The following is a 72,089-nucleotide window of genomic DNA, read 5'->3' as shown; positions in this document are numbered from 1 at the left end:
TCTGAGAAATCAGATATATCCAGAGCAGATGTCACATAAGTTCATTCTGCATTGTCACTTTAATTAAAACATCACTGAATTTACAATGTTTGTTTAGTAATTTATTAGACGGACAACTGCAAAAGACAAACATACTAATTCGCAGTGTTCAACAGTGATTTAATATCATTAAAGAATTACATGACAGTCGGGGTAACGATATGGTGTTTTAACAGTAATTAACTTCAAACACAAAATGACCAATTACCCCACAATCTCCATCCAGAGAAACATACATGTAATTACATCCAAGTCAGCTTGGATATTTGAGAACACTAAATTATCAACGTTAATTCAGAGTTTTCTTTTTTTCCGAAAATGAATTATAAGAAAATTGCGTTTAAATTTACATGTATTTTATTTTTTCCGACCAACCGATTACAGATTTTCTAACCAATTGCGATCGTTCCGACCGAGTAATCGGTTAATCGGTTACAAATTGCCATCCCTAATATATATATATATATAAAAGAAAAGAAACCTCAATTTCCTAGTATAATAAACATAGAAAATGGAAATACCTAAGTAGGTGTACTTTCCCTTTAAATGTGTGTAGGGTGGCTCACTGATTTTACGATGTATTTTGGTAGGGCTAGCTACACGAAAAATAAAAAAAATCAAAAATTGACAAAAGCAACACTTATATACTTATAAGAAAGCAATTAAAAGAGCATATTAATAGCCAATATTACGTGGTGTGGATAAGGAGACAACTATTCTCTATTGAGAAGTTGATGGCAAACTAGCCACCAACTTCTCAATAGAGAATAGGAGACAGCAAGTAAACTGGGTAAATATAGTGATAAAAACGGAAAATTGAAATATTCATTATAGCCATGTATGATGGAAAACAAACTAAGCGTACACATAGCTAATGTTTCCTAATGTGAGCAACTGCAAAAGAATTCAAAAACAAAGTAAAAAAATATACACAGATCATCCAAATGATCTCTGTTTAAGAATGGTGTCTTTCGTGTATTGTGTGTTCTTTCTATGTCTCTTTGATTCTGGTAATTGATATAAGCAGTGTTTAAATGTACTTTGATCATACTCACAGAATACTATGGAACGTAATAAGTGAATTAAGACACCATCCTGAAAACGAGCCCCTGTGGTGAGATCATCGATGAATGTTCATTGATTAAAGAGTATAAAATATACTTAATATAGTTGTCTCTGATTTTCTCATATCGATATATGTCCTACCTTTTCTGGAGAAAAGTGCCCTTTTGATAAGTGAAGCAAATGAAAATCACAAGAAAAATATAACAATAATGTCTACTTTTCTTTTACACGCTGTGATGCTTATTTAGGTGTGCCTTAGATGTCACGTGAGAAAACTGAAATAAGATACCAAACACTTTTATATTAATGCATAGCCAGGCTCATATAGCGTTATAGCTTTATTAAGCCATAAAAAATACACATACTGTGTGTACTTCTTGAGGGTAATTTTGGAAAAATATATTTTCTATACGATTGTTCTTAGTAATAAATTAGAAGTAATTAGTAGTAATTCTTCACATCGCAAAATAATCATACTTTTCCACACTTTTTGGCACATAATAATGTTCCGAATAAATTTTATTTGGGGATATATTTGGGGAAAAAATCTTCTCGAGACAAAAGTACCATAATTAGTACCACAATTAGTTATGATGATATGCTCTTCAGGTGATAAAGATTCAATTTTTTTTTTCAAATCATGGCCCCGGGGTGAGTGTTGGGCCACAATACTGGATCAAGGTATGTATTAGAAGATCTTTAAAATCTTTTTCTCAAGAATATCTAGGGAATCATCAATCATATTGATATAGAAGCATCCTCAGGTAGTGAAGTATCAAGTTTGTTCAAATCATGACCCCCGGGATAGGATGAAGCCAAAAGGGTAGCAAAGTTTAACATTTGAATATGTAGAGAAAAACTTTGAAGTCTACTCATCAAAAACATCTGAGCCATAACAAATCATATTAGAATGCAAACATTCCATTGTTTGTTTGTTGGTTTTATTGTTGTTTAACGTCCCTCTCGAGAATTTTTCAATCTTAGGAAGACGCCACCACTTGCCGGTAGAGAGCTGCAAATTTTGACCTACACTCGGTACTCAGAGCCATTGAGTAGGGAGGAATCTTTTTCATACCAGTACCTACTGCGACCTTGGTTTATACGGTCCAGGCCCGTAGGAAGCAATTTCAGGTTTTTTTGGGGGGGAGGGGGGGGGCACAGCCATACATTTTTCAGTTGACAGTTGAGGGGATACTACCCTATTTCCTGACAAGCAAAAAAAAAAAAAAAAAAAAGGTCATCAGACGTTTTTATTGAGGGGACACAAACATATAGTATCTCTGTTTACTATAGTAATCTATATATCGGCAAAATCATTGGGGGCACGGCTTTGTACAAAAATTTGAAATAAATCAATTAAGATAATTTATACGCTCATTATGTTGCGCAGTTAAACAAATAAAGGAAAGACATTTTATTCATGAAAGGTGTTCAATTGAAGTAATGTTTAACTGTATAAACCATGTACTTGTAATTTGATACTGAAAAGATTGACAGGAAGTATTCTCTTTCGTTATATTCTATTTCAGTGTTAGGGGTGAACTAAATAGGGCCCATGTAAAGATTAAATGAATTCTATTCCCTGTTTTAAATTGTTCAGTTCAGACATCGATCCCTTTTATTCATGTTTGCTTGTAGAATATTGATTTTGTACAAATTATACGTGTTTTATTTATATCTGTCTGAAAATATTCAATGAGCAAGTGTATTAATCTGTGCAAGTCTGTTTTTCTTTTCTTGCCAGGCACGAAGCATCAGTGGGGCAGGGGTTGGGGTGGGTAGGGGGATGGTCCCCCACTTTTTCCAAACATAACTTTTTATTATTGAAAACGTTCATTGAAAGACACCCCCCCCCTCCACTTTTTGTCGCAGTATAGTCAAATAAGGGTAATATAGCAGTGTATGAATAAAATTGGGTACTGAAAGATGTTGGACACCCCTTCAATCTGATTAAAATTAGATCCTTTAATCCGCTCACATAGATCGCTACACAAGGATCCCTTGTGTAGCGATCTATGTGAGCGGATCAAAGGATCTGATTTTAATCAGATTGGACACCCTTTCCCCCATGCAGTAGGATTTTTTGTTTTCTTCTTCTTTTTTTCTTTTTCTTTTCTTTTTTGGTTGTCAAGTTTTTTCAGAAGTTGAGATTTCCTTCTCTGCCCCCCCCCCCCTCCAAACACGATGCCTCACCCCGGCTTGCTGCCACTGACATATTTTATTTCCATTGTGTACTTTTTTAAAAATTTATGATATTTATCATATTCTTTTAGCCCATGTTTATCATTTTATTTTTGATTTCCAAAATTATTTTGATTTATTTGCATTTTGTTGTCTTCGCAGTCTTAAGCATTTACTTTATTAAGTATCAATTCATCTTTTTAGAGTCGCATCAGCCACTTTCTGTAGTAGAATGCAGGTTTTACATTGCATTAATGCCAAACTTGAACGTGTTTGATGAACAGGCGAGGTTGTCGGTTTTTTCTGGTAACTGCAAGCCCACAGTTTTCAGAGATATGCATAGATGTCATTAATGAAATTTGTTTCATATTATAGTTCAGAAACCTTTTCTCCTTTTTACATTGAAAAGAGTGATAGTTTCTTTCTATCCTGCTTATTTTGAATGAAAAAGGTGAAGATAACGAACAGTGATCGATCTAAAAAAATCTGCAAACACTCAAACACTACGAAATCTGTGACAAAGGGCGTAAAATAAATGGAAATGGAAAATGGAAATTACAGATATGGGATCAGGTGCCTAGGAGGAGTAAGCATACCCTGTCTACCGGTCACACGCCGTGAGCCCTATATATTGATCTGGTAGACAGAATATTTCGCAGTAAAATTTAGCACAAAAAACAAAGGCCAAACAATTGGTATTAAATATGTCAGTCATAATACGACTCAATGATAGGCTATATTTGCTATTAAGGTCATTATAACGACCATAGAATTTACGAAATAGTAAATTTAAACAAGGTTGTTGAAATCCCTGTTACATCAACTTATCTGTCAGTAGCCTGCCTCGGTTTAAAATTGATTGTACTCAGAGCATGTTCTTGAGTATAAAAGAAGTTGGTAGACATAAACATCATATGCAGTTGATGCGGAATATTTCTACGTAAATAAGGAAAGACGACGATAAAAATGCTGACGTTTGTCAGTTTAGTTGTTAAGTGCCCCTGTCGTCTATAGACAGTAAAACATCCGAATATGAAACAGATTTGCAGACTCTGTGATGTCTTTTCTTTGGAGTTCAATGGGATATATCGACTCGAAGTATAAATGGAAGTAATTATTGTGAACTGATATATCATATATCTGAATGTCGAGTTGAAAGCCACAGCAAGTGTTTTCTTCTTCTCATGTAAAACTTTTTGATTAAATTCTGCTTCACAAGAATATAAAAAAAAAACAGGTCGGCTAATAAAGAGCACAATTTTCCCCATAGGAATGTTAACACTTAATTGGAAGATCTGGTCTCCAAAGACTACATAAATACTGTCAAGGAGGAACTCCAGCATCTTTTTAATTTTAACTTCAGAGTAGTTGTGTATAGAATCGGAGTGATCTTTTACTAATTAATTTAAGTAATTTTATTGATGACCAATCAGAAATGAAAATTTCGATGTTCTGTTTTTATTGAAGAAGCAATTGTCTATGATATAAAAAGCCTAGTTTTTAATTCATCGTGAAGAATGGTTGTATAAAGTGTAGAAAGGTCAGACGTTTTGATGTCACTAACCTTTGAAATAAAATGTGATTTTAAATTTCCTAAAAGTTCTTTAGATTTTTTTTTTTAGAATCCACATCTGATTTACACCACTTCACTTCTAGAATATGCTGTAGCACAATACGTTTGAAGTTTCATCATTACTGCCGTTAATATTTTTATGAGGATTAAAGAGAGGGACTTGGTAGAGAGCTTACCTGGCAATGTATCTTTGTAAGGATTTTTTGTAAAGTTTAGGAATCCATTATAGGTAGGGTAGATCGAACTCACCTTCTTTGACTGGAATATCAAAAGTATTAAAGAATGAAATGTGATTTTGAAGAATTTTATCCTTAAAAAGTGAACAGTGAGTAGGATTTTCAGATGTAGAATTAAAACCAAGTTATTTTAAAATACAGTTATAAGAATGAACCTTAACTAGTGTCATCACGCTGAAGAAAGGCTTCTGCAGCATTCTGAGTATCGGTAATTTTTATGTTTTCTCGTTTTTATAAACCATTTTCAACCTTGTCCATTACTTTAATTATTGTTATAATAGCCTCGTGTCTATTGAATAAAGATTTATAAGGAACTCGAGTTGTTTTAAGTGTTACAATCAAACTGTTACCGTGATTATGAGCATTGAGCCCTCTACCAAAATTGTGAAATTCATGACTTTATGTTCAGGAGTTCTGCTGTTAGGGTGGGGCTCTATAAGTCTTATGGTAAAATGCATAAATTCTTCAATTATCTTCTTCTCTCCACTTTTATATTTATCAGACAATGTGCATGGTTATGATGCGCAAAAGTACTTTCAAAATTGTGAAATTTATGGCCCCTTGGTCAGGTGTTCTGATGTTAGCCAATAGGGGTGCGGTTTCATTGATCATATATTAACAATAGCATAATAATAATAATGATCGGTAAGAAGTACATTGTAGGAGGATTAAAAGAATCTTTTGTTTTACTTTTTTCTTCTTGTCAACAAATATGAATGTATTATTTGTAAAGTTTAAGTTGGAAAATTTTCATCTCGTTGCATAGTGGCAATGTAAAAGTGTAAATAAAACGTGTAAAGGTACAGTTTGCATTGCAATTCTTTATAACCAATTCAAGTATTGCCCATATTTGGAAGATTAATGTTGTAGTTTAAAAAATTGTTGTGTATGTATTTCAAAAAAGTATTTAGGGTTACTCTTGTGGGGTATTTTTTTTTCTCCTTGATCAAAAAGTGTATCAATTTTCTTTGGGAGGGACAGCATCCATTTCATATTTTATCATACATCCTCAAATATTACTAGTAATAAAAAAGAATTTAAATACCATTTCTGCATTTTCTTTATTTGTTAGTGATATAAATGAACAAGTGCAGCTTAAAGCGATATGGCCTGTAATTTTTGACAGTGCGAATGAAGTTGAAAATATGATAGGTGCATTCTTAAAGGTGACTTTCTATATATCATCTAATTATATTTCCAACACATGAATTATAAAATCTTGCTGGTAAACAAAGAATTCATGAATAAGTGACCATTTGTGACACTCATCCAATAAAAGGTGAAACTTCTGATCTCGAACCCTTTTTGCATGAACTGTTTTAAGGTTCATTAACCTTCTCGTAGGAAAGGTAACTCTCACGAGAATAAGCTATTATTGCTTTTTATTAGATACGTAGTAATAAATAAAGATTTCTGGCATAAGGAATATGCCTTATGTCACAATATCTGTATTGCCACCCATTATGGATCCGTAAAGCTTTACTCAGACATGTATAATAGAGTTATCTCCTGCTATGCTTAATCTTTCTCTGCGTTAAAAACGTAAATTGAAAACTAAATGTTGTGTTTTAATATTTTTTTTTTGACTGTGCTATATAATGTTCATAAAATGTGTTAAATAAGAAAATTACTTTTGAAAAGATTAACTTTATTCCTTTTCTCTACCAATTTGGTTTATTAATAGTACTGGTCCTGAAATTTTTAAAGTACTTGTATTATTGAATACTTAATATACCCGTTTCCATATCACGCCCGTATCAGCTCGAGACACCAATGTCATTCCTGGGGCCTCTGGCTGATATTTGGTACTTTACACTTTTATAAAGGTTTGTCTCCTTATCCAGCCGACAAATATCAGAAAGTCTAGGTCGTGTATAATCCTAACAAAGGAGAACTGAATTCGTCTTGCACTTTTGTAAAGGCTTGTCTTCTGACCAAGCTGACAAAATATCAGGAATAGTGTTGTCAAAGTCTAGAATAATAATTGTCCTGCAAAAGTCTCCGAGCCAAGACGATAAACCTATTGCTACTCAGTGCACACATCTTTTGTTTGTTTTGTATGTTGTTTAACGTCCCTCTCGAGAATTTTTCACTCATATGGAGAAGCCACCACTTGCCGGTGGAAAGCTGCAAATTTTGTGCTATACTTGGCACTTACGGCCATTGAGCAGTGAGGGATCTTTTTCGTGCCAGCACCTACTGCGACACGGGACCTCGGTTTATACGGTCTCATCCGAAGGACCTGTCTACACGTCCCACAGTGAGATTCGAACCCGCGACGTAAGGATCAACTCCTTACTTCGCGACTCTAGAGCAGACGCTCTAACCACTGTGCCACGCGGGCGACCACACATCTTTTGAAAGGAGAATTGAGTATTTGCTAACCATCCAAAGTCAGTTAAAGTGCCCCAAACAGTTTTAAAAAACCGCTGAAGATTTTCAACACGGAAAACAAAGGAAATGTTTTAATTTTGATAGAACATTTTGATCATTGATGAATGATCACAAAACACATATTATAGCTCTTGAAAGAAGGGATTATATTCTGCACACATGTGGAACAAACCCAATGTAATTTTAGTACTGAATTACGTTATTTCTTAAGATGCTATCAAAAGTTTTTAATAAATTATTATTGGAGCATTCAAAATGGTGTTTCAAGTAGTCGTATTTCATAGATATAAAATAACTATCCAATTAAAAACCATAGTGCAATTGAAAATTTACCATATATTCAAAAATAGTCCATATTTACACATAGTTAATTAACGAAAAAAGAAGAATTTGGCTTTTGAGAAAATGGCATTTTATTTATTCTTTGATTAGACTTGCATACTTAAATTAACACAGAAGTTTTTATGTATTTGCATTTGTATACCTTTTATAAAGAGACTCTCAAGTTTTTGCATTCTGATGTTCAAAGCAAACGTTTATTTTAAGACATGAGCAAATTGTGATCTTTGTAACGTACTTCACTTTCTTGCATAAAATACAAACCAATGATTTTTGTTTATTGGTTAAACATCAGCAATTTTACAAATTGAAATGCAGAAAATGATTATTGATTTTGCAATATCTTTGCAAATGATAACATTAATATATAATGGCTATATTGTTGTGATTGTAAAACATCAGATAAAGTCATATTTCACACACATTGTTAAAAGTCAGGTGAAATCATAAGCTGTATATTCTGAAAGTGCAGAATTACTACTATTAATCACTTTTTATTCGCAAGAACTTTATTTTCGCGTAATAACGCGAGACAGTGTGCTTGCGAAAATTTCATTCTAGCGTATATTAGTATTCCTAAAGATTATATAGAGCAATAACCACAATTCGTGAATATTCTGTCTCGCTAATAAAGAGACAAAATCAATCTGTATTATAAGACAATGTAACGTAATTCACTTAATTCCGTAATTCTTGAGTGGGCACATAATACCTTTTCGCACGTTAGACCTTTTTTTCCAGGTAATCTCCATCTTTGGCCTTTCCCCACCACTAATACACGTACAAATGTATTTCTTTTAGGACTCAGCATTTCTCATTCTAGTCATTATCTAAGATTAAAAAAAAAAATAGAGTTGCATCAGCTGTAGTGATTAAAGATAACATATTTACAATATTTTCAGACTCGCTTTCTTGCTTACAATCCATACAAAATAAGAATATTGATCAACAATACATTTTAGACATATTAATTCAGTATTATCATTTCACTCAACAAGGTAAAACAGTTAACTTTTGTTGGATTCCGAGTCATATCGGCATCCCTGGAAACTCTACGGCTGATAGTGCTGCAAAAACGGCATTTCAATATGAAATTACTTTATTCAAAATTTCTTAAACTGATCTGAAATATCTTGTTAAAATTTGTGTTAATTCTCTTTGGCAAATTTACTGGGAGTATTGTGATGAAAGTAAGCTTTATGCTATAGAAAACAAAGTTAACAGATCAATTGTCTTCGACCTGAAACGTCAAGACGAAGTAAAATACAACATCTACAAGTCAGTGAGAATATTGATATACTGTATACAGGGATAATTTCGCCCCCTGTTATTTTCGCCCTTTCACACTTGCAAACAATTTTGTCCCGTTTTAAATTCGCCCAGTTATAGTTCTGTTTAAGAAATGACAGTGTGTTCGTTGAATTTGCCCCGTTTTAAATTCGCCCACCTATGCGTAGGGTGAAAATGAAACGGGGGCGAAAATAACCCTGTATACAGTAGTCAATCCCTCACAAAAGCTCTGACTCCAACGGATAAGTCAGCATGCTCGGTTTACTTGAACTTTGTGAATCTTGCACACTCTTTGATTAATTAAACGGACCCTTAGCAACGATGGTTTCAAAATTGGGGGGGGGGGGGCAACTTCAAAGAAAAAAAAACTAAACTGACCAAAAGTGGGGGGGGGGCAACATCATGCAATTTGCCAGTGCGCGACCTTGCAACATCAAAAAGTGGGGGGCTGCATCTAAAGAAAAATTTACTATAGCAAAATACTATACTCAGAAAAATGTGAAGGGCGCCCCCTCCCCCCCCCCTCCCCCCCCCCCCCCGAGTTCTACGGGCCTGTTAGCATTGTGTATCATTGAATATATTCTAATTGGAAAATGACAATGGTCCCATATAAACATGGAGGACAGGTCGGGAAAAAATGTCTGTCAAATGAAGATGCTCTTCTTATTGTGTCCAATCTTCCAAAGTTTGTGAACATTTTTAAGGGCTAGTGTCTGTTGATTTACGCACTCAGTCTGATAGAATCAGTTATAAACAACTAGAAAATTGCCATCACACGAATTCACAACTTGTCAAAAACTTCAATAAATACATTGTACAAAAATTGATATATCAATGAAAAATAAAACGTATACACTCTGATTCACTGTAATACACGGGGTAGAACTCTTTAGGTCACCTTAGTCACTCTGTTGACCTATTGCTAACTGCTTTCGCCCATCATCGTCAGTCGTCCGTCATGCGTCGCCTGTTAACATTTAAACATTTTCAGCTTCTTCTCTGGAACTCCTAAACCAATTTTAGCTATATATATATATATATATATATATATATATATATATAGAGAGAGAGAGAGAGAGAGAGAGAGAGAGAGAGAGAGAGAGAGAGAGAGAGAGAGATTATATAGTGAAAATGCACCATTTCTTTGAAAATATTCTTTTCTGCTCCTGATTATAAAGCAAAGACACTAAGTGTATAGTTATGACGAGCAAGGGTGTCTCTCCCAGAATTTTGAGTTCCATGGCCCTGGGTCAGGTGTTGTAAGGGTGGGCTCTATTGATAATATTGTGAAAATGCATTTTTTCTATTTTATAATCCTGTCTGCTCCTTAATATTGAGCAGATAAAGAAAGTGCATAGTTATGACGAGCAAGAGTGCTTCTTACAAATTTTTTAAAACTTGTGGTCCAAGAGTGAGGAGTTCTGGTGTTTTTGGAATGGGTGGAGGGGCTCTATTGATAATATAATGAAAATGTATTAATTCTTTGAAAAAATTCAACTATAACTGCATAGTTATGATGATGAGGGCACCTCTTCCAAATCTGTAAAATTCATGACCCTTGGTCATGAGTTCTGGTGTTAGGGTTGGACTGTATTGAATTTGTAGTGAAAATGCATTGTTTCTTTGAAAATTTTCTTTGCTTCTAGACATATCAGAGACAAACAGAGTAGAAGTTTTAATAAGCAAGGGTATTTTAGCCAGATTTTTGAATATCTGGACCATTTGGTCAAGTGTTCTTGTCCTTGCCAGGGCTCTATTAACTGAAAGAAGTTATTCCTCTTTGCCGTTCACCTTTGGTAATTAATCATTGTAAATAATGTAGTTGAAAGATTAATAGAATAAAACAGATAAAAAAAAATGAGAAAAAAATAACTCATCATATTAAATCTTTTTCAAAGACTAAGAGAAACCAGTGTGCGAGGTTATTATACGGGGTTAAAAATAGTACCGAAAAACTATTTGTTTGTTAAATGGGGGCAAAGAAAACTTACTTTATGAGTTGTTACTGAATGCTAGACTAATTATTTCGTTGATCGTCTTATTCTCTTGCTTTTGGGCAACAGAGCTTCATCTATCACTTAATTTTATACTCTTTTGATCCTCTAAATTGTTGCATTATATCCAGGTGACCGTTACAGGCCCGTAGGAAGCAATTTTAGTTTGGGGGCACAACCATACATTTTCAGTTGGGAGGGGGTACAATCAACTACCAAAAATTCTTTGACAAGCAAAAAAAATAAAAATAAAAATAAAAATAAAAAATCTGACGTTATTATTGAGGGGGCACAAGCATATGGTAGCTATGTTTTTGTAGTATTCTATATATCGGCAAAATTATTTGGGGAGGAGGGTCCCGTGCCGCACCCCCCCCCCCCAGTTCCTACGGCCATGCTTTTAGGTCCTTTGAATTCTTGTTTAATATATACCCGGTATCCAATTCTTCAGTGTTTTACATGTACAGATTTGATTGGGATCCAATGTAAAGACTGGGTTCAAATCACAAAAAAAGTAAATGAGTTTGAATTAAATTCAGACATCCGCCCGCTTCATTCATGATCCTTCGTAGAACATATATCATGATATTTGATTTTGTATAATTAATAACGACACTTTATAAAAAAAAAAAATGATCGAAAATATTTTATAAGCATCTGTGTCCATCCTGGTTTTTCTTTTTTGTCACTGACGTATTTTATTTCTTTATCTTATATCTTTTTATGTTTATATTTCCTTTCATGAATTGTGCTTTCCGGGGCCATTTTAATTTTTTGGTATTTCTTTTACTTTGTGGTCTAAATATTCTCTACACATCATTTCTTAGATACTCCAAAGCTTTAATCAGGTTTGACATTAAATTAAGGCCAAGGTTTTTCAAGGTATCTGTCTGATATTGATTATTTTCAATTTGATTTACTGGCAAGTTTGACGACCTTGTTTGATCTTTTTTAATCCCACGGGTTTCAGCGATATGCGTAGATTCTTATTTATGGATTTTGTTTCATTTTATCATTCAGATACTTGTTGTTTCTTGGTGTTGTTTAACTGACGTCATTATGCAGAAGAAAGAGTTTTACAGAATTTTCTAGGACTCAATAGTATTTGTGTTTCATTGTTTTATCCGCACTTTCTAACGAAAGTCCGAGGTAAATTGTTGTGAATCTGGTCCGCCCGTTTGTCTGTCTGTCCGTCCGTCCGTTCGTCTGTCACACTATCTTTTTCCTCGAACTACTCTTACATTTTAAGCAGTAGCCAAATCATCTTTTGGAATATGTTGGCGAAAATATCGTTTTTCTACAAAGACCTGGTTCCTTGAACTTCTCTTATATTATTTACAGTTGCCCATTCATATTTTAACATGATTGGGAGTATCCTGTACGTATGCAATAAGGTTTTAAAACTTCATTTTTCACCTTATGGGTGAATGGGGATCTAAAAGTATTTTTCTACCCCCCCCCCCCAAAAAAAAAAAACCGGTTCTTTGAACTCATCTTACATTTTTGGCAGCAGTCCATTCATATTTTGAAATATGATTGGGAGCATCCTGTAAATGTGCTGAGATGATGGGGGGGGGGGCTTTTTCTACACAAATAATCTCGTTCCCTTTTGCATTTTTCTTTCAGTAGCCAAATTATTTTTGAATGGTGATTGGTCCTATGTGCACTTAGGTTTCAGAATTTTCATTTTCACCCTACGGTTGGTTGGGGGTTAAAAAGGGACTTTTAAAAAATCATTGAATTGTTGTGGTTTCTTTCTTTGTAAACAAATATTATTTTTATACCTGAATCACATTTAAACGAATGGTCGAGCGCCCAAAGGAGATGGGTGAACAAGACGCGCAGAATGCCTATAGCTTCAGATATGTAAAAACCATATTCAATTTAAGAATTTAGTATTCAGAGTAAAGTTACCTTTATTGAAATTTATGAAATTATGATAAACAACTTTTCTGAGGAATATTTTCTCGGCAAACATTATTCTGTTATTTAAAAAAAAATGTGGTATTCCTAGGGTTCGAACCCTAGCAATAAAAATCCTGAGTATCATTTTCCTTTGAGACTAACGCTCTAACCACTACATTACACAACTCCTGATGAATAGTGACACTTAAATTATGTCTGTGATATGACCCTTGACTAAATGGACTTCAAGTATTTCTCGGAAAATGCGAATGTTGTGTCATAAAAGTGTATTTTTAAGGTATAGTGGGTCTTTTGCTCCATGTTTTTGTTAACCAAAATATGTATATTTTTACGCAAACTTTGGGGATAAACTTTCAAAAAATGGAGCGAAGACCCGTTCATATCGATAAAATTGTGTTATAGTGAGAGAAAATGATCCTTTTTGCCCTCTTTAGCGTGTGTATGCTATTTCATAGGTAAATAATTTCAATCTTTGTGAGATCTTTGCATATTCTGGAGATTTTACATGAAGCATACTTTAATGTTAGATGAAATATCAAGAAAAATTTTGTCATAATTGAGATTTAATTTTTCACCTTCATGTTTGTCGCACTATAGGCACTTCGCTCGCCTTGTTTGCCCATCTTCTTTTTCTCGTCTCGTTGACTGAAAAAAAAAAAAACAAACAAACAAACAAAAAAAAAAAAAAACAAAACAAAACAAAACAAAAAACCTTGATCGGCCGATTCTAGAATCGAGCGACGCACTGGGTTGCAGTTTCATTTTCACTGTCGACCGAAATTCTGGGAACAGAATGTCTCATTTCCAAAACGACCAATGGCTGACGGAATTTGAGGCAAAAATATATGGGACTCTTCGGGCTACAATCGGCATTTCATCGGCCGTTGTCTTACTCGATTTTGACCTCATTCTTTGGTTTTAAGCTGCTTAAAAAATATATTTGAAATACATGCAAGTTAAATTAGATTTCAAGCAAATGAATTTACACATTTACACAAATGAATGACGTTCTAATTATACAGAAGAAATTGCATTTTTAAGCAGGGATCGCGTATTTTTCTTGGGTAGTTTGTTAATATATTAATCTACATTCCTCATTTTTCTCACAAAACAAGAGCATTCCACGTCGATTGTGACGTCGTTAACGATTTTGCATTCAATTGGGGGGGGGGGGTATCGCGGGAGAGAGAGAGAGAGAGAGAGAGAGAGAGAGAGAGAGAGAGAGTTTTCACTGAAAAGAAACTGTAACGTAAATCATTAAAAGAGTGCATATGAATATAACATTAAATTTACTCAATTACAAGAAGAACGTGTTTAAATTCTTTTAAATTATATCAAGATATGCTTTTCTTATAGATTTTGAATATGTCATTAAGCTTGATATCAAACTGATTGCTAAAATGTACATAGCGAGTAAATTAAATGTATTAAAAGTTCAACATAAAATGACTGGCGTCTAAAATGTCGCGCAAAATTATGATCCAGCTCTATCGAGGTTATTTTCTATTTATTTTTCATCGATTTTCATCGCAACATTTAGGAGGTTCCACATTGATTTGTCCAGTGGACGTTCTTAATTGAAGCGTAATTGCTTCAACGTAATGCACGAAATTATGCTTAAGAGTAGTTTTGGTAATTAACAAACTTTATCATACACAAATCAAAAGCACCATTTTTTGTTCATGTGTAAAATATCAAGCAGTCTCTTTTATGCATATTGATATATTTACATCCACTAAATATCATTTCCTTTATTTCTTATAGAAACCATGTTTGTTAATCAGTCATTTAAAAACCAGAAAGCAAACCACCTCAATCGATTTCTTAAGCAGCGGCTGTTCCATCAATCAAACACATACTGGTATACATTTCAATAATATCATATATTTATAATGTATAGTATTGATATTTATTCCTACTTTATATGACTAAATATGAACAATAAAATGTCTCTCTTTGTTTGTTAGTACGGGAATTAACGTTGCAGCATTTGCAGAGAAGAATTGCATAAACCGCTTACATGTATTTTTTCTGCAACAGCTGTAACATTAATTCCCGTACTAACAACCAAAGACAGCATTTTATTGTTTAAAGCGATAGAACATCAGTCATACTAGTTTGCGTTTGAACATATTTTATTGTTTAGATATTACAACAAAAGGATCGGACACAAGTTCTTAAAACTTAGAACGTCCTCTCCTTTATAACAATTAATTACACAAAATAATGTTAAAAATTTAACTGCACTGGAAACAAAGGTCAATATGATTATCTTACATAGGTTGTGCATGTACAAAATTGACTTGATGTAGTATGTACAAATGAATGAAATATATAAATTCAAAAACGACCAGATCTCTTAATAAACAATTGCACATTTAAAAATAAATAGTCATACTAGTAGCACTGTTAGAATCGTTACGTTAATACTTCCGCAGAACTGTTAGATGTATTTGAAGCGTAACGTTAAACGTTATAAACATCACGCGTAACTACAGCATTTTTTTTTCATCAAAGCGAAGCGGTTTATAAAAAAGCGTAAACTGTTCCAACCCAGGTTATACCAGGATAATTTGGGTAAATTCATTCATTATAATTTAATTTTCCATCATTAAGTGTAAAACATAAGACAATTTTTCCTCCAAAAATGACTTCAAATTGTACATATTTTAAATGTAACTTCAAGCGGATTGGTACGTTTTTGACGTAAGTCACTGTGACGTAGGCAACACAGGTAAAACGATATAAACTAATTTTTTATCCAATCAAATGACGCGTTACTATGGCATGTCAAACGTTGCAATATTCGATCTTTTCCATTTGTATTTGTATAATTTTCTAATTGTATTGTATAATTTTTCATTTGTATTGTAAAATTTTCCATTTGTATTCTATAATTTTGCATTTGCATTGTAAAATTTTGATTTATATTCTATAACTTTTCATTTGTATTGTAAATTTTTTAATATGTATTCTATAATTTTCCATCTGTATTGTATAATTTTTTATTTGTATTGTATATGTTTTTTTATTTGTATCTTATAATTTTTTTTTTATATTTGTATTATATAATTTTCAATTTGTATTGTATCATTTTCCATTTGTATTGTGAAATTATGCAATACCAATGGAAATTTATACAATACAAATGGAAAATTATACAGTGCAAAATCAAATATAAATGGAAAATTATACAATACAAATGGATCGAAAAAGATCGAATGTTGCAACGTTTGCCATGCCATACGCTACGACCAAAATTAAATTATTTTTGAAGTCTCTGTATCCTATAAGTTTAATTATGACGTCACTTTAACGCGAGTGTATTCTGCACGTGAGTATACATGTATACGTATACACAACATCCAAATAAACATAGATCTATAGTTGGTTTAGTACAAAAAAAAAAGCACAGCGTATGTAAATTAATATATCTCTCTCTTTACGTATAAGTTTTCTATTGCGAATGATACAAAAATTTTACACCTGGCGACGTGAGAAGAAGCATTCTATATGTTATTATTTGTCCATTGCATGCCATGCCGATTGCAACGTGACTTATTTTTATCCCAATCAACTAACCAATGAAAATGGAGTATTATAAACGTTCAGCCATCTTTGTCTAATAATAACTCTCACTCACGTTAAGATGGGCATGTTAATGGCGTACAGATCAATTGTGTTCAATATTTTTTTATAATGGTGTCGTTAAACTAATAATTTTAAAAGATGTAAGGTGTTGAAGTGAAGGACCTAACAATAATCAAAATGTCAAAAAGTAGCAAGAGAAAGCACGTCGTGCATTGGTTTCGTAAGGGACTTCGCTTACATGATAATCCAGCGCTTCGCGAGGCGCTGAAAGGGGCATCAACATATCGATGTGTTTACATACTGGACCCATGGTTTGCAGGTTCCTCACAAGTTGGAATTAACAAATGGAGGTATATAATCGTACTTTTGTCAGAAGGCTTGTGCACTTGAGTGAATTGGGGAAATTTCGCTTACTAGGCCTAATTACGTTATCCAGTTATTTGGTCAAATTATGTAATTAAGAGAAATAGGTCAACGAAATCTCGTATGTTATTGTTTATACAAAGTTAATGTTATCTTTGTACATGCAACATGAAAATTATTTCAGTGCAACCAAGTTAGAAGTTCAAAATACGCCAGATATTCTGATCGAATTTCTCCATTATCGACTTGTTGGAGGGCCAGTCCATTCACTGTCTCTTCAATTGTCTGCCTGTCCTTTCTTTAAGGGCTAGCTGGAATTGGTTCACATTGGACTAAAATGAAAACTGCATGATCAAAAATTAATTCCATTGTCCACCTAGATTATCTTGTAATACTGGGCAATGCTTATTTGTGTAACATGAAAATGATGAAAGGAAAAAAATGTATGACAGGTGCGGGAATTAAACCCGGTATCCCTGCATCAATATTCAGGTGTTATACAGACTGAGCTATCCAGGTCAATATCCACAGCCCAAACCATTACATTCCTCCCTCCTTAAATTGTCTTCACCCATGAAGACACAACCCAAGTTCTTATTTTCCCCTTGCAGGATTTTCACCTGCAAGTCCAGGGGTGGTCAACAGCAACAATTATGTAACAGGAAAGGAGAAATGCATGGTCAGACCGGGAATCAAACCTGGGACTCCTGCATCTGAGCAGCATCACTATAGTCAGGTGCTCTATCAACTGAGCTATCCAGGCCGATATCCACAGCCCAAATCATTGCAATTTGCATATATATTTCTTGTTTGTGATGGGCCATTCATAGTTTGTTTTAAGGTGCATTTCACACATTCCTGGAGAATCGTGGACTTTTGTATGTACCATAGTTTCCACTCACCAAAGGTAACTGTCCATTCAGTATATCAATATCAAGAATGTAAAAAAAAATGTCACTGGCAGAAAAAGTATAAAATTCTTGTCTGGGCTATAACTTTGACTTTGTAATGAGAATTACTGGAAGCTCATACTTGGTACAGAAATTGCTTATGATCCACGGGTGTGTCATGATCTTGACCCAAAGTCATTCTGGTAAGTTCAAGTCACTGGAAGAAAAGTATAAAATTCTTGTCCGGGCTCTAACTTTGTAATGGAGAATCATTGGAAGCTCATACTAGGTTTAGATATTGCTTGTGATGGAAGAGTGTGTTTTGACCTTAACCAAAAGTCAATCATACAAGTTCAAGGTCATTTGCAGAAAAAGAATAAATTCTTGTCTAGGCTATACCCTTGTAATGCAGAAACATTTGAAGCTCATACTTGATACAGAGATTGTTATGATCCAAGAGTGTATCTTGACCTTGACCCAAGGTCATTCCAACAAGTTCAAGGTCACTGGTAAAAAAAATTATAAAATATCTGTCCAGGTTCTAACTTTGTAATGGAGAGTCATTGGAAGCTCATACTTGGTACAGAAATTGTTCATGACCCGAAGTTGTGTCATGATTTTGACTTAAGGTCATTCTGACAGGTTCAAGGTCTCTGGTAGAAAAAGTATAAAATTCTTATCTAGGCTCTAACTTTGTAATGGAGAATCATTAGAAGCTCACACTTGGTAAGGAGATTGATTATTACCTGAGGGTGTGTAGTGACCTTGACCTAGGGGGTCATTCTGGAAAGTTCAAGGTCACTGGTATAAAAACTGTAAAATTCATAATAGGTCTATAATTTTCTAATGAAGAAACTATTGCATATTCATATTTAACTGAAAGACTACTAGTGACTATGGGATGTGTATTTTTTTTAACTTAGGTCTTTTTGACAAGTTTAAGGTCATTTTTACAAAAATTTAAATGGGCACTCCAAAAAATTGGGGTGGGGGTATTATTTTGTGAGTTAGCTTAGTGCATCTTGTTTCAACAAATGGTGTTGCCATGATAATAAAAATAGAAATTTCTGTGAAATTCTTTCAAAATGCTACTCCTCCTACAGTTATGTTCCAAATTCATTAAGACTTGGTTAACAAGTACACCTTGCTAAGATACATAATCCTGTTAGCTGGTTTTTGATTTCAACAAACATTGTCATAGTTACTAGATATTGAAATTATTTCAAAATGCTACTCCTCCTACAATTATGGTCCAATTTCATTAAGACTTGGTATACAAGTACATCTTGCTAAGATACATAATCCTGTAAAACTGGTTTTTGATTTCAACAAACATTGTTGTCATAGTTACTAGATATTGAAATTCTTTTAAAATGCTACTCCTTCTACAGTTTTTGTGCAATTTCAGTAAGACTTGGTACACAAGTACACTTTACTAAGATACATAATTCTATTTATTGGCTTTTGGTTTTGACAAGCACTGTTTCCATGGTTACTAAAAATAGAAATATCTTTGAAATTCTTTCAAAATGCTACTCCTCCTACAGTTTTGATCAAATCTTATTAAGACTTAGTACACAAGTACACTGTACTAAGGTACTTGATCCTTGCCTATCGGTTTTGATTTCGACAAATGGTGTTGCCATGGTTACTGAAAAATTGAAATTTCTTTGAAAGTCTTTCAAAACGCTACTCCTACAGTTTTGGTCCTATATCATCAAGATTTGGTACACAAATACACTATACTAAGAAACACCAATAAACCCAGTAGAACTTCATTCTTGCCTCATTTCTGGTTATATTTAGACATAGAGTACCTTGCCAGTTTGTATAAGACTTAAAATTCAGTACATTTACTGGCTTAGCAGCTCAGTTGGTAGATCTCTGTAGTCAGAATTAATTAAGGTCCTGGGTTTGCAACCCAGCCACGATAAACCTTTCAATATAAAATAGGTAGCAACTGTTCATTTGCCAAGCACTCGGCAGTCAACACTATTGAAATGAAATTTGATAGTCATGTTCAGTGGCTCTGAGTGCCAAGAAAAGATCTGAATTTGACTTAGATCACTAGCATCTGTTGACATCTCATATGAGTGAAAAAATCTCATAAAATGACAATCAATCTGTCATTTGTTTCAGGTTTTTGCTGCAATGTTTAGAAGATCTAGACACGTCTCTTCGTAAATTGAATTCCAGGTTATTTGTTTTAAGAGGACAGCCAACTGACTTGTTTCCTAAAATATTTAAGGTAAGTTTGTTACATCTCATTATATAACTGATATTTAAGGAATGTGTATGACATTTCAATGTATTTCTGATGTGAAAACTAAGTTCAGAAACTCTAACTCAGGTCAGAAGCCAACTTTAAAGCTATATATGGTGTATCTGAGCTAAAAAATGATAATACGAGATTGAGTGTAGATATACAATATGATGTATTGTATAATATGCTCAGATTAAAATTTTCACTGATTTTTAACTCGAATAACCTCATGTTTCTATAATTAAATTGATTTTAAATGTGTCTTTTATTTAAATGTGGAGTCGGTAAATAAATCGGTTATTGTTTTAATTTTGTGTTATCTTTGAAATATGATTGATTTAAATTGTGTAATTTACAGAAAAGTCCTATCTGTATATAAAGTAAAAAATCAAACAAGATATTTTTAATTTTGGCTATTTGGACTTGGTCAAAAATACACTATATATGACTTTAAATTTATCTGTAATTGAATGACAATAATTCAGTTCAATTTAAAAAATAAAATCCTTTTGTTACAAATAAAAAAAAAGATTTTTTTTCTGAACAAGAAATAAACTTATATCACAGATTCAGTTATGGCTTTATTAAGTGCATAGGCTAATTTCTGTTATTCCCTTTTTGAACTCCTCAACTAATAAAAAATTGTAGATGTTAAAAGTTTCAAGAGATATTACATGGCTTAAGTCTCAGGCCATTCTCAATTTTGATCTAAACAATGTGTCAATTATTGATAACACTTTATAAAACTACAGTTATGATGGAAAATAAAGCTACATGATACAGTCAAATCTCATTATCTTGAGGTTGATGGGATCAATAAGAAACTGAGAGATGCCCGGTAACCAAGGTTTTGAAATAAATATTGAGTTTAAAATAAAGAAAAAGTGGTGTGACATCAACTCACTTTGACATATATATCCATGGTATTCATGATAACAAAGTCCTAGATACAGAGATTCAGTTATAATATTTGTTTGCTTACAGGAATGGAATTTTACGACACTTTCCTTCGAGGGTACAGAGATTTAATTGTAATTTTTGTTTGTTTACAGGAATGGAATATTACGACACTTTGCTTCGAGAATACAAAGATTTAATTGTAATTTTTGTTTGTGTACAGGAATGGAATATTACGACACTTTCCTTCGAGAATACAGAGATTTAATTGTAATTTTTGTTTGTTTACAGGAATGGAATATTACGACACTTTCCTTCGAGGATACAGAGATTTAATTGTAATTTTTGTTTGTTTACAGGAATGGAATATTACGACACTTTCTTTCAAGGGTACAGAGATTTAATTGTAATTTTTGTTTGTTTACAGGAATGGAATATTACGACACTTTCCTTCGAGGAAGACCCAGAGCCATTTGGGAAGGAACGAGACAGTGCCATACAGATGTTGGCTAAAGATGCGGGAGTAGATGTCGTCATTAGGACCTCACATACTCTCTACGACCTTCAAAAGTAAGTCTTTAGTGTAGAGCACTTTAGTCAACATGGTCAATAAATAAAATGCTATTCTAACCAAAGTTGGATCCTAGATTGCCAAAATAAAAAAAAATTCCAGTTAAATAACTATATCATACACATAAGTATGCTTGTGATTTGAAGGCCCTAGCTAGTGTACATTATTAGAACATCTTAATTAATTTAAAATCATTTTTGTGATGATATTTTTAGAATATATAATATAATAATAATATATATATATCCAAGCACAACAGTACACATAATGACATGCATTACATTCTAATCATGGGATATTTATAGAATAATCGCAGTGAACGGGGATACCCCACCACTAACATACAAACGTTTCCAGTCAGTGCTGTCAAAAATGGACCCTCCCAAGGAACCGGAGGAAACAATCAACACTGCTATCCTAGAGAAGACAAAAACTCCATTGTCCGAGGACCATGATGACAAATATGGGGTTCCCACTTTAGAAGAATTAGGTGAGGATTCATTAGCTATTTATTGTGTAGTATTATTTTTAGTGTTGTATTTTCCAGAGTAGATGTCTAAGAATCATTCTTGTCTCTTTGTTTATACTATGTGAACGTACCAGAGTACATTTTATGCTGTACAAGTGAGATAATGTGAAAGGTTAATTCCTTGTTGTTTAACATATTTAACTTACAGCTAAAATTATGTTTGTCACTTATTTTTAGTATGATAGCACAGGAAACTTTTTTCCAGACTTAAATTTGTAGTAAATACAGTAGTTGATTGGTTGAATTTTGACAGGGTTTGATACAGAGGGGTTAGGCCCTGCCGTGTTTTGTGGTGGGGAGGCTGAGGCCCTAACAAGGCTTGAGAGACACCTTGAACGAAAGGTAGGACGAAAAAACTAAGTGTAAAAAGTTGTGAGGTACAGTCAAAATAAGTTTAATCAGTGACTTAGTACAATTTAAACAAGATTTGGACTTGCAAAATGTTTCACATAATCACTAAGGAATTCATACTATTAGTAGATGACCTGATTCAGAGAAGATACGAATGTATTTTCAACTTATCAGAAGCATCATTTTAAGCAATGAGTTACATATATTTAAAAAAATTAATATTATTTACAGGCCTGGGTAGCAAGCTTCGAGCGACCAAAGATGTCCCAGCAGTCCCTGTTTCCTAGTCAGAATGTCCTTAGTCCCTACCTTAGATTTGGTTGTCTGTCAGCTCGCCTGTTTTACTGGAAACTTAGAGAATTATACAGAAAGGTAATTCTCTACTGCATGCTTATAAGAGATCCTGACTAGGGATAAAACTGACCTATGAAGCATTTTATTGAAAATTGTCTTGTATAAAAAATGATTAGGTGTATTACAGGAAAAGTTGACAGGTACACGAGTTTGAAGCAGAAATTGTTACACTGTTAAGGGACACTGACAATTCATGATTATTGTATGCTACATAACCCTTTCATCACTTTTGTGGTGTAAAAATAGAGAGTAATATCAAGAGCTCTGATTGATGTTGTTTTAAGTATTATGAATTTAAATTTTTGCAAAACCATAATACATGAACAAAAATACTTCAAGCTGGCGTATTTCATGAAGCGCATTATCACATTATGATAAATATGCTGGCCTGAAGCTTCGTAGTTCATGTATACCTCATGAATTTTCAAAATTTAAATTCATATCTTATATGTACATTACAAATCTGATGACTAGTCACAAATTATGTCACTGAACTATCATTTTCAAAGAAAAAAAATGATGGCACTATTTTTTTGACATGATGGAGATATTCATGCTCATCCATGTGAGTTCATGAGAAAATGGATCACACTCCTATTTGTAAAGAATCCTGAGGGAAAATATTGGAAATGTAAACATTTCTTTTTGAAGGTGAAGAAAAGGAAGGACCCTCCGCTGTCTCTTCACGGCCAGTTGTTATGGAGAGAGTTCTTTTACACAGTGGCTACAAATAATCCCAACTTTGACCAAATGAAAGATAATCCATTATGTGTACAAATTCCCTGGGATAAAAATCCAGGAGCATTAGCTAAATGGGCAGAGGTTAGTAGGAAATTGTGTTTTGTGTTATTTGAAATAAATTCATTATATAGCACCTTGTACATGAAATACTGATCAGTTTGTCTATATGCCAAATTTCAACAGTACACGTATATCTTACCCCCTTGGTTCAGTTTGGATTACACTTTCCTTTCATATAGAGTGTCTGTAAGTAACGGAAATGCAGTGACATTGAACAAAGTTTTTAATTGAAAGGTCAAGGTTAAATGTATCTTTGGTAAAAAAAAAAATCTTCTATCATGATGCAATCTTGTTCATGCTTTACCCCATAGAATGTCCTTGACAAATGTCTGTAAGTCAAAGTTAGAGGTACTTTCAAATTTTTGTTACCCTGGTCTGGAGTACAATCATATTCCTGCTGCCCAATAGCAACCCTTCCCTATTCATAATTCCACCTTAAGGAAGCCTTTGGACAGTATAGGATAAGGACAGGTCTGATTCATATGCATAGAGTGTCTTTGGGTAAAAAACTATATTTCAAAGTTCAGGATTAAAGAAGATCTTCTCATAGAATTCTTTTCTAGAGTATATTCTCCCTTCTCTATGCCAGGGTTCAAATACCACAAATTGCCCTTGATACATGTATTTCTAAAATTAGCTTAAGTCCATTCATGTACTTTATAGGGCAAGACAGGGTTTCCTTGGATTGATGCTATAATGATGCAGCTAAAACAGACGGGGTGGATCCATAATTTAGCCCGGCATTCAGTGGCATGTTTTTTAACCCGTGGGGACCTCTGGATCTCGTGGGAGGAAGGAATGAAGGTGAGATATATAGATATGAAAAATTATCTTGAAATGGTTGGAACTTAATGTTTTGAAGATGCAAGATTCTTGATGTGTGATATTCAATTATGAAGAGACCTTGCAGGTTTTCTGGAATTATAAACATGATATTTTGTGGTAAGAGCAAGCTAAATTCAACATAATCAATTTGACAATTTCGAAATCAATAGAAAGAGAGATAATCAGTCCCTTCTTTAATAACAACAGTTTCTGCAATTGCCTAGAGCAGTTCCAGTTTTTGCAAAGAGGGGATGTAATAAAAAAAAGAAGCTTATATACACATTACATAAGTGTTTAATTTTGTTGACAAGTGTCAAATGAGCTACTACTAGATGCAGACTAGAATTAAATGCTGGCATGTGGATGTGGCATGTAGAGATTATACATGTATAAGGTTGACGTTTTCTGTTGACAGGTGTTCGAGGAACTTTTACTAGATGCTGACTGGAGTGTGAATGCTGGTATGTGGATGTGGCTCTCCTGCAGCTCATTTTTCCAACAATTTTTTCACTGTTACTGCCCTGTGGGCTTTGGTAAAAGAGCAGATCCTACAGGGGATTTTATCAGGTAATTCTGTCATATAATATATTCACACTTTAGAAGGGATTTTAACAGTAATTGTGTCTGATTGTGTATGATTATTATGTATCCAAATCCTACTGGGGATTATATCAGGTAGAGGTGTCATGAGAAAAGGTGTTATCATAATATTTCAAGCATCAGAGTACATATATCCAGGAAGAGTACAAATATGGAGATTGTATTGTTAGGGATGTTAAGTTCACTTTCAATATTTTCTTTTTAAGTAAAGAAATTGTTTAGGTTAATCCTCTTCTTCTTGTCTTTTGAAATATTTCTGGGCAGGAATAGTGGTAGTGCAAATAAAATATACTCCATGTACAGCTGACAATTTTTCTAGAAAGATGCTGGAAAATGAAAAAATGTGTATCGGAAAGCCATTTTTCTGTTTTTATTTTTTGTAGGACATACTTGCCTGTTCTAAAAGGCTTTCCTGCCAAATACATATATGAGCCATGGACAGCCCCAGAAAGTGTTCAGCGGGCTGCAAAATGTATTATTGGTAAAGATTACCCTGTCCCCATGGTGAACCACGCAGAAGTCAGCAAACTCAATATTGGACGAATGAAACAGGTCTACCAGCAGTTGGCTATGTATGCCTCAATAGGTAAAAAATTGTAGAGAATTTGCAGTTCCTCATTAATATTTCTTTAATTACTTTAAAAAAAAATCATGAATAAGCATATGTAATACATTGAACATGTCTACTTTATCAAGAATTTTAGAATTGCATTTTTTGTGCTATGATAGAGACAAATTAATCAAAAACAGCATATGCTAGTTGCTTGCTATTTGACAAAATATTGTCTACCACCTTCCCCAATTAATCTTGTTATTCCAAGTATTTTTTAAACATCTCATTGTATAATGACCTTGACCTTCAGTGTACAGTATAACCTCAGCTCAACATTATGATTCAGATTAAGATAATAGGCGACAATTGACTTAAGTTTGAGATCAAGGTCAAGGTCACTGAGCAATAAAATTTTAAACTCATATCTGAGTCATAATTTGGAAACTTTGACTGGAATGAGTTCAAACTTGAGTATGATGTTGTTCTCCAAAAGGTGTGTCTTAATCTTGCAACATGGTCATGTCTATAATGATAAGGTCACGGATCATCAAAGTGTTGAAATTATGTTAATCAAATCTGAAAATTCAAATGACAATTAAGATTTAATCATTCCCTTACATCTTGTTTAATATGTATATATCCATTAAAGGATATGTTGTCAAGTTTGCCAAATTCCTATTTTTAAAGCGGACTACATATTGCTGTTGTCCAAGTATGACCTTATGATTAGAAAATTATGAACTTCTCATTTGTGCAGATTTTACATGTAATTATTCATGATTGTATAGTTATTACAATTTTTTTGTTTTTTAGCTTCTGTCCCAAAACAAATCAACACTGAGGAACCATATAACAAGCACACAAAAGGTAAATAATATAATCCTAAGTTACCTGTATTTATAGCTCAGTTTTATTCCCATCGCAATATAAAATACAGTTAAAGTATATCATTGAAGGAGTTAGCAAGATTCCAATTCCCAAGACCAGGACTATTTCTCGAGGCGAGGCTGAGGGAAATAGTTCTGGTTGAGGGGAACTGGAATCTTTTTAACTCCCGCAATGATATTAAATATTTAATTATATACATACAGGGTTGTCTTTAAGACCCGGGGGCTGGGGAATTTCCCCACCTATAATGTTGTAATTCCTCCTAAATTATATTAAGTAATGTTGGTATTCCTCCTAAATTTCCCGTTAGAAGAGGAACCCCAGATCCCCTTCTACTTTTTAAATGTTCCCTTCTATTTCAATTCTTAGGGACAACCCTACCCATACATAAGTAAAATTTAGAGGATTATGGATAACCGAAAACTGATTAGCTTTCAAAGCAGGGATTAGCTCACTTTACTAACACATGGGAATTAGTCCATTTACATGTTATGCTTAAATAAAAGTACATCTTACTATCTACTTTTATATAGGGAAAATCAGTAGAGGTATAATAAAAAAAAATATAAAATGCAGTGTGAACATGCTGTTATTTTGTATGTAAACATTATACATTTATATATTGCATCATACTGTATGTCAACTGAAATAGCTATTTTCATGGCATAATACAAATTTTATTGAAAATTCCACTATAGCGAGATCAAATTAAAAGAAGAGTATTTATGGATGGAACAAACAAGTTGGGAATTTGGATTGAAACAAGTTTGACTCAGGAAATTCAGAAATAAAAAGGCTAAATCTAAATTTAGGTTCAAGTGAACTTTTCTGATCAAAGAGTGTCTGTTGTCTGTAAACTTTTCACATTTTCAACTTCTTCTGAAGAACCACTAGGCCAATTTCAACCAAACTTGCCACAAAGCATTGTTGGGTGTAGGGGATATAAATTTGTTGACAGGAAGGCCAGGCCCTCTCTCAAGTGGAGATTAATAAGAATTCATGAAAATTTGTTGGTATCTTTTAAAAATCTTCTCAAGAACCACCAGGCAAGAAAAGATGAAACTTATGTGAAAGATTCATTACATACACTAGATTCAATTTTGTTCATATCATAGCCCACAGGGGTAGGGCGGGGCCACAAGAGGGGATCAAAGTTTTACATAGGAATAAATAGGAAACGTCTTTAAAAATCTTCTTCTTGAGAATAGCAAAGCCATGATTAGTCATATTATTATAGAATTACACTCAGGTAGTGTAGATTCAAGTTTGTTCCAGTCATGCCCTGGGGGTAGGGGAGGGCCACAACAGGGGTCAAAGTTTACCATAGGAATATATCAGAAATATCTTTAAAAATCTTCTTCTCAGGAACAGCTAAGCCGTTATTCGTCATATAGATATAGAAGTATGCTCAGATAGTGTAGAATCAAGTTTGTTCGAATCATGACCCCAGGGATAGGGTAGGGCCACAGCAGTGGGTCAGAGTTTTATATGTTCGCAGGTGAGTTAAGGCTAGGTATAGGCATTTCTGTGCAAATAAACTAATTAAAATGCCTAAGGACTATATCTATTATACAGAGAAAGTTAAAACCTATTGTCTAATACATACTGGGTACCCACGACATGAGATAGCCAGTACACATTATGACGTCATATTATGACGTCATTGTTCTTTACTACACAAGATTATAATGGACATCAACAAAAATGGTTCGGCCCAAGGGCATACTCTATTTTATTCAACTGAAAAAAAGTATATTTAGAAGCAAAATATTTCAAAGTTTGTTGGTATTGCTGCACAAATATCAACAGCTCAGTTGAATAATTTCTATTTGTAAAGTTTTAAGTTGAATAAGGGTAAAAATGTACAGTCCAGTATAAGTTTCCTTAAATTCCGATCAAATGAAACAATGCCTAGGATTTGTGCAGCAATTTAATTAATCTATAGAATATTCTTCTTAGCATTATACAATTTTTATGTAAAAATAAATAGGGTAATCCCTTGCGCCGAAGCTGTTTTGTCGATGTGTATTATTACCTCAAGTAGGTAAGATCAGTGATGTCAAAATATGATGTCATACTGTGTACTGGCTATGACATATCAGGGGTACTAAGCATGCATAAGAAAATAAACAAAACTTTCTCTGAATAATAAATATACCTCTTATGCGTTTTTATAAGCTCATTTGCATAGAAACGCCTATACCTAGCCTTAACTCACATGCGTTAAGAATATACGAGGGTTGTCCCAGAAAAATGCGAACATTTTCAATATCTTTTGTTTCACTAATACTATAAAGTTAAAAATTGGCACACACCATAATCAAATTCCAATAAGATATCTCTATAAATAACATTTTTCTCTCAGGTAAACGAACCTTTCAAAATAGCTGTCAGCGCAATACTTACGACGTCAAAACATAGCTCATGGCATTTGTGAATTTATTATGGAATCATGCTTCTGATTAAATTTGTTTGAAGCATAAATTCGACACTGTATTTAATTTTCTTATAAATTCGACACTGTATTTAATTTTCTTTTAGTTATCAAGTTATCTATATCAGATGTTAGCGTTACCAAAAGATTGTGAAATTAATTCCTTAATTAGAAAATTTCTCAACACCGATCATAAACCTTACTGCTCGTATAAGTTGAACAGTGGAAGGCTGTCGCAACGTATATGACGTTTAGCTCCTGACTTTTCAGTTTGTCTTCATTTCTGGTGGTATACCAAACGCTTCTTCCATTGAATAACCAGTTAAGCCATCCTCTTCAACTAGGTATTAATCCGTGTCCGAGACGTACATTTGTGCCGTTCCATCGTTAACATGTCTTTTCCCATATGAACAAGAGCCAAATACCGCCCAATACAGTACTGCTTGATAATTTAGTGCTCCACATTATCGCCCGACGTCACAATTTTTGACAATATCTTACTAAAAGTGTGTAGGCATTTAACGTCATATTTTTGTTACTTGTGATGCCAAATTAATGAATTTTTACAAATGAGTACTTCAGATCATAGAATTTCTACGGAGGTAATTTTTTTCATATTATATTTCCGTATAGCTTGGTAATAAAGAAAACGTCATTGACAATGATATTTCTAAAACTACAAAAAATTGCAGTGCGCCGACCACCGATATTTGACACACTTAAAATGCTGTTGTTACATGAATATGACATTACGACATAAAAATATTTTGTCAAAATAACAAAAATAACATTTCCAAACAAAGTGCAAAAATTTATCAGTTTTGGTTGAATAGTTTTTGAAATATTTAAAAAGATCGCGTTTTTGTGGGACAACCCTCGTATAGGAAATATCTTTAAATAAAAATCTTTTTCTCAAAACCAACTAAGCCATTATTAGTGGTACTTATACAGAAGGAATTGTAGAATCAAGTTTGTTCAAATTATCAGGGGTTGAGGGGGCACAACAGAGGGTCAGAGTTTTACATAAGAATATATAGGAATCATTTTGAAATAATCTTCTGCTCAAGTACAGCAAAGCCATGATTGGTCATATAATGATAGAAGATTCCTCAGACAGTGTAGATTCAAATTTGTTCAAATTTAGGGTGGGTAGGGAGAAGCCACAATGAGTGATGAGAGTTTTACCTAGGAGTAAAAAAGGAAAAAATCTTATTAGTAATATTGATATGGAAGCATCCTGAGGTAATGTTAATTCAAGTCTGCCCCCTCCCTCCCCCCAATCCTCCCCCCTCTCCCTGAAACTTTTCAATACTGAACTGATTTCTGCATTTTCCTAACCAATGTGCCAGGTGAGTGATATGGCCCTTGGGTCTCTTGTTTCATTCATACTTTATTTGAACAGCAATGCAGTCTGGGAACCATCCCTCAAGAGTAACCATGATGGATAATACTGAGCATGGTAGCCATGGAAACCATTCTCAGATGACGGGGGAAGAGAGTGATACACAAAAGCAGTATTTGGCGACATAGGTGTTGGAATCAAAGCTACCATTTTGAAGAACTTACCAATCCATGATGTCGCTGAAATTTTTCTGGCAGTTGTCAGAAGCTGAACCAAAGAAGAGTGAATTCAGGCAGTTAATTTCATAAATTTAAAGAACTCTTGTGACCCAGTAAAAATATTCTGAAAGGGCATAATTACAAGTGTGTGTGAATGCTCATTGAATGCATACAAGACAAATTTTTCAGTATGTGTGCAATGCTGAGTTCTGTGTAATGCTGTTATTCACAACTGAAAACTGAAACAGGGGTCTATTTCTCGAGAAAAGTGTGTACGAACAATTACCACTGAATAACAGAGACATGAACTTAAAACAAAAAGGAGGAATTAACAGGGAAAGTCTGATATCAGATTTTGATAATTTGCAGGAGATATTTGATTTGGTCTGTTAAATTTGTTGCCATGCCATGCAGATCCGAGATAAATGTCACTCTAAATGAAATCGTGCACTCAAGACTAAGAAGTTTGTTTATGAAGGATATTTTACTGAAAGGATGAAGTATGTGTGAGTGTATATACTTTTGTTATCATAAATCAGTCATTCACAACTTATCCATTGTCCAGTCAATTAATGACAACAGTTTTCTCAGTGCATTTATACAAAGAAGATTTTTCAAATTTCTAGCTGATATTAAACTAATAGAACTTTGGCATTTTCTAGATGAATTATGTATGATAATGTACATTGTATATCTTTATGCCAACAAGATAAATTATCAGTGAATCTTAGGAAAACTTTTAATAACAAGTAATTTAATTTATTCAGAATTATTTATGATTCAGAGTTGTTTATTTCTTCATAATCTTCACAAATGATAATGATTGTGTTCTATTTTCTGTACTCTTTTTAGTTCAAATAAGTATTTCTGATCAAAATTTGTCAGTTTTTGTTGTCAGTATCAACTTTTCACAATTTCTTCTTCTCCAGAACCACTGGGCAAAATTTAACCAAACTTGGCACAGAGCATCCTGGGATAAAGAGAATTCAAGTTGTTCAAACGAAAGGCTACATCTTTGCTTGATAATTTGATATTTAAGAATTAGTTAAAATTTAATGACACTTTTAAAAAAATCTTTTCAAGAACTACTGGGCCAGAAAAGATAAAACTTGTGAAAGCTTCATAACAAAGAATAGATTTTTTTTTTTTTTTTTTTTTTTTTTTGAATCATGATCTCCAGAAGTAGGGTGGGGCCACAACAGGGGATCAAAAGCTTTACATAAGAATATGAAGGAAAAATCTATATATGTAAGCATCCTTAGGGAGTGTAGATTCAAGTTTGTTCAAATCAAGACCCAGGGTATAGGGCAGGGCCACAATAGAAGCTCAAACTTTTACATAGGAATACATATATATTGGAAAGCATCTTTAAAATTTTTCTCCTAAAAAACAGCAAAGCCATGATTGGTCATGTAAATATGGAAACATCCTCAGGTAGTGTAGATTCAACTTTGTTTTAATTTTGTAGGGGTGAAACGATATGCCTTCTTCACGGTTCGATACGTATCGTAAAATTTGGTCTCGGTTCCGTTATTTTCGATACGATACATTTTGATAGAAGGAAACAAATTCAACTGTTGTTTTACATGTTTTATGCTTCCTTTTACTTGATCTGGTCAAATAATTTATGTGCAAAATGGATAGAAGAAATCAATTTAATTGATTTGACTGTTAAAAATTATTTTACAAACTGTAAGTCCACAAAAATTTACGTTTTTTAACTAATTATACTGAGAAGCATGCTTATACCTTATGCCAAACCCGACTGAATGATGATCCCGACCGAAAAACGAACCGAACCGAAAATAGAGATTTTGTACCGTGTATCGAACCGAGAAAAAATACCGTGGTGAATCGATACCGCGGTGAACCGTTTCACTCCTATAATTTTGACCCTTGGAGGTGTAGCGAAGCTCAAAACTTTTATGTAGGAATACGTGTACATTGTATGAAAAAAAGCTTTGAAAATCTTCTCAAGAACAGCAAAGCCATGATAAGTCATAATAATATTGAAGCATCCTCAGGTAGTGTAAATTCAAGTTTGTTCAAAACTTGATCCCCCAGGGGTAAGATGGGGTCATATCAGGCAATCAAAGATTACATAGGAATAAATGGGAAAAAATTTTTTTCTCAGGTACAGCAAAGCCATTGGTTTATCATATTTATATTGAAGCATCCTCAGGAAGTGTTGATTCAAGTTTGTTGAAATCATGGCCCAGGGGGTAGGGTGGATCCACTATATTAGGTAAAAATTAAGTATACTAATATATAGGGAAAAATCTTTAAAATCTGTCATTATTAGTTATAATGATATGCAAACATCCTCAGATATTTTAGATTCAAGTTTGTTCAGATCAGTAGCCCTTTCCACAAAAAATCTTAAGTTTTTTGCGTAAGATTTTAACTTAACAATCTCTTACGACAAATCTTAAGTGCGTTTCACGAACGCATTCGTAGCAGATTGAACTTAAGATTTTACTTACGACAGATTTCATCCCTAGCAACGACTTCAATATGCTTTATAATCCTTAAATAAGTGGGTGAAAATAAAAATAAAGCTAAGTTTTCAACATTTGTCAGCATAACAAACATTATTGACAACAAATATCGAATGCAAGCGTTTGCGAAGCAAGGAAGTTTAAAATCTGACGTCACAATCACAAATCTGACGTAAAAGTAGGTCATACGAAAATCTTAAGTGAAACTTACATCGTAAATATTTTGTAGTGTATTTCATTTGATTTTTCGACAATGATTGTGAAAAAAATATAAAATGTTATTGGAAGTTGCTTTAAAAAGTTCAATTTAACGTGTATTTTGGGTCTTGCGGTTATATTTTTATAATAAAATCGATTTTAAAATACTTAAGAGAGGGTTGGGGCCTCGTAAAGTTACGACAGATTTTGCACTTACGAATTTCTTAAGACTTTTTGTGAAAACGATTTTTATCATAAGTTTTCACTTAAGATAAAAATATGTCGTAAGTTTTTTTGTGAAAATGTCCACAGGGCTCTGAGGAATGGGCTGAGGCTACAACAGGATATCAGAGTTTTACAAAGGAGCACTTTTGAAGAGTGGCAAGACGACACTAAATCATATGAAAAAGCAAAGCATACCTAAGTTATGTGAAATCATTTTTTTTATTGTGAGTCCTTGTTGGGGGGGGGGGGGGGTCAGAGAATCCAGATTTTACATCGTGCAAAAATCATCTCCAGAACAACAGGATGTTGTAGATTGTATTGATATAGAAGCATCCCAATGTTGTATGGATTCGCCTTTGATTAAAACATAGCTCTCTTAGGGCTAGAGTTTGGTCCACAATATGGAGTCAAATTTTTTTTTGAAATTGAAGAGGGATATTAAAAAAAAAAAAAACAGCTGACAAAACTGCAGGGTCAGAGTGACTCAGGTGAGCATTGGGGCCCATGGGCCTCTTGTTTACATAGATATAAGCTTGTGTGATGCATCAGATTTCCAGATATTTCCTGACACATTTTAACAATTTCATAGGCAGCAATCTTACTTTCTTCAAATTCTCGCATTATGTATAACATTGATTGATTGATTGAGATGCTGAAGTGTTGTCTATGAAACAATCAGTGCTATAAAAAGCAATGTGACTTAAACAACGAATGATTAGGTCTCCTGGGTCACTCAGGTGACCAGTTCTATCTGTTTTTGCTTGTCTTCATCCATGTGTCATAAACTTTTAAATATTTACAGCTTCTTCTCATGAACAGCTTAACCAATAACAAATTTCAACCCAATTTTGGTATAAAGGAAGAACAAAAATTGTAAAATGTAACCCCCCCCCCCCTAAATTATCAGAATTCATGCAGTCTTCAAAAATTTGTCTATTCCTGGATAGGGCTTGGACGATACAATTTTTCTATATTGATATGTATCAGCATATTAGAGCCATGATACCATATGTATCAGGATATATTGAATTGGTTTTAAAATCTTTTTTCTGTATTAAAATGAACATAACATTTCTTCACAAATATGAATAATTTATTCAAAGAATTTGTATATCTGTTGTAATACAAATTTTTTTGCTTTACACAAGTGGTGTTAAATATTATGTACATGTATTTCATATTTATATTTAAGGAATGTTTTTAAGTTTTGTGTGAGTTATTGGTGTGTAAATCACACAGACTTGTCACGTAGGCATATTTCATGAAGCGCGCTAGCGCTTCATGAAAAATATGCCTACGTGCAAGTCTGTGTGATTTACACACCAATAATTCACACTAAACTTAAAAACATTCCTTATATTTATATTTTTCAAGTTTAAAAGCACTAATGATATACTCAATATTTGAATTTCCTGCTGCCCTATATCGTTACATTTTTATTTACGTCTCTGTAGCCTCATTGTGACGTCACTTTAGCGCAAGTTTCACCGTGTATATTTCCACGCGTGAGTATACACAAAAATGACTTTCAAATTAATTTCACAGTTGGCTTAGTAGAAAAACACAGCAAATGTAAATATTTATAATTAGCATATTTTTATATATATATTAAACCCAAAATGTTAAGTATACAAAGAAAAATATGTCAGAATTTTTTTTGCGATATTTCTTCTTACATATTGAAATCCGTATCGTCCTCACACAGAATCGATATCTCGATATATCATCCCAGCCCTACTCCTGGACATCAAGTAGTCATACTGTTGGCAAAATTATTATAAGCATTGAGCCCTCTACCAAAATTGTGAAATTTATGGCCCCAGGATCAGAGGTTCTAGTGTTAGGGTGGGGCTTTATTGATCATATTGTGAAGAAAATACATAAATTCTGTAAAAATCTTCTTTTCTGTTTCTGAGTGGGAATCAAGCAGAAAAACAAGTGCAAGCTTATGATAAGCAAGGGTGCCACTTCCAGAATTATGGAATTGCCATTCCATAGATCCTTTACTGGGTTGTGTTATACTCAGGTGACCGTTGAGGCCCTCGGGCTTCTTGTCCTTGTACATACATCTAGTAATTTAATTTATCTTGTTAAATATATATATATATATATATATATATATATATATATATATATATATATATATATATATATATATATATAATGTTGTGATGTTAAAATGTTGACATTCATTTTCTAACACCTATAACACATTTTCTTCTGATTGGTAATTTTTTCAAGTTTTCATTCAAAATTCATTATACTTTCTTGAAGAGATGGGACATACTCCTTAGCATTTATTTGTTCAATAGTTGGTCAGTAGACCAATGTTTGCTGACCAGTGCTTAAATCTTGAGGACCCTTTGCCTGAAAATCTTCAGACTTTACACAGATTGTTCATGATAATAAAATGGCTTCTACAGATTTTTAAGCCAGAAGGTTGGAGGGTTTTTTTTCTGTACCACATCAAATGAATTATAAGCAATATTAAAAAAAAAATGGCTTGATTATATAAATCAAGTTTTTAAACAGGTTGGTCTTGATAAAAATGACGTGGTATTAAATAAACCATAAGAGTTGTTCAAGTAGGGCTTATATGTTGTAATGTTGACAGTCTCAGAAAACAGTTTGCATCAGAAAACTTTTTAATTATTTCAATTGTTGATTTTGTTTGGTCATATCCACTTCATGGAGATTGACCAAGTTTTTATAAATACACTTGTTTCTTCTGAATATGTGACGGAGATTATTTTCTTTCCAAAATTGTGTCGCTGTTGTTGTTACAATGTATGTTTGTAAAGAAATAAAACATGAAAAACATTTCTGTGGTCAATAAAAATGATAAAAAAAAGAAAACAGTAAATATTAGAAGGAGTTAGACCAGAGATACAAAAACCTCATATTTTACAATTTATAAAGTTATAGTGAAATCGGGCATAAAGACATTGCGTATCTCAAGAACTGTAGTTAATGATCATTACGTTTGGTACTTTGATTTTCAGTGTTTAAATTTCTTGGTAAATGGAGGAAAGTAGTGGTGTTCCAATCATCGATTATAATCGAAAATCAGTCGATTGCTGGCATAATCCAAGCGCTCGATTACAAATTTTTTATTCTGATTAATCGGGTTATTTATTTTATTTTAAAAGTGTAATAGTTTTTAAGCCAAATATTCCAGCTGCAACTTTTCTATTAACTTATTTGTGTACCGTAATGGTGCAGACGAAGAGACATTGTATTCATACCCGGGCAACAACGCTCATTCCGGGGTATGGACGTACTTTGGATTCTACAAAATGAGCGTAGCACAAGCTTCACTAGAAAGAACACTCTGTCGTTAAAATGATATTGTCCTAAGGACTAAGGGTTGTTCCGAGACACAGTTATTCCAACTACAGCTGGACCACCACAGAAAGTAGTTATTCAACCATTCTTACCAGTTAATAAACTAAAATTGACAGACTTTGTAAATGTCCGATTATAATTGATAATTAGTTAGTTACAGTAGTCTGATCATCGATTATGAAATTCTTACCGATTCCCATCACTAGAGGAAAGTCAATGTATTATAATTGGATTTGAAATTTATTTCAGAAGCGGGACATACAATTTTTTTTTCAGGAGAGGTAATTTAATACACCTAAGGTTCGAGTATTTATTTTTTTTTTTATCAACGTCTGTACGTCACACTATCTTAACACAACAATTACATTTTTAGGGGGAGACAAAAGTATGATCATGGGAGTGTCCAAAAAGTTTTGGAAACTCAACTTGAGGACTTCCCAAAAGCTCAAAAAATTGTGAATTTAAACAAAAAAGGCTGGTCACTGGGACTCCTAATCCGGTAGCTATAATTCTGGTTGCAAAAAGCATCTTTTGACACATATATGATGGGTCGGTTGTATGTATACTGTTCGTATGAAATTACGTTTCGGAAATTTTGATCTCTGTCCAAGCGTTTCCAATGAACTTATAAGCCTTAGAGTTTTGTACCTATGAAACTTGCGATTGAAGTTTTTTCCTTCTTTTTGAGCAGGGACGTAGCATCGTTTTTGAAAGGGGGGGGGGGGCAGCCAGAGAAAAAAAAACTTACCTGAAAAAACTTGACAAGCAAAAAAAAAAAAAAAAAGAAAGAAAAAAAAGAAAATTGTCCAAGCTCGAAAATCTATTTCGGGGGGGGGGGGGTTCCAACTTCTTTTAATACCAAATTTTATTCATGCACTACTGCATTACCCTTATTTGACTATACTACTACAAAAGAGGGACAGGGCTTTCAATGAACATTTTCAATAGTAGAAAGTTATGTTTGGAAAAGGGGGGGGGGCGTCCCCCCTTGATACTACGTGCCTGCTGAGATTCAAAAATCATTCTCAAAAAATTTGTAGTAGAAGTGCAGTAAGGTTTCAAGTGACCTATTTTTTCCATATAATCGCTTGTAGCAGGTTCAAAGTACAGTGTACCTACTACTTTAGTATTCCGATTTTTATCAATCTTTCCTAAATAAAGACTCTACGATGCATACATGTAACTCCTGTATTTTCCGAATCCGATGATCATGAGTGAGTAGGTAGATGTTTTTGTAACAGCTCAATTCCTTTTTAACTATACTGAAGTCGTACCTTGACCAATCCTGCAGGTGTTGCGGCTGTTGCCCTATTAGTTACGTGCTGGATGCTGCAAGCCATCTATATTATTTGGTTGATTGAATAGATAAACATTTTAGGAGTTCCTTGATTCCCAGGTACCTACAAATCCATCATTTAGCACATTTGCATGGCTAATTGGGAATCCATATTGATAGGTGCTGCAAATGACGTATATTTTATGGATGAATAACCTTTTTTTTCTGAAAGGAAACACGCTTGCCTCAAAGGTTGTTTGCATAGATGTTGCATCAAAGAATTTTGGTGTGATAGGGGTTGAAGTTACTTGGGAATGGACTTGTTCTAACTTTAAACTACTCATTATTCAGAAAATGTAAGGCAAATCCAGCATCTGAAGAAGTTGGAAAGTGTTCATCCCTTGATGCATCATCCATGCAAGTTTGGTCTAGGTAGGGCTTAATTTGAAGTTGCACTGGAATGAGTCTGCTTCAAAAACATTTAATTTAACCTGGTCACTCGTATGGAAAATGTAGGTCAAATCCAGCATATATAGCAACTTTGATGACCTTATAGCTGTATTTGTAAATAGACACCGTCACTCAGTTATATATAAATGCCTTTTACGAGTAGTGCTCCAAAACCAGCCTTTCTGCGTATTTGCATATATTACTATAATCAAATTAGAACTTTTTTTTCATAATTTAAAGGACAAGGTATGGTAACGGCCCAATCTGGCCCCTTATTTGAGGTAAAAATCAGAACACAGTTAAAATTGTGATAGTTTGTAGTTAAGAACGTAAAATGATGCTTGTTTTAAAACCAGCACTAATTTTGATTCAAAACTTACACGGAGGCCACAAGAGGGTGCAAAAGTAGGACAATTTCCCGAATTTCCTCAATTCTGGTCAAATTTCGTCAAATTTGAGATATATTTCACTTCAGGAAACATAGAGCACAAGCTTGCCTATCTGAGATTTTTATACATAAGATGCATCTGATACTAGTGTATGAAATATATAAATTTGGTAGATAGGCAAGCTTGTGCTCTATGTTTTCTGAAACAAAATGTGCTGTAAAATCGATGAAAATTTGCCCAAAAATGAGAAAATTCGGAAATTGACATAATTTCTGACCTTCCTGTGACCTCTGTGTATCCCATAACTTAGAACCAATACTCATTTTGTGGCAGGGGTGACAACAGGTTTTTAACTGATAAACTGTTGCATCATTCTAAAAGACACCCCGAACCGGGGGCCAAAAAGGGGTCTTAGCCTATCTTGTCCTTTGTTTGACATTTTACAGATTTTTATGCCCCGCCATGAATATGGCCGGGGCATATAGTGTTTGTCATGTCCGTCCTTCCGTCTGTCCTTCCGTCACACTTTGCGTTTAGCTCTGTTCAAAGCTCAGTTAAGAAACTATCCAAGATATTTTTATCAAACTTCATATGCTGATAGATATTGATGAGAGCTTTGCAACTGCATCAACATTTTTTGACATTGACCTTTCATTTGACCTTGACCTCACTTTTCTTAAATTAGTGTTTAGCTCAGTTTTAAAGATACCATTCAAGATTGTGTAATCAAACTTCATATGTTGATACATACTGATGTAAGCTATTCAACTGCATCAACATTTTTTGACCTTGACCTCACTTTTCTTAAATTAATGTTTAGCTCAGTTTTAAAGATACTATTTAAGATAGTGTAATCAAACTTCATATGTTGATACATACTCATGTAAGCTATTCAACTGCATCAACATTTTTTTTTACCTTGACCATTCCTTTAACCTTGACCTCACTTTTTTTAAATTAGTGTTTAGCTCAGTTTTTATGAAATCATTCAAGATATTTTTATCAAACTTCATATGCTGATACATACTGATGAGAGCTATGCAACTGCATCAACATTTTTTGACATTGACCTTTCCTTTGACCTTGACCTCACTTTTCTTAAATTAGTGTTTAGCTCCGTTTTAAAGATACCATTCAAGATAGTGTAATCAAACTTCATATGTTGATAAATACTGATGTAAGCTATTCAACTGCATCAACATGTTTTTTTACCTTGACCATTCCTTTAACCTTGACCTCACTTTTTTTTAAATTAGTGTTTAGCTCAGTTTTTATAAAATCATTCAAGATATTTTTATCAAACTTCATATGCTGATACATACTGATGAGAGCTATGCAACTGCATCAACATTTTTTGACATTGACGTTTCCTTTGACCTTGACCTCACTTTTCTTAAATTAGTGTTTAGCTCAGTTTTAAAGATACCATTCAAGATTGTGTAATCAAACTTCATATGTTGATACATAATGATGTAAGCTATTCAACTGCATCAGCATTTTTTGACCTTGACCATTCCTTTGACCTTGACCTCACTTTTCTTAAATTAGTGTCAAACTTCACATGCTGATACATACTGATGTAAGCTATTCAACTATATCAATATTTTTTTTACCTTGACCTGTCCTTTGACCTTGACCTCACTTTTCTCAATTTGTGTTTAACTCAGTTTTAAAGAAAACATTCATAATATTTTTTATCAAACTTCATATGCTAATACATACTGATGTAACCTTTTCAACTGCATCAACGTTTTTTGACCTTGACCTTTCCTTTGACCTTAACTTCATTAATTTTAAATTAGTGTATAGCTCAGTTTTAAATAAACCATTCCAAATGATTTTATCAAACTTAAATATGCTGATACGTATTTGTGAGAAGTATTCAACTGCATGAAAAAAAATAATTGACCTTGAACTTTCCTGTGACCTTGAACTCACTTTTCTAAGATATGCATTTTGCTTAATTTTAAAGAAACCATTTAAAATATATTTATGTAAGTTTATGCACTTATACATAATTTGGTGAGAATTTATCATCTATATCTAACTTTTTAGATTTCAATTTCAATTTTAGAGAAACTATTCAAGATATTCTCATCAAATTTCATACTCTTAAAAAAATTTTCATGTTGCATTACTAATATACCCTCGGTGGGGCATTCATGTCCTATGGACATATTGCTAGTTTCTTGACTGTTTTCAAGATTTTTGTTTTATTAATGGCCTAGATCACTATTCGTTGAGGGAACTACTGCTGCATCTTATCTATCCACTTTTTTCTCTATCTGTTTTTTCCTTCCAAAATGGCAGAAAATCCCATGTTGTGTTAAGTCCAGGTAACATTGTAAGCAGACAGGTTGGAACAATAATGCATAGATCTGTGTTTATTTCTGATGTGTATATTACCGTATGTGGAAAATATGATGATTTAAAAAGAACTACTTTAAGTAAAAAAAATAAATCAATTATGTATTAATAATAATTACTATCATCAATACCCAAAAAATATGAAATTTAGGGGAGGTTGAACCGGGGACCCCAAGCACAAAACATTTCAGCGTACACTACACCGCTACGCACACTAATAAGTATGGAATCCGGATAGGGCCATGTCGTTCACTATCGCACCATCGAGGTTTGGATCGATAGTGCGATGACGCGATTATACGATGACGATGAAGAGATAGCGCGATGACGATGATGTGATGGCGCGACAATGCGATGACGATGATGCGATGAAGCAATAGCGCGATGATGCGATAGTGCAATAGCGATGACAAGATGGTGCGATGACGATGGCGCGATGGTAAGATGACGATGAAGCGATGTTCACTGTTGCTTCATCGTACTAACGCACCATCGTTATCATTTTGTCGCTACATCGTCATCGTGTTATCGCTTCATCGTCATCGCATTATCGTCATCGACCCTTTAGTCGATGCTCGATGGTGCGATAGTGGACTACGTGGCCCTATCCGAATTCCATAAATAAGAATTTTGTGTCTCTTGTGTATATATAACCCCATGTTAGTCTTTCGGAAAATAGGATAACTGAAGTTTAAAATTTAATTTTTGATATTAAGACCAAGTTAAACCAAAAGGATTTCAATATAACAGTATACTTTGATATCAAAAGAACATAACCCATTCAAGATTTCTCTGGATTAAAATGGTTCAAATACTTATACCATACTTAGGTGTGATTTCTTTTTGTTAAAAGTGTGGATTATCTGTACATAACCAACAGTATTATATGGGGTAACTACATGAAATATATTTGAGAACTACATAAAAACTTGGAAGTTCCATGATAAAAGTTACCCTGGTTTCTCTTCAATCCAAACGATTAAATCTTTCGCCTTTTACTAAAGATTTCCGTGGAGAGGAACATTATTGAGTCTATAGACTTATTTTTGAAACCCTACGTACGTAGGGTTATATAAAATTCAAAATTAAATGGTAGCCTGCATCATAACATACTTGCCTCGTATAAAGAAGTAATCATTGATTGCAATGGTAAAAAATGGGAGCCATATTCACATGGAAAAGGAGGGGTCTAAGTCGGAGGCAAGAGATTTTTGATATCCAAGAAATATGCCTACATGTATCAGATGCCTTCGTGTAGCAAATGATAGAGGAGAAAAAATAAGAACAACAATAACAACAGATTCTTCGTGGTCTGAATTGAAGGGTAAATGAGAAATGAAGACGTCAAGGTCAGAGAGAGGTTAAAAGTGCTGAGATCAAAGAGTTACAGTCACTAAATCACATCTGTATTTGTAGGTAAAGGGAAAAAAATCTATCAGGATAAAAGGAAATACGACATATACGGAAAGAAATTGAAGTCAAGGTCACGAGAAAGATCAAGATCTTCAACAATTGAACGCTGCATAAGCGTTTGCTAAGCAGCATGAGAAAAACTGTGGTAATTAAGCTTCATATCTCCCTGTAATTAAGGAGAGGGGGAAGGGTGTTGTGTGGGGTGTAATGGTTTGGCCCTACACTTGAGTCACCAGAACATACTTCATGTGTGTACATTCACAGATGATACTGGTTATTGACTGAATATTTATTGAAATGAATCATTAGAATTCTGAGGTTGTTTCCCTTAGACACGGTACCTGTAGTGTAAATTGTAGAATTAACACATTTTCGGCTTCATCATATTGAACATGAAATAAAGTTAACAAGAATTTTCATATCTGTAGTTACCATCTACTGCTCGAGTAATAATACAAGCACTTGTAATCTGCTATTTAAAACTGTCATTTTAGGTCTGTAAAATTGTAATGTTTAAAAACGAGATGAAATATATTTGAGAACTACATAAAAACTTGGAAGTTCCACGATGTTAGTTACTCTGGTTTCTCTTCATTGCACGATTAAATCTTTCGCCTTTTACTAAAGATTTCCGTGGAGAGGAACATTATTGAGTCTATAGACTTATTTTTGAAACCCTACGTACGTAGGGTTATATAAAATTCAAAATTAAAAGGTAGACTGCATCGTAACATACTTGACTCGTATAAAGAAGTAATCATTGATTGCAATGGTAAAAAATGGGAGCCATGCTCACATGGAAAAGGAGGGGTCTAAGTCGGAGGCAAGAGATTTTTTGATATCCAAGAAATATGCCCACATGTATCAAGATGCCTTCGTGTAGCAAATGATAGAGGAGAAAACATAAGAACAACAATAACAACAGATTTTTCGTGGTCTGAATTGAAGGGTAAATGAGAAATGAAGACGACAAGGTCAGAGAGAGGTTAAAAGTGCTGAGATCAAAGAGTTACAGTCACTAAATCACATCTGTATTTGTAGGTAAAGGGAAACAAATCAATCAGGATAAAAGGAAATACGACACATACGGAAAGAAATTGAAGTCAAGGTTACAAGAAAGATCAAGATCTTCAACAATTCAACCCTGCATATGCGTTTGCTAAGCAGCACATGCATGAGAAAAAGCGTGTTAATTAAGCTTCATATCTCCCTGTGATTAAGGAAAGGGGGAAGGGTGTTGTGTTGGGTGTAATGGTTTGGCCCTACACTTGAGCCACCATAACATATTTCATGTGTGTACATTCACAGATGATACTGGTTATTGACTGAATATATATTGAAAAGAATCATTAGAATTCTGAGGTTGTTTCCCTTAGACACGGTACCTGTAGTGTAAATTGTAGAATTAACACATTTTCAGCTTCATCATATTGAACATGAAATAAAGTTAACAAGAATTTTCATATCTGTAGTTACCATCTACTGCTAGTGTAAAAATACAAGCACTTGTAATCCGCTATTTAAAACTGTCATTTTAGATCTGTAAAATTGTAATGTTAAATAACGAGATGAAATATATTTGAGAACTACATAAAAACTTGGAAGTTCCACGATGTTAGTTACTCTGGTTTCTCTTCAATCCACGATTAAATCTTTCGCCTTTTACTAAAGATTTCCGTGGAGAGGAACATTATTGAGTCTATAGACTTGCTTTTGAAACCCTACGTACGTAGGGTCATATAAAATTCAAAATTAAATGGTAGCCTGCATCATAACATACTTGAATCGTATAAAGAAGAAATCGTTGATTGCAATGGTAACAAAATGTGTTTGTGAAACACTGATGCCTCCGTATGGCAACTTATAGCAAGGGTTAAACTTCCTAAAATGCAAATCAAATATGTTGATACCCAGAGTAAGGTTTTGTCTCGAGGAATAAACCCGTGAAATATGAAAGGCCTAGCAGCAACCATTGAATAGATATGAAAAAGGTTAAAGTTTTTTTTTCAAGTATGTCAAAGATCAAGGTCAAGGTCAAATGGTCAAAATTAATGGTACCAAAGGAAATGCCATCTCCCAAGAAATACACAGGTGAAATATGAAAGCCGAAGCACCAATCGTTCAAAAGTTATGACCAAGGTTAAAAGTTTTCCAAAAGTAGGTCAAACTCCAAGGTCAAAGGGTCAAAGCTGTTGGTATCCAAAGGAAGGTCTTGTCACAAGGATTACATATGTGAAGTATGAAAGCCCTAGCACCAACCATTCAAAAGTTATGGCCAAGGTTAAAGTTTTCCAAAAGTAGGTCAAAATCCAAGGTCAATGTCAAAAGGTCAAAGTTGTGGTATCCAAAGGAAGGTCTTGTCACAAGAATTACACATGTGAAATATGAAAGCCCTAGCACCAACTGTTCAAAAGTTATCGAAAGGTTAAAATTTTCCAAAAGTAGGTCAAACTCCAAGGTCAAGGTCAAAGGGTCATAGTTGTTGGTATCCAAAGGAAGCACTTGTCACAAGGATTACACTTTTGAAGTTGTGAAGTATGAAAGCCCTAGCACCAACTGTTCAAAAGTTATGGCCAAGGTTAAAGTTTGGTAAAATTTTGCAAAACTGGGTCAAAAGGTCATATATGGTGGTACCCAAGGAAAGGTCTTGTCATGTTGAATATTAAAGCCTAACCTTTGACAGCGCAATAGTTATGGGCTAGGTTAAAGCTGACAACAGACAAACAGAACAAAAACAATATACCCCCGGGATCTTTCGATCTCGGGGCATAAAAAATGGGAGCCATATTCACATGGAAAAAGAGAGATCTAAGTTGAAGGTAAGAGATTTTTGATATCCAAGAGATATGCCTACATGTATCAAGATGCCTTCGTGTAGCAAATGATAGAGGAGAAAACATACGAACAACAATAACAACAGATTCTTCGTGGTCTGAACTGAAGGGTAAATGAGAAATGAAGAGGTCAAGGTCAGAGAGAGGTTAAAAGTGCTGGGGTCAAAGAGTAAGAGTCCCTAAATTGCGTATGTATATGAAGGTAAAAGAAATAAATCTATCAGGATTGAAAGGAAATACGACACATACGGAAAGAAATTGAAGTCAAGGTCACAAGAAAGATCAAGATCTTCAACAATTGAACGCTGCATAAGCGTTTGCTAAGCAGCACAGAAAAACTGTTTTAATTGAGCTTCATATCTCCCTGTAATTAAGGAGAGGGGAAAGGGTGTTGTGTGGGGTGTAATGGTTTGGTCCTACACTTGAGTCACCAGAACATATTTCATGTGTGTACATTCACAGATGATACGGGTTATTGACTGAATATCTATTGAAAAGAATCATTAAAATTCTGAGGTTATTTCCCTTAGACACGGTACCTTTAGTGTAAATTGTAGAATTAACACATTTTCGGCTTCATCGGATTGAACAAGACATAAAGTTAACAAGAATTTTCATATCTGTAGTTACCATCTACTGCTCGTGTAAATATGCAAGCACTTGTAACCTGTAATTTAAAACTATCATTTTAGATCTGTAAAATTATAATGTTTAAAAACGAGATGAAATATATTTGAGAACTACATAAAAACTTGGAAGTTCCACGATGTAAGTTACTCTGGTTTCTCTTCAATCCACGATTAAATCTTTCGCCTTTTACTAAAGATTTCCGTGGAGAGGAACATTATTGAGTCTATAGACTTATTTTTGAAACCCTACGTACGTAGGGTTATATAAAATTCAAAATTAAATATACTGAAACGCAAAAGAAACGCAACTAGCAGTAATCTACAAATATTTGATCCTTTTAACTAATGATTTTCAAAACTGATTACAGTTAAGTTAAACTCGATTTAAAAGCATCAAAGATTTGATAACAATGTTAAATGATTACCTTTTAACTTTAGAAAGTAACACATGACTGTTAAAACACCCCCCTTCTCGGCCATTCAATTATAGCGTGGAAGACTGCCATGCACAGCAATTGCAGCTTGATTTCCACGATGCAGTAAGTTCATCAATCTCTGGATCTGAGCGAAAAAAATATTCTTTGCCATTTTTAAATGTCCGTTTTTCAGATGATGAAGTCGAATTTTCTCTAACCTAGCGCAGTGTTGTAACACTTGGACTTCCGGTCCACGGACTATCATTCATGCTAATGATACGTATGAGCCTGTTGAGGCGTGTTGTCGGGCATTTTTGCATCTGCAATTCTCCATCACCTTTATTTTCAGATTTTCCAGCTAGAGCATTTGAAATGCGTACTTAAGTCATTTTCAGGAAGCCTTGGCATCTCTTCCGGAAACGAAAGGAGAATTTATTTTGCGAAATATTGCTGCATTACTTATGATAAACAGATACAAACCCTTAAAACCCAGATTTTTGTCAAATTTTTTGTTAAACATGCAATTTTTTATTTCTGTTCAGCGGGCTCAAACTTAACTTCCGGTTATGACATGAAAATCATTCAACCGTTAAATTATCGATACTTACAATGTTGAAGATATCCGTACTTTTTAGATCCAAAATTATATCCTTTATATGATTTTCCCCTCTAAAATAGGATGTTGCGTTTCTTTTGCGTTTCAGTATAGTAGCCTGCATCATAACATACTTGCCTCGTATAAAGAAGTAATCATTGATTGCAATGGTAAACAAGAGGCCCAAAGGGCCTTAACGGTCACCTGAGTATGATACAACAATTTAAAGGATGCATAGAGTATAAAATAAACTGAAAGGTGAAGCTTTGTTGTTATTAAATTATCAATGCTTCTGTACTCCCTTGTTGAAATCTCTTACATTGGCCTCTCTTGGTCTTTGATGAACATTTAATAAGACAAGTTATTTTTGTCTCATTTTTATTTATCTACTACTTACAAGTCTATCTGATCATTAAAACTATGAAAGTACTTTATGTATTATTCAATAAAAATTCTTGCATAATTCTCTTATTCTACTTACCTTTCAAGTACATTATTTACAGTGATAAATTATCAAAAGTAAATGGCAAAGGGGAATAACTCCTCTCAGAAGAATACAAACTAATAGAACCATGGCCAGGACCAGAACACTTCACCAAATGGTTCAAATGTTAAAAAATCTGGTAAAAATTCCCTTCCTTATAAAAACTTTAACTCTGTTTGCCTTAGATATGCCCAGGTGCAGAGAAGATTTTCAAAGAAATAATGCATTTCATTTTTACTACAGATTCACTATATTATCAATAGAGCCGAGCCCCCCCCCCCCCCACCCCCACCCCCCACCCCCTCTCACCAGAACCCTTAAACCTGGGATCATAAAATTCACAATTTTGGAAGAGCCATCCTTGCGTATCATAACAATGTACTTAGTTTGTTTAAACAATACCCAGAAGCAGAGAAGAAGATTTTCAAAGAAATAATTCACCTTCACTATAGGATCTATATAGCCCCGCCCTAACACCAGAACTCCTGTCCCCGGGGGCATGAATTTCACAATTTTGGAAGAGGCATCCTTGCTTATCATAACTATGTATTTAATTGTTTCAATAATACTCAGGAGTAGAGAAGAAGATTTTCAAAGAATTAATGCATTTTCACTATATCATCAATAGAGCCCCGCCCTAACACCAGAACCTTGACCCCGGGGGCATGAATTTCACAATTTTGGAAGAGGCATCCTTGCTTATCATAACTATGTATTTAATTTGTTTCAATAATACTCAGAAGTAGAGAAGAAGATTTTCAAAGAATTAATGCATTTTCACTATATCATCAATAGAGCCCCGCCCTAACACCAGAACCTTGACCCTGGGGTCATGAAATTCACAATTTTGGAAGAGGCACTCTTGCTCATCATAACTATGTACTTAGTTACTTTATTTAATACCCACGAGCAGAGAAGAAGATTTTCAATGAATTAATGCATTTTCCCTATATAGTCAATAGAGCCCACCCTAACACTAGAATCCCTGACCCTGGGGCCATGAAATTCACAATTTTGGAAGAGGCACTCTTGCTCATTATAACTATGTACTTAGTTACTTTATTTAATACCCAGGAGCAGAGAAAAAGATTTTAAAAGAAATAATGCACTTTCTCTATATGATCTATATAGCCCCACCCTAGCACCAGAACCCCTGACCCTGGGGCCATGAATTTCACAATTTTGGTAGAGGGCTCAATGCTTATTACAATCATGCCAACAGTTTGACTGCTTGATGTCCAGGAGTAAAGAAGAAGATTTTTAAAGATTGCATTAATTTTGGTGGTTTTAGCCCCACCCCTCAGGCCCCAGGGGGGCAGGGACCATGAAATTCACAATTTTTGTTCCCCTTCATCCATAGATGCTATATGCCAAATTTGGTTGAAATTGGTTCAGTGGTTTCAGAGAAGAAGCTAAAAATGTTCAAAAGTTAACGCACGACGGACGACGCACGACGCACGTCGCACGACGACGGACGAAAACAGATAGCAATAGGTCACCTGAGTGACTCAGGTGACCTAAAAATGGGAGCCATATTCACATGGAAAAGGAGGGGTCTAAGTCGGAGGTAAGAGACTTTTGATATCCAAGAGATATGTCTACATATACTTTTGTGTACGTACTTTGTTATGGTCGGAAAGCTAAGTTGATTAGCGACAAGACTCCTTTAAGTGGTAAATTAATGTCATTAGTTGATGATATATCTTTGATTTTAAAAATGCTAAAATTTGTTTTATATACATGATGTGAGAATGAAACAGAGCGTGTCCTTTGTTGTAGCACTGATTGTATAAGAAGTCCGATTTCCACTGAAATAGAATATTTATTACATAATACCAGGTAAAGTAAATATAATATTTTTATTCATTTCTTGCAAAAAAAATTCTACACAATTTTATGTTTAAAGTCCACCGGATAACATATCTTAATTCTGTGAAGTGTCATTTGGAAGCCTGTATGTCTTTTGTAAAATCCTCCTTGATTTGTTTAAGAAGTTCTGGATTAGTGAAGACGTCTATTGCAGTCATTGCTAGTGCCTTTCCTTGTGTCAATGTGTAAGGTTGAGCGATAGGATCACCTGTAATTAGAATAAAAATCAACGTTTCTTTAAAAAAAGGAGGAGGTGGTCTTTATGTAATACATCGAACAAGCAAATGAGCAAACTTTAGTACTAATGAAGCATGACAAACCACCCCTTCCTGTGACAGAGGTGTACCTTTCCTTTTTTTGGCATTTTTTTTAAATGTAGAGGTTTGTGCCTCTTACTTGGAATAATTCTCATTTTAGATAATAAAAGGATATAAAAATGATAGCTACAAATATGTTGCATCTCTCATGTTGGAAGTCACATTCGACACAGCTATTTCTAATCGAAACATAGGCGGGCATGAATGATCATTGTCAAATATATCTTTATTATGCGTCCCTTCAGTGAGTTGTGTGGACAGGGAATACCCTTTCTACCTCCACTCACTAACTCCCCCATCCCTAGCTTTTACCCCTCCTCTCTTTCCCTTCTTTTACTCTTTCCCCCTTTCCACCCCTAGCTCCATGCCTCTTCTCTACCCATCTATACATTAAATCCCTTTTCTTCCTTTTTTCTTTTTCCTGTTTTTCCCTTTACTCCCACTCTCTACATTCTCCTTTCTTTCCTTCCCCTTTTTCTTTTTCCTGGTTTTCCCTCTATTCCCATTCACTACATCTTTCCCTATCCTTCCCTCCTCCTTTTTCTTTTTTTCTGTTTTTCCCTCTCCTCCCTCTCTCTACTTTCTTCTGAATCCTTCCCTTTTTTCTTTTTCCTAGTTTTCATTAAACCCCCACTCACTACATCCTTCCCCATTCATGCCAATCCCCATCCTTCCTCTTTTTATTTTACCTGCTTTTCCCTCTTCTCCCTCTCTCTACTTTCTTCTGCCCCCTTCCCTGTCTTTTTCTCTTTTTTCTGGTTTTCCCTCTACTCCGACTCACTACATCTTTCCCCCTCCTTCCCTCCCCTTTTTAATTCTTTTTTCTGGTTTTCCCTCTACTCCGACTCACTACATCTTTCCCCCTCCTTCCCTCCCCTTTTTAATTCTTTTTTCTGGTTTTCCCTCTACTCCAAATCACTACATCCCTCCCAATCCTTCTCTCTCCTGTGTTTATTTTTCCCGATTTTCAGTCTATTCCCTCTCTCGTCTTTCTTCTGCCTTCTTCCCCATTTTTTTCTGGTTTAAACTCTATCCCCACTCACTGCATTCTTCTCTCTCACTCCTTACTCTTTTCTCTAACTTTCACCTTATCCACTCCCATTGCTACATTTTACGATGGCGAAATAAACGAATACCTGCTGCTGCTGTAAATTCACGTGTATGATTAAGTGCATCACTGCCGATATAAAACATTGGATGTATGCTTGGTACGGTGTAAGAAACATTTCCCATATCTGTGGATCCACCTCCCGGAAATTCTTTTTCCGGAATTCTACTTACAAGACCCAGTGTCTTGATATTCCCTTCGAAAGCTCTTAGAAGCGATTTGTTGTGAATGACGTCAAGATAGGGTCGTTCGTGAAACTTTAGTTCCATCTGTAAAAAAAATTAAGAAAATGAGAAACATTAACCAATAATGCATCCATAAAGGATATTCTTTTTATTTCTATGAATTTTCTGAGTCCATTTGCTGTTTGCAAATGTAAATGAAAATAATATCCCTATTTATTGTAAAGTTGTCTTTAATATACAATCATGTACTATGAAGTTCAGGGTAAAACGTTTGGGGGTAATTTTAATTAACAAGCGGGATCAGTATATTCTGAACAGAAAATGAGGAAATGTTGTTAAACTCCAGTCACATTTCCAAAAAACGACCAAGGGACAATGTATTTTGAGGCAAAAATTGGATTCTTCGGGCGACAGTCGGCAGTTCATCAGTCGCTATCTTACCCGATTTTGGCCTCTTTTTTCGTCGGCCGACCAATTTTGTGTCCGTCGGGCCCAGTTATAATTTTTTCTGTGTCGATGGCTGATTTCTTCAATTGAAGCAGTCATTGAATAGTCCGTCGACCAACCCTCGACTCTTTGTAATATACCAAATATTTGTAATTAGTTTTTAAACATGTTTCAAAATGTCTCGGAAATATGTTCCAAAAATTGCAGTATCAGCAATTCTTGCAGTATCAGCAATTCCAATAGGATCCTAATTATAGGAATTTTCATCCTTTGGAGTTTTTCACAAATGTCTGGTAATGTACCTCTTTTTTTGTGAGGAAACTAGTTAAGGTAGCAATTCTTCAATGAAATAAATATTTTTATACATATATCATTGATGAACGTATCATCAGACCTTAATTAGACGCTAAGTACTAGTAAGCGGGTCAATAACTCTGATGATGGGCCCGAAATAGACGTCACAGTCAGTCCAAGATTAAAATTATTGGACCACTTCCCTCCTTTATTTTGAAGGACTCTCTCTCTCTCTCTCTCTCTCTCTCTCTCTCTCTCTCTCTCTCTCTCTCTTTGTGTGTGTGTGAATTTTGATCATACTGTGCATCCAGTTGCCGTGGCAGCGCTCTGGAAGCATCTCGTGACTTTCTCCTTCAGAATGTCCACTTCAAGTTTTGTAGGTGCTCGCACATAAAACTCCAATTCTGTTTCATCTGGTATGATGTTTGGTTTTGTGCCGCCTTTTGATATTATTCCTATAAATCATATCAAACTTACTTTTCTACAAGAATGCTCTAATATTCACGAAATAAAAGACGCATTATTAAATGAATCGAAGGTACGTTTGGTAGTAATTTTCATCAAAGTAGGCATACGAATAGAAAAGGCATTCGAGTATTTCCTTCCTTAATTTTTTTCGCCCCTCTAAACAAATGGTTTATTGTTACGGTTTCCAAAATCTTAAAAGAGCCACTGTCAGTGGAATAGTATCATAAAACAAAAGAAAATTTGCAAATTTCGAATTGAAAAAAGAGAAAAAACTTGTATCTTGGACTTGATTATAAGATAAAGTATACGTACCATGAACGCGCCATGCTGGCTTCATCTGCTGCCGAAGGTTAGACACTGACTGATAGGCGTTCACTGCTGCGTCAAGAGCGTTGACACCTTCCCATGGAAACGCTGCCGCATGTGACGCCTTACCTTTGTATGTAACTATTACCCTATTTGAATAGTAATATAAAAAATGTTTAAGTTAGACGTAAATAATAATAGATTTTCGAATATAGTTTAGTATAAAAGGGTGTAATGTTAGGTACAAATAGTATTCGAATTGATAAATTTTAAGATTGAAGAAAGCGTGCATCTGTATTGCGTTGAAGCTTATAGCTGATGAGTCCATTGGTGCTGGATGTGACATCATCGCTACGTCAATCCCCTCAAACATGCCCTGCTCTAATAAGACGATTTTACCTCCGCCACCCTCCTCTGCCGGGGTCCCGATCACAGACAGCTACAAGAATTATAGTCAATTCTTAAGTCAATAGTATTTTTAAAAAATAGGTAAAATATAAACATAAGAAACAAGATGTGTTTGTGAAACACTGATGCCCCCGTAAGACAGCTTATGGCGAAAATTAAAGTTTCTCAAATGAAAGTAAAATTCCAAGGTCAAGTTCAAGAGATCAAAAATGTTGTTACCCAGAGAAAGGACTTGTGTTAATGGATATACCTGTAAAAATTGAAAGCCCTAGTACTACATGTAACTGTTCAAAAGTTATGGCCAAAGTTAAAGTTTTTTTAAAAGTGGGTCAATCTCTAAGGTCAAGATCAAAAGGTCAAAAATACACACATTCGAAGGTCTTGTCACGATGAATACACATGTGAATATGAAAGTCCTAGCACCAACCGTTCAAAAGATATGGCCAAGGTTAAAGTTGGGTAATTTTTTGCAAAAGTGGGTCAAACTCCAAGGTAAAGGTCAAATATTTAGATACCCCGAGGAAGGTCTTGTCAGAAGGCATACACATGTGAAATATGAAAGCCATAGCTTCAACTAATCAAAAGTTATGGTTAAGGTTAATGTTTTCTAAAAGTGGCTCAAACTCCAAGGTCAAGGTCAAAAGGTCAAAATTGTTGGTATCCAAAGGAAGGACTTGTCACAATAAATATACCTGTGAAAAGTGAAAGCCCTATTGCTAACTGTTCAAAGGTTATGGCCAAGCTAATGTTGAAGTTTTTTTTTAAAAGTCGGTCAATCTCTAAGGTCAAGGTCAAAAGGTCAAAAATATTTACACCCATGAAAAGGTCTTCTCAAAGTGAATATATATGTGAAGTTGGGTATTTTTTGCAAAAGTGGGTAAAACTCCAAGGTCAAGAGGTCAAATATGTGGTACCCAGAGGAAGGTCTTGTTACAAGGAATACACGTGTTAAATTTGAAAGCCATAGCTTCAACCAATCAAAAGTTATGGGCAACTTTAAAGTTTTTGCTGACAAACAGACAGACAGATAAAGAGAAAACAGACAGGCAGACAGACGGACAGGGCAAAAACTATATACCCCCGAATCTTCGATTACGGGGGCATAAAAATGAATTAAAATTACTTATCAATTTTTTTTTTTGTTTTTTTTTTAAATGTCATGCAAAAATGTATGAATTCGATATTTTACGTTTCCCCCATGTTTCTTCCTAAAAATATCATACTCGAGTTTATTCAAAAATAAAATAAAGAGGTGAATCAGGTGATCGCATATCTGTTCTCGAATCAAGATTAAGAACATTGCTTTATTTGATTGATTGTATGTTGTTTAACGTCTCTCTCGAGAATTTTTCACTCATATGGAGACGCCACCACTTGCCAGTGGAGAGCTGCAAATTTTGTCCTATACTCGGCACTTACGGCCATTGAGCAGTGAGGGATCTTTTTCGTGCCAGCACCTACTGCGAAACGGGACCTCGGTTTATACGGTCTCATCCGAAGGACCGGTCTCCACGTCCCACAGTGGGATTCGAACCCGCGAAGTAAGGATCAACTCCTTACTTCGCGACTCTAGAGCAGACGCTCTAACCACTGCGCCACGCGGGCGACTGCTTTATTTGAAGGAATACCCCGGATCTCTCAATGATTATCATTAAATCCGAAAGTGTACAGTTTTAAAAAAATCATAATCACAGATATACTTAAAAGATGTTTTTACTAGGGCTGGGACGATATATTGATATATCGATAATATCGATTCAATGTGAGGATAATACGCATATCGATACATATGAAAAAATTTCGAAATATCGCAAAAAAAATTCTGACTTATGTTTTTCTTTGTTTACTTAACATTTTGGGTTAAATATATAATATAGATATGCTAAATATTAATATTAATATGAAATACATAATAATTAACATCACTTGTGTAAAATTATTTTCTTTTACAACAGGTATACAACTTCTTTGAAAAATTATTCTTATTTGTGAAGAAATGTTTTGTTTATTTCAATATTAAAAATTTTTTTATAACCAATTCAACATATCGTGATACATATCGTATCGTGGCTCAAACATCGTGATACATATCGATATAGAAAAAGTTGTATTGTCCCAGCACTAGTTTTTATAGTATATATATTAGATATATTTATCTAATTTACTCCGAAAAGATAGTATGCGTTTTTACCTGGGACAAGTATGTAGGTCAAGAATCTTGTCTCTTACTTTACATACACAATATAAACTAAAATAATTCATGGTCACGGATTATTTTAGTTTATACTGTGTATGTAAAGTAAATATGAAAATGTCTATGGAACCGTTTAACTGCGTGTTTTACTACAGTCATATCATCATAATCCATTTACAAACTGCAACAAAGTTGTTTTCCTTGATACTTTATATGTGAATATGTTCTAATCAACGTTTTAAGAACTCTTGAATTATTTTCAGACAAAAGAGGTTTTTGTTATACCTTTAGAAATTGGATCCTATAGAAATCTATACTTTAAAAAAAGTCGAACATTTCCAGTGTTTTACTGAGCGGTCATAAAAAAATCGATGTTTGACCGAATGAGAAATTGGGCCGCTTACGTCACGATGTGGGCGGAATCAGCTAAATCTTATTTGCATAAATGTAGTAACATTTAAATTTTCATGGAAACCAGCACAAAATTGTATATGTATGTCAAAAAAGTTAAAAGGTATAACAAAACATTTGTTGACTGTGTTCCCAGGCAAAAAGCGTTTTGTCGATCCCTCGAACCAAACTCTTTGCCTTCGGCCTTACGGCCTCAGACAGTTTGGTTCTTGGGTCTGACTCGAACCCAGTCAATAAATGTATATTGCTTGATATAAATATTTAGTTGTCTGATAATAAATGTAATCCACAGAACCATACGAGACTTATGTGAACAAGCCAGTTTTGCACTTAACAAATATAAATCATTGTAAACATGCTTTGCATCCTAATTTAGGACATACTGTTGAATTAAACACCATGCCAGGAATTAAGTCACCAGCATCTAAGTGACTAAGTGACAGTATTTTATGACGTATCTGTCAAAAACACTACATGTGTGAATCATAAAAGATTTCAAACTGTTGCAGTTTATAACCTCGCAGTACTAATAAAACTAAACTAAAACTAAACTAGACACTGTCTTAAGACAATTATACCTGCACGTTAGTGTTTGTCTCTAAATGTTTTCACCTTTATTTGGACAACAAGGGAAGAAGCCGCGATAATTCTATAATTTACAATAAAAAATCTGTTTTCGACCCCTAATTGCCTCCAGTGTGACAATCTAAATTCTTAAACCTTAATTGCACATTTTCAGGACACCACCGACCACCATCTGAAAGATGATTTGGTTAATACTCCAAAAAATGTAAGCGAAGTTACGTGAACAAGGTTTCTGTAGAAAAAATTCTCTTTTGACCCCCAATCATCCCCTAATATGAAAATCTAATTTCTAGAACCTTTTTGCACATGTACAGAACACCCCCGATCGTGTTTCAATATGAATGGGCTACTGCAAAAAATGTTAGAAGAGTTCAGGAATGAAATATATAGAGATAACGAACAGTATTCAAGCTCAAAAGTCCATTAAACAATACAAAATAGGAGCAGAGCAAACACAGACCTCCAAAACATCAGAGGTATGATCAGGTGCCTTGAAAGAGTGAGTATCCCCTGCCGACCGGTCACACCCGCCGTGTGCTCCTTGTCATGATCGGTCGACAATTCAGTGTGTAAATAATGGCCTAACAATTAGCATGAAAAACGTCAGACAGCATTTGACTCAATGATAAATTGTATTTGCTGACAAGGTCATTGTATCGACCATAGAACTTACGAAATGATGACTTTAAACGAGACGGCTGATATTCTTGTTTCATCAACTTGTTTGTTAATAATTTACCTTTTTAGAAATTGTACATTCGTAGAGCAATCAGGTTTTGAAGAAAAACGACAGTTGGTGGACACATTCAGGACTTTCCACTCCCGAAAAGCCCGATCAACGTTATATGGTTTTACAAAGATGTATATATTTTAGGGATGGCAACGAATATTCGAACATTCGAATATTCGTTCGATGAGTTGATATTCGAATATGAATTTAAGATTCGATTATTCGGTGTTTTTCAGATTTCATAAAAAGAAGTACTGTGATTAGTAAATTTTGATTAGAACAGAGCTGGAATTATCCCTGTTTAATTTACTAGAGATCAATTTCGATCGCCTGATTTCTTTAATTACTTTCTTAGCTTATAAATATACTAAATAACATGTATTTTGTTTTGAGTAAAGTGTTAAAGAATTGAACAGTAATGCTTTATCTATAATACAAAACGTACTTTCATAGTTTTTATTAGTTAGATACGATCGGATCTAGAATCAAGGACAACAAATGAAATCTAAGAATGTCTAAAAGGCGTGAACTTATCAAAATAAAATTAATTGATCATTGAATGGATGTCCGATAGAATTAACCTGTAATTAATATTGTAAAGAGCTTAATTTCAGAGTAAATGTGTAAATTACTTGATTATCTCGGGTTGTACATAATCCTGAATTTTATTTTCATTATCGGGAAATTAGTTAATTTTCTAGGAAAATTGTCTATGGAAATATTTGTTTTCATTGTATCAAAGATTACAATCATATCTCTTATCAGGCAGATAATTGTAATACGAGGGCTGTTCGGAAATTATTGAGACATTTTGTACATTTTTCTTTCTAATGAACGTCTTTCGGTGAAAATTTGCATATAGGTTTGACAAACATTAACGTAGAACATACGTCGTATGATGTCATATCAAGTAAATGAGTTTAGACCGTCTCTTTTGGTGCTAGATCCATTATAACGTCATAATTAATTTAATGTTACTTTTTCCCGTACTTTCTCCAAGACTGTCTCATGTAATGAAGTTCTCCAAGACTGTCTCATGTAATGAAGTTACACAACTGTGATAATGTGAATGGCATGCAACTATTTTGAAGGCAATCAAAAATCTCAAGAAATCTAAATAGTACAATATCTTGATGAAATGTGTCTGAGTCAAAGATCTGTTAAAAATTGTATGTAAATTTTGTAATGTCTATCATGATATGACTTGCCTTGAGTCATTCCCTTTCATAATTATGTGTTAATTATTCATAATGTTTGCTGTATATTAATAATGTTTCCCTAAAATATTATCTTTTTAAATAAAAAAAAAATTACATTTTTTGATAAATAGTAACATTGTTAATCTGAACGTAACCTCCAAAAACAGTCATTTAATAATTAAATCCTGTGTAAGTGCAAAAAGGTCAACAAAAGAAGTATTGATAAATAGAGTATCTCTCATTCGTTTGAGGGGAAAGGTATATATTTTAATCACTTTTTGTAATTATTTGGGTATTTCTTCATCATATTAAAGATTGAAAACATTCTGACAAAGACTTTTGAAAAATATTTATAAATTAAGGTGGTAAATGGACTAAAAAAAAAATTATGGAACACATTTGCCTATATTTGTTTAAATGTGGACTTAATCTTTTATGTCAATTGAATAAAACAGATTTTTTTTTCTTGAATAATATTGCTTAATACGGTTCAGTTAATAAAGTCTATAAACGACGATGTTTGAAGAAGTATTGATGTGATTTTCTATATTCTCTTTATGACCAGTACCCCTAAAAATGACTGAAAATATGTAGTCGCAGTGTAAAATTATCATTCCAAGTTGCACAGGCTGCACTAAATTTAATAACAAGGAAACATACCACATATTTTTAACTGATTGATTAGCGAGTGCTAATTTATCATTTTAAAAAAGTTTGAAAATCTTGTGACAAAGACTTTTCCGACATTGGTTCTACCTTAAGAATTCATAAAAGCAAGAAATATTTTACAAATATTATATTTCTTCTCTTCAATGGTATATATATGTGTCAATGGTAGGGGTACCCGGCGCAGTCACGAAATCAGATATTGAAAATATGTAACACCAATGTTCAACACCCCGGTGGACCCATAATAAGAGCGAAAATAATTTAATTTATGTATATAATTTTTTAATTTTATTTTGACTTCATGTTGTGCAAGTTTGTTAGAATTCTGATCAGAAATGCGGAGATCATTAAAAAAAATTAAGCGCGGTAAAGAAATCTGATAACGACGACAAAATGGATTTAGACGTCAAGGCGGAGCAGCGAGATACCTAAAATTTTGTGTAGCGGTATGTAAAACTCCTTTCCAGACTGACCAACCTGCTAAAACAATAACAACGAGAAAAAACATGTCTAAGGTTTTGTTACATGTATTTCATTGGTATATATTTTTTTCTAACCTATAATTCAACTACAGTAAAATCAAAAGCTCCGGACGACCATCAATTTTTACCGTAACGGAAATTAATAAAGTTGACCCGCGTTGCATAAATCGGCACTGCATGATGCTAGGTCGTCCTGTATAAATGACGCATGAAAAATTTACAATAGTGAAACAACAGCACACATTTTTTAAAGAATCGTTTAAGAAAAAAAAACAGTTTGATTTTTGTAGTGTATATAATTATGATAAAAAAGAAAGAAGAGTAAACGCTTCCCGATCGTTTCACATGCAAAATCATCTCCGGCTGACGTGACGTTAAAATGACGTAGCGATGCTGCTCCAGGTCGATAGACATATGCATGTTTATTATTTCACCGGAACTTCTCTAGTTATCCTTTAAATTAGAAATTTTGTATAATTGTTTTATTCATTCTTTATGAAATGTTGACGAATTTTCCTGAAATTATCTTTGCCTTTTATGGAGTTAAAGCAATTGTCTCAATAATTTTCGAACAACCCTCGTATATTACACGTACTAAAATCTGAACAGTATACCGTTACGACTATCATGCCTTTTGTAGACGACTGGTTCCTCAGTTGGATCTACTATAAATACACGTTTCATTTGTTAAAATTATACTTTTCTACATTTAAATCAATTATTTATTTCAAACATTGACAAATATCAAATGGAATTTCTTATTGTACACCTACAAAAGTATTCATACGATTTTACTTCCAATATAAGTATACCTACGCTAAACCTTTCATGAGAGTAGGATGATGCATATTTAAAATAAAACAGATTTTATTTATTTTATCGAATATTCGAATATATTCGAATACTTTCATTGAATATTCGAATATGAATAATTGACAAAATTGACATCCCTAATATATTTGGTGTATTTTTTCAAGTTTCCTATTTTGGGAAAAATACTTTTATCCGTATTTTGTATCATACAGACAATCTTTAAATGGATGATAGCAATCGAAAGGGCAAAAAATGTTAATGTTGCAATCATGAATGACTGAAGGAAAAGTACAAATATTCGTAGTTTGACTGAAGAGTTAATTTCAATTAATTCGTCTTCTTAAGTGGCTGGCAATTATGAATTAATAAGCATGTTAGATAGTGGCAACAATGTTTGTGGTGCTTAGCGCAGTGGTTAGAGCGTTTGCTCTAGAGTCGCGGAGTAAGGAGTTGATCCCTATGTCGCGGGTTCGAATCCCACTGCGGCACGTGAAGACCGGTCCTTCGGATGAGACCGTATAAACCGAGGTCCGGTGTCGCAGTAGGTACTGGCACGAAAAAGATCCCTCACTGCTCACTGGCCTGAGTGCCGAGTATACGTCTAAAATTTGCTGTCCTCCACCGGCAAGTGATGGCGTCTCAATATGAGTGAACGTATGAGTGAAAAAGTAACGTTAAATAAACAAACAAACAAAAAGTTGTTTGTGTCATTTGTCCTTTTGGATTTTTGACAGCGGTGAGAAATAAAATGCATGGTGACATTACATGCCCTAACATACCTTTCCTAGAGGTTTTCCAGCAGCTTTAAACGCCGCCTTGATTCCTAATCCGGCAGCAACCCCTGCCTCTGCAATCAAGTTATGTCCACAAGCATGACCAATTCCCGGAAGTGCATCGTATTCACACAGAACTGCCACGTGCGGACCATGAGAGTTGTCTCCAAGAACTGCCCGGAAGGCTGTGTCATTTTTATACTTCCGGTCCACAGGAAACCCTTTGTCCTCCAAAAACTTCGTTAGATAATCATGGCTATAAAACTCCTCGAAATTTAATTCAGGATGGGACCAGACTTCTTTGCTAAGTGTATGTAATTCATCGGCGTATTCATCAATAGCCTTGCAAGCGATTTGCTTCAAATTCGACATCGTTCTAATCTATACACGAGCCTGCCAGAATACGTTTATATACCAGGTATATAATATAATCAGGTGTTTGTTTGCATTGACAATCACAACCCTCAGTGGAGATGCATGAATTATATCTATTACAGCCGCGTCCTAAATACGAAAGGTATTGCTGTGCATTTTAAATTTAGCAGGGTACGTTAAGGTAGGAAAGCAATATGGGACACATTTCAGAGGAGATACCATCAATCAGGCTCCTTGTGTGTCAGTGGACTGTCTGTTATTTGTATATCATTATACACATTCATTCAGAATGTACGAGCATTAGCAAGAAACCTCAACAGAAAGAATTTCGTTTAATTTTAAACAATTCATACTTCACCTTTTAAGAGTTTTTCCTACCGTAATGCTGTTAAAAATTTGCACAATTCGATCATTTCCGAAAGTTGTAAATTTTGGCATTTAAATTTTTTTAAGTTCAACAAAAAAAGCTATGCACTAAAAAAATATTATTTGTTGTTTTGACAATAAATTTAACAAGTTCCAATCATAGTCCAAAAATTAACCCCCGTTTTTATTTTTTGTAAAAAAAAAAAAAAAAAAAATCTTTTCAAGGATTCTCTTTTAAACAGAATTTAAAGAATTATTGTGGTTTTTTCCTGATTATCCAAATATGAAGGAGATCGAGTGCATTTAGAGGCAAACACGTCAGTGCGGGTATTACTGTCTTGTGACAGCATCTAGTTTGAATTGCAAGAGACCACAAATAGCTGGCTTTTACAGTGGAAGGTTTCAAGGTTGAGGAGGAAGGATAGTCCAAGCACTTTTATCTGAATAGGATAATAATTATTCTACATTGATTGACAAATTATTGCTGGCAAACCATTTATAGTGCGTATTCTGGGACCAAAACACAATATATGTATTAGATTTAGGTTTTACACATAAAACGCAAGGATTCAGTCTGAATATATGGTAAATACAGTTCCTATGGGGGCAACACATCGTCTCGGCATTAAACTTGTGCGGCCCTCAAGTTATTTTCGTACTCTTGAGTAAATGACAAAAAAACGAATACGGAAATGGTGATGATGTAAATAAAATAAAATGAGTGTGTTGGTCTGATTTTGTTCTCGTTTTTTGATAATTCACTTTTCATCTTTTTCATTACTTGTGTTACAAAGTTTGTCTTCTATTTTGATTTTTAGCTTCATTCTGCTTGATTAAAAATCTTTAAAACGCTCTTCCTCCTACAGTTTTTCCCTCGATTCCCTATATGTAGAATATATACATATAGGTTAATAACCTTCTTTATTGTGAGTGTGTGTGTGTGTGTTTTATTTTGACGAACGGTAATCATGGTTTCTAAATATTAGGGATGGCAGTTGGTACCCGGTTAACTGATTGCAACTGAACAATGGTAATAAGTTACAAATTATGTAATCAGCTAATCGGAAAAGAATTAAAATGTGTGTATTTCTGATCACAATTTCAACAAAAATTTTATTTCAAATTCAGTTAGAAAAATTAATCACTGTTGAGTATTGCAAAGTAGAGAGAGAGAGAGAGAGATACAAATAATTTTGTACATATACATATCCTGATATATTAATTAATGCTAACAATGAAATCTACCTGAATGTTTAATAAATGTTTGAACAAAAGAAAAGAGACGTTCATTTACTGCAGCATTCAATGAATCTACCCCCCCCCCCCCAATAAGACATGTGTATCTAGAATATGGATTTTGTCAGATTGTAACAATTTATTTAAAAATTCATTTCTGGCTTTCACATACTTTGGACATACAAAAAAATAATGATATGTATCCTTTACTTTACCACACGAGTATAAAGGACTTAACATTAAATTGCATCTATAAAGGTCGTTATTCAATACACAATTGTGCCGTAGTCTAGTTTGAAGAACATTTAGTCGTCTGTTACCGTAATCAAAGAATAATGGTGGAGCAGATTTTTATGCCCCCGGATCGAAAGATCCCGGGGGTATATTGTTTTTGTCCTGTCTGTCTGTTTGTCTGTTTGTCCGTTTGTCTGTTTGTCTGTCTGTCTGTCTGTTGTCAACTTTAACCTTGCCCATAACTTTTGATTGGTTGGAGCTATGACTTTCATATTTCACATGTGTATTCCTTGTGACAAGACCTTTCTTTGGGTACTATCATATTTTGATCTTGACCTTGGAGTTTGACCCACTTTTGCAAAATTTTATGAGACTTTAACCTTGGCCATAACTTCTGAACAGTTGGTGCTTGGGGTTTCAAACTTCACATGTGTATTCTTTGTGACAAGGCCTTCCTTTGGATACCAACAACTTTGACCTTTTGACCTTGGAGTTTGACCTACTTTTGAAAAACTTTAACCTTGGCCATAACTTTTGAACAGTTGGTGCTTAGGGTTTCAAACTTCACATGTGTATTCCTTGTGACAAGACCTTCCTCTGGATATCAACCACTTTGACCCTTTGACCTTGACCTAGGAGTTTGACCTACTTTTGAAAAACTTTAACCTTGGCCATAACTTTTGAATGGTTGATGCTAGGGCTTTCATACTTCAAATATGTAATCCTTGTGACAAGACCTTCCTTTGGATACCAACCACTTTGACCCTTTGACCTTGACCTAGGAGTTTGACCTACTTTTGAAAAACTTTAACCTTGGCCATAACTTTTGAATGGTTGGTGCTAGGGCTTTCATACTTCACATATGTAATCCTTGTGACAAGATCTTCCTTTGGATACCAACCACTTTGACCTTGACCTTGACGTTTGACTTTTATTTAAAAAACTTTAACCTTCGCCATAACTTTTGAACAGTTGTATCTAGGTCTTTCAAATTTCACAGGTGTATTCCTCGAGACAAGACCTTTCTTTGGGTATCAACATTTTTTATCTTTTGGCCTGGATTTTGACTTGCATTTGAAGAAACTTTAACCTTCGCCATAAGCTGCCATACGGGGGCATCAGTGTTTCACAAACACATCTTGTTTAGTACTAATTTTAGATTTGAATCTTGACATTGACTGTAAATTTCGAAATTTCGAGTGGAATTGAGTTCCATTCATTAACTATAGTAGGAATAAATGTAGACTTACAAGTTTGTAATCGACATTTTGGAATATCATGATTTTGAGAATTTCTTGTAGAGTAAATAGTTGTGTTACAGCGCATATCTGGAAGTATGTCCATTAAGTAATCAGGCATTAATTATTATGAAGCTTGAACATTGTTAAATTCTTTCAAAACGCTATTCCGCCTACAGATTTGTTCCGATTCTACAAACCTTTAAACTCATACATACTAAACCGAGTGAAATTCTTTCAAAATACTATACTGGATCCTTGTACAATTTTGATATTTTGAGTAAAACAAAACTTGATACAAGTTTACACCAGGATACATAATTCAATGAAATATAACGATAACGAAAAGTAATCGTAGCATATAGAACCCCCTCCTTACATAGCATCCCTGAAATGGGCCGGGGTTATTACCCCCCCCCCCCCCGTAAAAATGACTCTATCTATCATAAAATTTACCTCTAGAAAGAAACAACCCGGGCCCAATTTTCCTCCGTAGGAAAAACGGCACCAGTATAGAATTTCCCCCTAATTGACAGTACCCCATCCCTTTTTTCTATCCGTTTCCGCTTCTGTTACTATAATGTTATTAATCCATCTGAACTATAAGGACTATATAACAGAACAACTTAATCAGGGATGGGGTAATGGTAATGTGTAATGGTAATTGACCGTAATTAAGTACAAATTTCGATGTAATTGAAAGTAATGTGTAATTGACCAAATTTTCAATTACATGTAATTGTAATTAAATTAATTACTTTCGAGAAAAAGCATGTTATTCACAATTACTTTTCAATTACATTCAATTACAATGATGTATATTGAATGAAAAATACCCCACTCCCCTCCTGACACAATATTCAGAAAAGCTTAACTGATCTTTTTGACAAAATATTTTGATAGTTATTTTTGTTAAAGCAATTTAAATATTTGTCCTTCTTAGTGATTTTTTTTCTCTTGTGCATTTTCTTTAAAACTTTTGAATCCAAATAATATCTCTGTGTTTAATATACATATAAATTAATAATTTTGGTTAAGTTGTTTATTAACTGACAGTTAAATTTAATAGTCCAAGGGCTTCTAATCCTTTGTTTGTCAAAAACCAACATTTTGAGAAATCTTAGAATGCTGAAAAGGGAACCATCAAGGCAAAATGCATCCATTGTTTTACATAAATATATCAGAAAGCTTAGAAATATGACATAAAATTTTGTAAACATATGAATAAGGTAAAAACATGAGTAAACTTGTTAGTCATTATCCTATTCCTGTCACATATGCCCCAGCAGAAAGAATTTTCAGTGTGGCAGGAAAAAACGTCAAACCTGATAGACGTAGGTTAGGGAACACAATATTTGAAACATCGATAGACATCTAATGTAAATGTTGAACAAAAATGTTGTAACTGAATCTGATATGAATACAAAGGAACGTTCATGACTATTTGGGTGTTTTCTTAAAATGTAATTTGTAGTTTAATTAATTACATTTGCAAAGTAATTGTAATTTAATTAATTACATTTCAAAATCCTTGTAATGGTAATTTAAATAAAGGTTTTGGGCAAGTAATTGTAATTTAATTAATTACATTCCTATGTAATTGACCCCAAGAAAATAAAAGAAAATAATTGAAATTGGTAAATAATGAGTATGAATGTGGCTTAGTAGAAAAAAAACTGAGCTCACAAAATGATACCCTGGTTCCGCTCCCGTATAACAGCGAAGACCAATATTGAGACTTTCTCACAATCGTTATTATACCGTGCCATTATGCACCTCCTATTTTTTCGTTTAGATCAGAAGTTATTTGCTATGAAAAAGCGCAAATAACTTCTGATCAAAACGAAAAAATAGGAGGTGCATAATGGCACTATTTAATAAAGACTCTGGGAAAGTCCCTTTAAATGTTTTTCTTTAGTTTGAGATGGATGCCCCCAGTATTATAGAAAGAGTGGCAATGTTCATGTTTTGCTAAGGGAAAAAGCTCCTGGATTCTAGAGATTTTGTAGGGTAAAAATGAGGTCTCCCGAGTAGACATTTTTACATTTTCTCTTTGACAATTTTAGGGGGGGGGGGGCGGGTGCGCCCCCCCCCTTAAATCCGCCACTGAAATATATGTTTGATCAAAACATCAGTAAAATAGAATGTGCATTATGGCACTACGTATTCACCCTGTAAAGGAGCAAATGTTGGGTTTCGGTTATGTATCATAAGGGGTTTCAACTCCAAAGCGGTATTTTTTTGTTTTTTGTTTTTGTTTTTTTTTTCTGCATGAGACAGATATATTTGTAAAAATTCTTTGCTAATGAATTCTTAGGGGTGGTATTGTACGAAAGCCGGATAGGCTCATTTTTGACAAGATAAAAAAATAATTAACTCGTTATAACGAGTTAGTTATCTCGTTATAACGAGTTAGTATCTCGTTATAACGAGTTAGTTATCTCGTTATAACGAGTTAGTTATCTCGTTATAACGAGTTAGTATCTCGTTATAACGAGATAATTATCGCGTTATAACGAGTTAGTATCTCGTTATAACGAGTTAGTTATCTCGTTATAACGAGTTAGTTATCTCGTTATAACGAGATAATTATCTCGTTATAACGAGTTAGTATCTCGTTATAACGAGTTAGTTATCTCGTTATAACGAGTTAGTTATCTCGTTATAACGAGATAATTATCTCGTTATAACGAGTTAGTTATGTCGTTATAACGAGACAGTTTTTTTGTTATTTCGAGACTTAATAGCAATATAGGAATAAAAATGGCTGCAGTTTTAAATGCCGTTGAATTTTTAGCAAGTAATTATCAGTCAAATTTAACTTGAACAATTGATAAATGGTTGAAAATTTAATTTGCTCTTGGGTTTACTTATAATTAAATCTTGAACTATCTCGCTGTCAATAATCATAGCAACTCTAAGGCGAACACATTTACACATTTTCGTGAACTCCTCCTCAATTTGTTGCATTAGGACGCGATATTTTCTTAAAATAATATTGCCAAACATACTTGCTTCAAACTTTGGCAATTTATTTATGGCAACTATTTCTGATGAATGACACTATTTCGATATGTTTTGGACGACTTACTGGTATACACTTTCATATATCAATTTCTATACCGCTAAAATTAAATATCAGAGACAATATAAGTGCAACATATCGTTTATGCAACATATAATATATAGATTACAGTGTTATACATGTTACTTCTGAGATTCAGAAATGTTTTGAAGAAGGGGGATGGTGAGACATCAGCAGTTAGATCATAGGCGTAGTAATAGAGGGGCTAATGTCCACACTACCACTTTTGAAAAGGGGGCGGTCAAGAGTATCTTTGTGCCCCTTCCTCCATATTTTTTTACCTGAGTATATATCTCCCGAAAATAATGGCGAATACTCGTAGTTGGAATATCAAATCTATCTTTTTTTCTTTTTACTTGTCAAATATTTTACTTGGTTTACCCCCCCCCCCCCCCTTAGAACTTCGTGACTTATGCATATTGTCCACGATAATGAGGAATGGTGAAGCAAAAATGATATTACATCCTTTTAAAGTAATAAGACGTTAAATCTGATCTGCTGATATTGACATTTTATCTAATATTCTGTCATGATTCACTGTTTATATTTTTTGCAGGGGGGGGGGGGGGGAGGAGGGGCCAAGTTGTGGAGATTCACGGAGACCTATTGGAGATTCACGTCTATTTGGCGGATCCTATATGTTTACCACATAGTGTCAGAACGTCAAACCAGAGTTTACAAAACAAAAAAAATTTACAGAGTTTACAAAGCCAGTTTACTTTTATAATCTTTTTACTTAGGATTGATCAACGAATAGGCCTAATGCTACATTATACATCTATATTATTAATACAACATTGAAGCAATGACGTTAATTATTTTCCTCATCACAATATTTATTATGTATACTTTACAAGCATATAATTTTTATTTCAAAAAGAGATTGATGATTTTTTTTTTTTTTTTTTGGGGGGGGGGGGTAATAAATAGAGGATATTCAATGTTTTGTAGTTGATATGGAATTCATTTCACGAGTGGGACAGGAATTTTTTTTTATATTTTCATGAGTGCGAAGCACGAGTGAAAATATCAAAAATCCTGTCTCAACATACAATACACATTTCTTGGCAAAATTTATGCTTGAAATACACCTCAAGTAATGCTTATCATATTGTAAACTTTAGATATTAAATAAAGAGCTCCGAAAGTTTTTTTAATTCTACCACATTGATAATAACGCAAAAATTACATATTGTAATTTAAGATTCCATGCCAAATTGGTAAATTAAAATGTTTCTTTCTCTTAATAAACAGAAGAAATATATAAATTATTAAGTGATAAGTACAGTATTAGTTCTTGATATTCATCATATTTATTATTGAGGGGAAGGAGGGATTGATGATAAAAACAACGTGAATTTAGTTTTTTGTCAGACATTGAATTTTGATCTTGCCCCTTTAAGACGATAAAATTGAACTGGTATTCCTTGTTAACAGGCAAGGAATTATCAAAATATGATCGTTAAAGCCTAACAAATGGTTTCATATCCACATGATTTATTCGGAATATTCAAAATAATGGGATTATTTCTATGCATTTTTTATTGCGACAAATATTACGCAAACATTATTATAATTTTAGCAAATTCAAGAAAGCTTGAACAGGGCAGTTAAATCAGCCAGAGTATAACATTTTTTTTCTGATCTCCTTGTACAAGTTGACAAAATTTTGATGTTATATACATTCCATTTGAAGATGACACTAATTCTATTTTGCAATTTTAAGGTACAACACAACAACATGAGGCGGTCACAAGTTTCCGTATATTTGTCTTTGGTCTTTCCAATAAACAATACTAATCAAAGGCATAACACAAAAAAACTAGTATGCTGTTCCATAGAATCTTTATCACGCACACTTCAAACAAATTTGATCGACTTGCTTCTGTATATTTCCTATAAATAATGGTCTATTCTTTACTTAAACATATCAATTCTAGATCAATTTTTATCTCGTTATAACGAGATAATTATCTCGTTATAACGACATAACTAACTCGTTATAACGAGATAATTATCTCGTTATAACGAGATAACTAACTCGTTATAACGAGATACTAACTCGTTATAACGAGATAACTAACTCGTTATAACGAGATACTAACTCGTTATAACGAGATAACTAACTCGTTATAACGAGATAACTAACTCGTTATAACGAGATAATTTTCTCGTTATAACGAGATAACTAACTCGTTATAACGAGATAACTAACTCGTTATAACGAGATACTAACTCGTTATAACGAGATACTAACTCGTTATAACGAGATAACTAACTCGTTATAACGAGATACTAACTCGTTATAACGAGATAACTAACTCGTTATAACGAGATACTAACTCGTTATAACGAGATAACTAACTCGTTATAACGAGATAACTAACTCGTTATAACGAGATACTAACTCGTTATAACGAGATAACTAACTCGTTATAACGAGATAATTATCTCGTTATAACGAGATAACTAACTCGTTATAACGAGATATTAACTTGTTATAACGAGATACTAACTCGTTATAACGAGATACTAACTCGTTATTACGAGATAATTATCTCGTTATAACGAGTTAAATATTTTTTTTGTCTTGTCAAAAATGAGCCTATCCGGCTTTCGTAGTATTGTAAAGTGAACGTATCAGTAGAGATTTTTTAGTGATATAGGAGTTGTGGATAAGAGATGGGTGCCCCAAATATTATAGAACGAATGTCAGTGTCTATGTTCTGCAGTGGGAAAGCCCAAATATGTGAAAATCAAAATGTAAACAAGAGACCAAAGGGCCTTAAATCATCGATTTGTGTAAATATTAATTCGATTTGCTTGAATAATACATAAAGGAAAAGATTATAATGACTAGTTTTCTTTGTACCCTTCATCATCAAAGAATATTTCTTAAACATTTTCTACCTTTTTATTCTCATGAAAAATTTTGACATCATACTGTAGTCCCACCCCAGCCCTAAGGAGTGGTGACCTAGTTGAATATGAATTCAGGCAACATGTAGATGTGTTTGACTAAATGAAAAAGTTGAAGATAACGAACAGTGATTGATCTCAAAACAATTCTACAAACAAAACAAATCCGTGCACATGGCATAAAACACACTCTCGGAAATTCCAGAGCATATGTTGGATACTCTCGGAAATTCCAGAGCATATGTTGGATCGGGCGCCTAGAAGGAGTAAGCATCCCTCGTCGACCGGTCATATCCACCGTGAGACTTGTATTGATCGAGTAGACGGAATATTCCGTAGTCAAATTTAGTATAGAAACAAAGACATAACAAGTAGTATGAAATACATTAGCCAAAATACGACCCAATGATAGGTCATTGTAGCGACCATAAAATTTATGGAATGTTGATTTTAAACGAGATTGTTGAAATCCCTGTCACGTCAACTTATCTATCAGTAGCCTGCCTCTGATTAAATATTGTTTGTAATCAAAGCATGCTCTTGAGTATCGAATACGATGGGAGACGTAAACACCATATGCAGGCGACAGCGGAATATTACTATATAAACAAGCATTCTGAGAGTATTGCATTAGCAATACTAGTCCCCTACCGGCAAGTGTAATCTGGTTCCGTTCCCGTTAAGAATTGAAAATGCCATAATTCCGTCAAAATTAATGAAGCGGGACGAAATGCAAACTTGATCTATGACTAATCAAGGTAAAGCCACATACCAAAAATCAGCTCTATATCTACAAGCGTTTAGAAGAAAATTGCGGAAAACCCCTAAAAATTGAAAAGGCCGTAATTCCGTCAAAAATCAATGAAGCGGAACGAAATGCAAACTTGATCTGTAACTCATCAAGATACACTCACATACCAAAAATCAGCTCAATATCTGCAAGCGTTTAGGAAAAAAGTGCGGAAAACCAAGTGGGACAGACTGACAGACAGACAGAGGGACAGACAGACAGACGGACAGACAGACAGACAGACGGACGGACAGACGGACGGACAGACTCAGAGGAAACCTATAGTCCCCTCCGGTTTCACCGGTAGGGGACTAATAAGAAAAATGACTTTAGAAAAGTTGAAATCATCTGGTTTCTCATACAATTTAGTTGTTAGTTTGTCCTTTTTTCTAGTCAGTAAAACATCTAAATATGAAACAGATGAGACAGACTCTGTGGTATCTTTTATTTCGAGTTCACTACATGGGATATATCGAGTCGACATATGAATGGAAGTAACTAGTATTAATTGACAACACTCGTCGATATATCTGAATGTCGAGTTGAAGGCTTCAGCAACGGTCTTTTTCTCATGTAGAAGTGTTTGGATAAATTCTGCTTCATAGAAATTTAAAAACAGGTCGGCTAATAAAGGAGCACAATTAGTGCCCATCGCAATTTCATTGGAATACCTGGTCTCCAAAGACTACATAAATGTTGTCAATGAAGAACTCCAGTATCCCTTTAATATCAACTTCAGAGTACTTGTGTGTAGAATCAGAGTGATTTTAACAAAATAATTTTGTTGATGACCAATCATAAGATATGAAAATCCGAGTTCCATTTTTATTGAAGAAATAGTTGTCTTTGATATCAAAAGGCCTAATTTTTAATTTATCGTGAGGAATGGTTGCATAAAGTGTAGAAAATTGCTTTACTGCCCTTTTAAAGGGCTTAAATATTTTATTTCCGATTTAAGCCTT

General features: G+C 34.0%; 2 protein-coding genes and 4 non-coding genes across 6 annotated transcripts; 5 read left to right on the top strand and 1 right to left on the bottom strand.

Annotated features, from left to right (window-relative positions):
* Positions 1 to 16,772: 16,772 nt before the first annotated feature.
* LOC133185498 (cryptochrome-1-like) lies at positions 16,773 to 31,145 on the top strand. The gene is made up of 12 exons (XM_061320764.1): positions 16,773 to 16,978; positions 20,021 to 20,129; positions 21,469 to 21,611; positions 21,918 to 22,102; positions 22,395 to 22,483; positions 22,724 to 22,864; positions 23,498 to 23,668; positions 24,311 to 24,451; positions 24,888 to 25,039; positions 25,456 to 25,658; positions 26,439 to 26,492; positions 30,350 to 31,145. Exons 1-12 carry the CDS (start codon positions 16,806 to 16,808, stop codon positions 30,475 to 30,477), a joined length of 1,689 nt encoding a protein of 562 aa, XP_061176748.1. The 5' UTR covers positions 16,773 to 16,805; the 3' UTR covers positions 30,478 to 31,145.
* Positions 31,146 to 42,205: 11,060 nt separating this feature from the next.
* On the top strand, positions 42,206 to 42,324 carry LOC133186168 (U5 spliceosomal RNA). Its single transcript, XR_009721018.1, has one exon. It is a non-coding gene; the product is annotated as a U5 spliceosomal RNA (small nuclear RNA).
* A 919-nt stretch (positions 42,325 to 43,243) lies between these two features.
* LOC133186164 (U5 spliceosomal RNA) lies at positions 43,244 to 43,360 on the top strand. The gene has a single exon (XR_009721015.1). It is a non-coding gene; the product is annotated as a U5 spliceosomal RNA (small nuclear RNA).
* Positions 43,361 to 44,287: 927 nt separating this feature from the next.
* Positions 44,288 to 44,404, top strand: LOC133186170 (U5 spliceosomal RNA). The gene has a single exon (XR_009721020.1). It is a non-coding gene; the product is annotated as a U5 spliceosomal RNA (small nuclear RNA).
* A 1,871-nt stretch (positions 44,405 to 46,275) lies between these two features.
* Positions 46,276 to 46,392, top strand: LOC133186175 (U5 spliceosomal RNA). Its single transcript, XR_009721024.1, has one exon. It is a non-coding gene; the product is annotated as a U5 spliceosomal RNA (small nuclear RNA).
* A 3,074-nt stretch (positions 46,393 to 49,466) lies between these two features.
* Positions 49,467 to 61,293, bottom strand: LOC133186081 (peptidase M20 domain-containing protein 2-like). Its single transcript, XM_061321361.1, has 6 exons — positions 60,891 to 61,293; positions 52,911 to 53,059; positions 52,627 to 52,769; positions 52,147 to 52,301; positions 50,949 to 51,189; positions 49,467 to 49,703 (listed from the first exon to the last, which is right to left on the bottom strand). The coding sequence occupies exons 1-6, from the start codon at positions 61,254 to 61,256 to the stop codon at positions 49,567 to 49,569; spliced, it is 1,191 nt and encodes a 396-aa protein (XP_061177345.1). The 5' UTR covers positions 61,257 to 61,293; the 3' UTR covers positions 49,467 to 49,566.
* Between the last annotated feature and the right edge of the window lie 10,796 nt (positions 61,294 to 72,089).

This window comes from Saccostrea echinata, unplaced genomic scaffold, assembly GCF_033153115.1.
Source record: "Saccostrea echinata isolate AGI-Se365-2 ecotype Australia unplaced genomic scaffold, CSIRO_AGI_Sech_v1 ptg000012l, whole genome shotgun sequence".
In the NCBI taxonomy this organism is placed as follows: domain Eukaryota; kingdom Metazoa; phylum Mollusca; class Bivalvia; order Ostreida; family Ostreidae; genus Saccostrea; species Saccostrea echinata.
This window is presented reverse-complemented; position numbering and strand designations above follow the sequence as displayed.

What these genes read in the sequence shown, in the direction of transcription:
- LOC133185498 (XM_061320764.1), top strand. Translation starts at nt 16,806, where the DNA reads ATGTCAAAAAGTAGCAAGAGAAAGCACGTCGTGCATTGGTTTCGTAAG. An exon ending in TGTTTCCTAAAATATTTAAG is followed by an intron (nt 20,130 to 21,468) that starts GTAAGTTTGTTA and finishes GTTTGTTTACAG; the next exon opens with GAATGGAATATTACGACACT. An exon ending in ACTCTCTACGACCTTCAAAA is followed by an intron (nt 21,612 to 21,917) that starts GTAAGTCTTTAG and finishes GGATATTTATAG; the next exon opens with AATAATCGCAGTGAACGGGG.
- LOC133186081 (XM_061321361.1), bottom strand. Translation starts at nt 61,256, where the DNA reads ATGTCGAATTTGAAGCAAATCGCTTGCAAGGCTATTGATGAATACGCC. An exon ending in AGCTTCAACGCAATACAGAT is followed by an intron (nt 52,770 to 52,910) that starts GCACGCTTTCTT and finishes CTATTCAAATAG; the next exon opens with GGTAATAGTTACATACAAAG. An exon ending in CCACGGCAACTGGATGCACA is followed by an intron (nt 51,190 to 52,146) that starts GTATGATCAAAA and finishes TTTTTTTTACAG; the next exon opens with ATGGAACTAAAGTTTCACGA.